Source organism: Chlorocebus sabaeus, chromosome 1 (genome assembly GCF_047675955.1).
Source record: "Chlorocebus sabaeus isolate Y175 chromosome 1, mChlSab1.0.hap1, whole genome shotgun sequence".
In the NCBI taxonomy this organism is placed as follows: domain Eukaryota; kingdom Metazoa; phylum Chordata; class Mammalia; order Primates; family Cercopithecidae; genus Chlorocebus; species Chlorocebus sabaeus.
The window spans coordinates 32,000,853-32,072,941 of record NC_132904.1 but is presented as its reverse complement, the minus strand read 5'-3'; the positions used below and the strand labels follow the sequence as shown (position 1 = coordinate 32,072,941).

Sequence of the window (72,089 nt, the reverse complement as noted above, 5' to 3'; positions counted from 1 at the left end):
GTAAGTGTTACCTGTGGAGAGCAACGGGAAGCCTGTGCATGAGAACAGGAGAGAGAGGGAGACTTCACTGAATAGCTTTTTATACTTTCTGATGTTTGCTTCATGTGAATGTGTTATTAATTCAAAAAGTAAATGTTGGCCGGGTGTGAGGGTTCACTGGCTCATGCCTGTAACCCCAACAATTTGGGAGGCTGAGGCAAGAGGATTACTTGAGGTCAGGAGTTCGATACCAGCCTGGGCAACATGGTAAGACCCCCCCCCCCCCCCACATCTCTACCCAACAAAAATTAGCTGGGCATGGTGGTGTGCTGCTGTAATCCCAGTTACTTGGGAGGCTGAGGCAAGAGAATGGATTGAGCCTGGGAGGTCAAGGCTGCAGTGACCCGAGATGGCACCACTGCACTCCAGCCTGGGTAATGGAGCAAAACTCTGTCACAAAAAAAAAAAAAAAAAAAAAATGCTTAATTTTTAAAGTGAAATATTAGAAAAAAAAGCTGTTGTTCTAGTTATACTGATAATCACACCTATTTTAAGCACCTAACTAATGATATGTTTCAGTATGTTGTGTTGAATAGTTATTCAATACAAATGTTGTATGTTTCAGGCCCACATTGTTTTTGCATGCTGCCAAAATGTGAAAGAACTGTTCCCTACCCTCAATTTTTTTTTTTTTTTTTTTTTTTTTTGAGACAAAATCTCTTTCTTGTCCCCCAGGCTGGAGTGCAATGGCACAATCTCGACTCACTGCAACCTCCACCTCCCAGGTTCAAGCGATTCTCCTGCCTCAACCTCCCGAGTAACTGGGATTACAGGCGCCTGCCTCCACGCCTGGCTAATTTTTGTATTTTTAGTAGACAGGGTTTCACCATGTTGGCCAGCCTGGTCTCGAACTCTTGACCTCAGGTGATCTGCTTGCCTCAGCCTCCCAAAGTGCTGGGATTACAGGCATGAACCACCGCATCCAGCCCCCCGCCCTCAAATTTTTAACCATGTTTTCCAGTAAAAATCTGTCTGAAATTCTTTTTACTCCTTCCCTTTCTCCAGGGCTTTGCCCAGATGTCACCTTTCTGGGAGAACATTCCTGACTACTCCATAGTAACACCTATGCACATCTCGTACTTTAACCCCACCTTGTTTTATTCTCCGTAGCACAATCACCATCTCATCTGGTATATTTATTAACTGTATCCTAGGACACAAGCTTCGTGAAAACAGAGACAAATTTTGTTCACTTGCTTACCAGATTCTAGCACAATGCCTGGCATGCAAATGCCAAATAAATTCAAATGACTGAGTGAACAGACTATGACCTTTCAATCTGGTATTTACTAACCATAACAGCTATACTCTAATAATAACTAATATTTATGATAATTTACTATGTGCCAGACAATGAGCTAAGTGTTTTTACATACATCATCTCCTCTTAGTCTCCACAACAATCCTATTACTATGTACTTTTTGCATATTAGAAAACTAAGGCGTAGAGAGGCTAATGAGTTGAATGTAATCACCTCTGAATGACCTTCTAACTCTATGCAATTTCCCTAATGATCAGTGCTATGGTTTGAATGTTTTTGTCCTGTCCACAATTCATGTCGAAACTTAATCTCCAAAGCAACTGTGTTATGAGGTGTGGCCTTTAGGAGATGATTGAGTCATGAGGGGAGAATAGGATTTGATGCCCTTATAAAAGGGTTTTCAGCCAGCTGTGGTGGCTCACGCCTGTAATCCCAATACTTTGGGAGGCCAAGGTGAGTGGATCACTTGAGGTCGGGAATTCATGACCAGCCTGGCCAACATAGAGAAACCTTGTCTATACTAAAAATGCAAAAATGAGCCAGGCATGGTGGCAGGTGGCTGTGTAATCCCAGCTGCTCAGGAGGCTGAGGCATAAGAATCACTTGAACCCAGGAGGCAGAGGTTGCAGTGAGCCAAGATCGCACCACTGCACTCCAGCCTGGGTGACAGACTGAGACAGCCTCAAAAAAAAAAAAAAAAAAAAAAAGTAACAACTTAAAAACTTAAAAAGTTAAAGGCCGGGCGCGGTGGCTCAAGCCTGTAATCCCAGCGCTTTGGGAGGCCGAGACGGGCGGATCACGAGGTCAGGAGATCAAGACCATCCTGGCTAACCCGGTGAAACCCCGTCTCTAGTAAAAAATACAAAAAAATAGCCGGGCGAGGTGGTGAGCGTCTGTAGTCCCAGCTACTCGGGAGGCTGAGGCAGGAGAATGGCGTAAACCCGGGAGGCGGAGCTTGCAGTGAGCCGAGATCTGGCCACTGCACTCCAGCCTGGGTGACAGAGCGAGACTCCGTCTCAAAAAAAAAAGAGTTAAAGGACTTAACTATTATTTTCACTTTGGGGATATCACTTTCAAGTCATGGTACATGTGAACATTTAAAGAAACCTAACTGTTTCTATCAGTAGTTAGAAACTGCATATATGAGCCAGGAATGGTGGTACACATCTATAGTCCCAGTTGCTTTGGAGGCTGAGGCAGAAGGATCACTTGAGCCCAGGAATTTGAGACTGCAGTGAGCTATGATTGTGCGACTGCACTCCAGCCTGGGTGATAGAGAGAGACCTTGTCTCAAAAAACAAAAAACAAGTTTAGAACTCTGTACATCTTCCTCCACTTGCCTGGCATATCCTGACTCTGCCACAACCAGCAGTTCCCTTCACGATTCTTTGTACATGCTGCTTCCTCTACCTGGATGCTCTTTACTGTCACTAGGCCTATCTAAAAACACTTTCTCATCCTTTAAATTCCAGTTCACAGGTCCTCTGTTTGAAGTTTCATCAACTCTCCACTCCTATCTAAGTAGAACTAATCATTCTCTGCTTGGTACAATCACTCGACTCTACATATCTTTATTGTAGTATTTATCATAGGCCCTTGCAATTGTCTGTATACACTTCCTGTCTCCTAATAGACTGTGAACTTTTTGAGGACAGGGACTTTGTCATATTTACTTTTAAATCCCCAATGGCTAGCACAGTAAATGGCACATAGCATAGAGATTAAGAGCAAATGGCTTGGTGCAAATCCTAACTCTGCCATGTACTAGCTCAGGACATTGGGCAAGGCATTTGACCTCTCCGTGCCTCAAAATCCACATTGGTAAAATGGGAATAATGATACAGTATGATCATCCCTAATCCAAAAATCTGCAATCCTAAATATTCTAAAATCTGAAACTTTTTGAGCACCAACGTGATGCTACAAGTGGAAAATTCCACACTGGACTTGCTATGACAGACTGCTGTCAAAACTTTGTTTCATGCACAAAGTTATTAAAAATATTGCATAAAATCACCATCAGGCTATGTGCATAAGGTGCATAGGAAACATAAATGAATTTTGTGTTTAGATTTGGGTCTCTAACCCAACATATCCCATTGTGTATGTTCAAATATTGCAAAATCTAAAAACCCTGAAATCTGAAACACCAAAGCATTTTGGAGAGAGGACACCCAACCTGTAGTACCTACCTCTAAGATATAAATATGACAGATAAGGTGCACAAAGTGCATAGCACTGTGCTTGGCCGATAGTAAGCATTCAAAAAGTATGAGCTGTTGTATTAATATTAGTATTTTAGAAAGGTCTTGCTCGCCACCCAGGCTGGAGTGCAGTGGCACAATCACCACTAACTGCAACCTCACCCTCCTGGGCCCCAGGGGTTCTGGGCCCCAGTGATCCCCACCTCAGTCTTCTGAGTAGCTGGGACCACAGGCGCACGCCACCATGACCAGCTATTTTGTTTGTTTGTAGAGACAGGGGTTTCCCTGTGTTGCTCAGGCTAGTCTCAAACTCCTGGGCTCAAGCGATCCTCCTGCCTTGACCTTCCAAAGTGCTGGGATTACAGGTGTGAACCACTGTGCCCGACATTATTATTATTATTCATTATTATTGTCATTACAACTTTTAGGAACTCAGTATGTATAAATTGGTTAAATGAATTCATGAATGAGTAAGCAAAGATATTTTCAGTGGCTAATCAGGCATCCAGTTCCAAGCACAGGTAATGGGAATTTCTTCCTCTTTCTACCACGTGTCTCTTGTTTCCCTTTTTTCTGTCCCCATTTTCCCCTCTTAGTTAATATACTGTAACTTTACATATATGCAAATTAAATGCTTTTTTTTTTTTTTTTTTTGAGGCGGAGTTTCGCTCTGTCGCCCAGGCTGGAGTGCAGTGGCCGGATCTCAGCTCACTGCAAGCTCCGCCTCCCGGGTTCACGCCATTCTCCTGCCTCAGCCTCCCGAGTAGCTGGGACTACAGGCGCCTGCCACCTCGCCCGGCTAGATTTTTGTATTTTTTAGTAGAGACGGGGTTTCACCGGGTTAGCCAGGATGGTCTTGATCTCCTGACCTCGTGATCCGCCCGTCTCGGCCTCCCAAAGTTTCCACTACAAAGTCTGTGGGTTTTTGTTTTGTTTTTTGCTTTTTGGGTTTTTGTTTGTTTTGTGGGAGTTTGAGACAGAGTCTCATTTTGTCACTCAGGCTGGAGTGCAGTGGTGCAATCTCGGCTCACTGCAGACTTACCTCCTGGTCTCAAGCGATCCTCCCTCCTCAGCCCCACAAGTAGCTGGGACCACAGGAGTGCACCACTACACCTGACTAATTTTTTTTTTTTTTTTTTCCGAGACAGAGTTTCACTCTGTCACCCAGGCTGGAATACAGTGGCACAATCTCAGCTTACTGCAACCTCCGCCTCCCAGGTTCAAGTGATTCTCCTGCCTCAGCTTCCCGTGTAGCTGGGATTACAGGCCTGTGCCACCACGCTTGGTTAATTTTTGTATTTTTAGTAGAAATGGGGTTTCAATATGTTGGCCAGGCTAGTCTCGAACTCCTGACCTCAACTGATCTGCCCACCTTACCCTCCCAAAGTGCTGGGATTACAGGCATTAGCCACCATGCCTGGCCCCATTTTTTGTATTTTTTTGTATAGACAGGGTTTTGTCATATTTCCCAGCCTAGTCTTGAACTCCTGAGCATAAACCACCATGCCCGACCTGTGAGTTTTTTTAATGAATAGAATGTGAATCTGTATTACAATTTGGAATTATTTTTACACTTAACATAGATTAAAGCCTCAGACTGTCTTAATCCAGTCCTAACCATAATCGTCAGAGTGAAAGTATGTCATTTTTACTTGATGTAGTAAAGGGAGTAAGCACATTTACATGTCTCCCAAACTAGGTTCTCTATAATCACAGTTTTCATATCCTACACTATTAGATCTAGAGCTAGTTAGAATTAGTTGTGAATAAGCACAGTGACTCCCTAGGAGAATAACATGAGATAATATCTACATCAAAGAATAACTTATATACATGAAGTAAATGAATAGGTTTCTGCAGTCTACTTAAATGCTATAGTAAAAACAAGTGAGTGCTTATAACTTGTTATAGTTACAGCACTTATCACATTTCATTATAGTTATTTCTTTCCATACTTGTGGGCAGAGAATGTATCATATTCATCTTTGTATCTATAACCTCAGCACAGTGCTTGGCACATAACATACCTTTAATAAAGATTAATGCATAAATATTTATAGTCAGAGTAGCATATAACTTTAAATTTTTCAAGTAATAATCGGTAGCACCACAAATTGTAGTTGAAATCTTTCTAAAATTTGTTGTATGTACTGAATTTTCACTCTAGTTTTTACTTTGTATATAATATAGTAACATGTCAATTAGCTATTGAATTTTAAGTGTCAATATTAGTATGATGGATTAATCAACTACAAGTAATTATCTAGAAGATGTACTACATACACCATGGGAGAGGTTTTATGTGAACTTATGATTTATTTATTTTATTTAACCTTATTTTAGATATAATGTACATGGAAGAAAAAAAACGTTATTGTTGAATTCAAAGTTGCAGTGGGCTATGATCAAGTCACTGCACTTCAGCCTGGGCAACACAGTGAGACTTCATCTATATATTTTTTAAAGTTATTCTTATTATAAAATTGAGAGTAGGCATACTCTTAATAAGACTTTTGCTTTTTTCCTAATAGAATAGGTTTTCTTTTGGGCTGCTAATCCAAAATTTAATGAAAAGCAGTGAAACAAACTCAACACATTTATAAAATTTACCTTTTTTGGCCCCCTGAAATAACTCCTCTTCTGGATCCCTTTACTTATGTTAATGATGGCACCATCCTTTCAGTTAATTAAGATGGAAACTTCAGAGTAATAGTATACTTCTCTTTCCCTCTCTCTTATTCCTCTCCTCCAAGTTGTAGGCCTAGTCAAGGATTTTGGATGAAGTAGGAGAAGAACAGTGAAGTAATGAGTCCTGGGATTCCTACTTAAGCACTTGGGTAGATAGTATCATAATTTAATAAAATTGAGAAGGAAAGTCAACACTTTAGGGGCAAAAATTGTTATCAAGATGCCTTTGGCTGCAAGTAACAGAAATATTCAACTTAAATTGAGTTGTCAACAAAGTTATTATCTCAGATACTAGGAAGTCAAGAGATGGAGGATTCCTGATGTGGTTTGTGAAATCATTTGCTCTATTCCTTAGTCTCTTTGTTTTGCCCTCCTCCAGTGTTGGCTCCATCCTCACCTAGGCGGCGAGATTGCTTTTAGTTCTGAGCATCTCATTCATACACAACAACATAAAAAGGATGAAGAAGGCTGAGTAGTCTAGTGACTACTAAAAAGGGAGAAAAATCTTTCCAGAAACTTCCCAGCAGACATCTGCTCATATCTCATCGGCTCAAACTCATTCACATACCTATCTTAAACCAATCACTGTCAAAAGGAATGGGATATCCATGACTGGCTTATATAAATCAAGATTTACTCCTAGAGCTGGAGACAGAGCTGTCTTCCCCAATCCACATGGTGGGTAGTGGTATAGAAAACCTAACTGGCAGGGTGCAGTGGCTCATGCCTATAATCCCAGCACTTTGGGAGGCTGAGGTGGGCAGATCATAAGGTGAGGAGTTCGAGACCAGCCTGGCCAACAGAGTGAAACCCCATCTCTACTAAAAATACAGAAATTAGCCAGCTGTGGTGGCACGCACCTGTAGTCCCAGCTACTTGGGAGGCTGAGGCAGGAGAATCACTTGAACCTGGGAAGCAGAGGTTGTGGTGAGCAGAGATCACACCACTGCACTCCAGCCTGGGCAACAGAGCAAGACTCCATCTCAAAAACAAAAAGCAAAAAAACAAAAACAAAAAAATTATAACTCTGCCAATAACAAAGAAGGAGAAAATTGAGTTAAATAGACATCTGCTACAAAAATCAGTGGTTCTATTTTTGCAGATGTCAAGTTTAAGGTATCTATGAGACACCCACATGGAAATGTCAAAAAGGCAACTGGAAATGTTGAGTCTGAAGCTTAAAGAAGGGTCTCAGCTAGAAATACAAATTTGGAAGTGAATAACATAACATGTTTAATACATGGAACTAGGTTAGATCACCCAGGAAGAAAACATAGAGAAGCGGACCTTAAATTATTCATCTTTAAATCAGAGATAAAACATTATATGTTTTATTGGATTATTATGAGAGTCAGTTGAGACAATGAATATAAAGCACTAGATACACAGTGAAAATTCATTATCTGTTAATCATATGCAAATCAATATCTCTGATAGCCAAATTTCAGTCACAGTAACAGCCTATAAAAAAGATATTTTCTATCAGGTAGGTCCTTCCAAATGTCATACTTCATAGATGACTGCCTACAGCACTAACATTTGTTGTTCTCTCATTCTCTTTTTTTTCTGGTATTATTACGATATGAAATGTCTAATTAATTCAAAGTTTTATTTATAAAAAGTTACTCGTATCATGAAGGCATGACCAAAAAACACAGGAAAATGTTCTTAAAATATAAAAACACACCAACCATAATTTAATCTTAGTGAATCAAAAATTTTGTTATCATCTTCTCATCCCTCAGAGTCTTCATTAGTATCACCAATTGTGAGAATATTGGTTAATATGACATGACACCATTTTGCTAAGATTGTACACTTCTGTAAAGTGATAGATGATCAAGGAAAAAGCTGTATACCAAAATATAAAAGCAAGTTACAAGCATCAACAAGCAATTGATGGGCTTACATATACTGTATACAGAATTCTTCCTAACAAAAACTCATCCTACATCATAATTTAAAGATTGTTCTAACAAGCAATTCCTGGTGATTATTACACTAAAGTGTGTGAACCACTCACTAATAACTACTGCTATGGAGGAGAACCTCTTGTACCTGGCTATCACAGCTTCTAATCTGAAGCTGTTTTCTGAAACTATTTACCATAATTTTTTTTTTTTTTTTGAGACAGAGTCTTGCTCTGTTGCCCAGGCTGGAGTGCAGTGGCATGATCTCAGCCCAAGTGCAGTGGCATGATCTCAGGCTCACTGAAGCCTCTGCCTCCCAGGTTCAAGCAATTCTCGTGCTTCAGCTTCCCAAGTAGCTGAGACCACAGGTGTGCACCACCATGCCCAGCTAATTTTTCTTTTCTTTTTTGGATTTTTGGTAGAGACAGAGTTGCACCATAATAGCCAGCCTGGTCTCAAATTCCTGGCTTCAAGTGATCTGCCAGCCTGGATCTCCCAAAGTGCTGGGATTACAGGCCTGAGCCATGGTATTTACCATGAGGTTTTTCTGTTTGTTTTTTGTTTGTTTTGTTTTGTTTTGAGATGGAGTCTTGCTCTGTCACCCAGGTTGGAGTGCAGTAGCGTGATCTCGGCTCACTGCAAACTCCTCCTGCCAGGTTCAAGCGATTCTCTTGCCTCAGCCTCCTGTATAGCTGGGATTATAGATGCGTGCCACCACATCTGGCTAATTTTTGTATTTTTAGTAGACATGGGGCGTCACCATATTGGCCAAACTCCTGACCTCAGGTAATCCACTTGCCTTGGCCTCCCAAAGTGCTGGTATTACAGGCGTGAGCCACCGCACCTGGCCAGTATTTACCATAATTTTTGATACTAGTTTGTCTTCACTAATAGACTAATGTACTAAACAGCATTCACCTTTTATTAAGTATTAACAAATCACTTATCAGTTTAGTTCATAGGATTCAATTTTTTAGTCAATTCCATAAGGGAACACATAAAATTGAATTTTTATACCTTTAGCTTGACTAGATCTTGAACTTTGTATAGTGCCATGAAATCGCAGCTATCCTATATTGCCATGCCGGAAATAGTATGCGTTAATCAATTATCCTAGATAGTATAATGTGACATAATGCTATAGATTTTTCTTTATATTTGAATATTAGACTGCTAATCATGTCTGGATATCTTTAACTAAATTATGATCTAAAAGGGCAGTATGTAATTATTTTGTGGGTAATTTATTAAACCTGGTTTGTTTTGTTTTGTTTTGTTTTTGTTTTTTTGAGACAGAGTCTTGCTCTGTCACCCAGGCTAGAGTCCAGTGGCACAATCTCAGCTCACTGCTACCTCCCCATCCCAGGCTCAAGCGATTCTTCTGCCTTAGCCTCCTGAATAGCTGAGACTACAGGCGTATGCCACAGCACCCAGCTAATTGTTTTTTTTAGTAGAGACGGGGTTTCACCATGTTGACCAGGCTAGTCTCAAACTCCCGACCTCAAGTGATCCACCCACCTCGCCTCCCAAAGTGCTGGGATTACAGGCTTGAGCCACCACACCCAGCCTAAACCTGGTATTCTTGTCAATTGAAGACATCATTTCTTTTCCGTTTTTCTTTTTCTTTTTCTTTTCTTTTTTTTTTTTTTTTTTTTTTGAGACAATATCTCACTCTGTTGCCCAGGCTGGGGTGCAGTGACACAATCACAGCTCACTGCAACCTCTGCCTCCCAAGATCAAGTGATTCTCCTGCCTCAGCCTCCTGAGTAGCTGGGACTACAGGCGCACACCACCACGCTCCGCTAATTTTTGTATTTTTAGTAGATACGGGGTTTCACCCAAGCAGGTCTCGAACTCCTGGACTCAGGTGATCTGCCTGCCTCAGCCTCCAACAGTGCTGGGATTACAGGTGTGAGCCACTGGTGCCAGCCAAAGATATAATTTCTAGTAACTTTTCATAGTCAAGAGTTTTCTTTACAAACTAGAAGTGAGTGCTTAAAACACTAGGGGTGACCAGGAGATTTGAATTAGCTCAGTTTTCACATTAATAGCCAACTGACCCTACCTTTTGCCTATGGTTTCAACTACTGAACTATTCCTTTGTGCACTAAGACAAGTTTTTCCCAGAGATAGTGAATGGGTTGCCCTGAGCCTTCCATATTCTCTTCCTTCTTCTTATTTTCACACTGTGGTTAAAGCTGTAGTCCATTTGTTTTATGATAGTCTCTAATGTAAAAACAAACAAGATTTAGTCTATAACCTCAAAACAAAGGTTTACTTAAGCTCTGTTTGGATGCTTTTGATTCAAAGTAGGAATATTCCTCATTGAGTATTTACATTGCGATTAAAAAGAGACTCCACTAATGCCAAAGTATGTAGTGAATGTTCATCCTCTGCCCAACCTTCACTTGCTTCTTCCTCTAAAATTAGTTCAGAATATAGATTAAACACTTACCTGTTCTTTCCCTGACTCAAACTGCAGAATAAAGGAGTGGGTATAGAGACAACCTACCTTAAGAGAACAGAAAAAAAGTCATCAGAAAGTAGTTCCATCTCTGCAATCATTGATACACTAATTCGAACCTACAGAATCTTATATCTCAAAGAAGGCTCTTCCATTACTTAGCCTGAATAGAGTGAGTTACTAACAATAGTGTCCCAGCCTTGAGAGTGAAAAAATGAGGCAGTTTCCCAGATAATTAATTCAATTTCCCTTTCAGTTCTCTTCAATTAATGATATAGACATATCTTCCACATCTTATTTTCTGCTTTTCATGTTAATGCTATTTGAACTTTTATTTGATATTCATAAACAAGTAATACCATTTATATACCTAAAGACTGCTTACAAACTTTCCAAGGTCACAGACTCCCTTTATTTCAATCATAGTAAATCCCTGTGACATTAATAAGCATTCCACATAAGTAAGAAAAGGATGAAAGAGCTCTTAAAACTTATACTGCTATAAAATATACTAAAATGCTTGCTGGGCCCCTTTATTCAGAGAGTTCAGTGAGTCAAGTGTAAGAAACTGTATCCAAAATGTGGGTCTAAGTTAAACAAAAATATAAAACACAAAGTCAACTTGAGGTAATTTTCTGAAGAACATTCTTCAGATCAGATTTATCTACCATACAAATTGATATTTTGGCTAAATGCGGCTTGAAATACCCATATGAAGTCAGTTAAAAATTTCACAAGACATAGCAAGAGAGACCTAGACCAGTCTTGGGAAAGCTATGGTATTGTTTTTCAGTTAATTTCCACATCTTTATGCCTCTCCTCATTGCTCCCGATCAGCCCTCTGAGCCACCAAGTGCTTCTCTGTGGAGACTCAACTGGAGCTGACCAGTGACAGGCCTATACTCAAGTATAGCATTAAAGCATTTTAGAGCCAGAAGGAAATAAAATTCTCAATCCAAACTACAATGCCAATAATTAAAGCGCAAAGATTTCAAATACTTTTCCCAAAGTTAAACAAGCTATAACTAATTCCAAATCCGTGGTTCATTTTGTGGCCTTTGCAGGATCTAAGACCCATTTTTGGAAAGTCCTCTTTTCTTGTTATGAAGTAGTAAACTAATTTGACCCAAGATAATAATAGGTTTAACTCACATTGCCCTATGTGAACTTCCTGACTAATATGTGTATAATCTTTGCTGTAAGCAGAAAACTAGTTAAAGGAGGTTAAAAATCCAAGTTTATTTCCATTATTGGTTGTAGCTATTTTTGTGAAAGCCAAACCTCTTAAAATATCACTTAGATTCCTGTTGATTTGTGTTGACACAAAGGAGACACAGGAAAAATCATGGAGAAAAAAGCTAGTCACTGGCCAGGCACGGTGGCTCACCCCTATAATCCCAGCACTTTGGGAGGCTGAGGCAGGGGGGCATCCCTTGAGCCCAGGAGTTCAAGACCTGCCTGGGCAACATGGTGAAACCCTATCTCTACATAAAATATAAAAATTATCCAGGCGAGGTGGTGCACACTTGTAATCCCAGCTACTTGGGAGGCTGAGGAGGGAGGATTGCTTGATCCTGGGAGGCAGAGGTTGCAGTGAGCCGAGATCATGCCACTGCACTCTATCCTGGCAGCCTGGGTGACAGACAAGACCTGTCGCAAAAAAAAAAAAAAAAAAAAAAAAAAAAAAAAAGGAGAGAAAGAAAGAAACAAGAGAAAAGTCTTCTAAGCAGCCTTTTTTCATGTGGTTAGCCTCCCCAGGTCCAAATCACAGAGCTGGCCTTAAAGGCAAAATGGTTAGGAAATTCTTAGTCAGGATTATGTGAGGTAAAAGGCCGGCACAGTTAAGAATTCTGATCTGATAGGTCTAACATGGGCCCCAGGCAGACAGAATTTGAAAAAGCATCTGTTTGATTCTGGTACTAAGCTGCCACGGTTTGCCACAGTTACTACGGGACTGAGTGAAGGAGATGAACGCAGAAATGAAAACTTAAGACAAAATAATTTGTTTTAAAGAAGGGGTTCAGGGAAGAAAAGGACTCCCTACTTCTAGTGAGCAAGGGCAGCCACCCTGAGCTTCTACAGCCCTTTGTATTTATTGGGTAGAAAGAGCAGGGAGGAGGAGGTAACGATTGGTCAGCTGCTTGATTGATCACAAGTTCACATTATTGCTCACAGGCTTCAAATATACCTAATCACAAGAAACACTGCGCTTGGGCGTAACTGCCCTCAGCATTCCTTCTGGGCAGCGGACGCAGTTTGTCAGTTTGCCAACATCCTACATTTATGAAAACAGTTTGCTGTTTACTCATATAGCTTCCGGTGGTATACTGAGTTGATCACAACCCTCACTCTTTCTACTTGCAACACTAACCCCTGCTGATAATGAAAGGAAATAAAGGAAAATCTCTAGACCCATGGAAAACATTCTGAAATTCAAGAGTAAGAGCCACCTAGAAATTAGGCCAAAAAAGTTTTTCTGGAAAGGGCCAGATAGTAAATATTTAGGTTTTGCATGCCATATATAAAGCTTGTCCAATCCATGGCTTGCAGGCTGCATGCGGCCCAGGATAGTTTGAATGTGGCCCAACACAAATTCATAAACTTTTTTACAACATGATGGGAATTTTTTTTTTTTGCAACTTTTTTTTTTAGCTCAGAAGTTATTGTTAGTGTTAGTGTATTTTATGTATGGTCCAAAATAATTCTTCTTGTTCCAGTGTGACCCAGGGAAGCCAAAAGATTGGACACCCCTGCCATATATCCTGTGTCACAACTCTGTCCTGCTTTGTAGCAAGAAAGCAACTACTGTAGCCTGAATTGTGCAAAAGTAGCCACAGGCACTATGTAAATGAATGGATGTGGCTATATTACAATAAAACTTAGTGCAAAAACAGGCAACTTTAGTTTGTCTGCCCTGACCAAGAATAATCAGAAGAATGTTTCCCTCTAAAATAAATTCACTAGAAAAGCATGTTTAGAGAAAAGTTTAGAAAATTTTCTGATTCTTTTTCTCAATAAGATCCAATAATAAATTGCATTTATGAGAACAAAATAAACATTTATAAAAATGAAACAATTTGAGAACAGAAAAGATTGGATTTAAACCATGATTCCCAAAATTAAAACCATGTGTACAACAGTTGGAAGCAGAATTAGTAGATCAGAAGGCAACTCAGAAATTTAACCAAATTAAAGAAAGGATAAAGGAAAAAAACATATGAGAATAATTTTGGATGGAAGAAATTAAAATGGAAGAAAAAGTCGTTGAATAAGAATTCCTAAAAGAGAAAATAATATACAGAAAAGAAGGAATAACTAATTATAAGAAAAAAAAGTCTTTCTATGCTGATAATTTAGCATGAGTGGGGAGTAGGGAACACGTTGGATAAAACAAGATAGGCCATGTGGGCCGGGCGCAGTGGCTCAAGCCTGTAATCCCAACACTTTGGGAGGCCAAGGCGAGCAGATCACTTGAGGTCAGGAGTTCGAGACCAGCCTGGCCAACATGGTGAAACCCAGTCTCTACTAAAAATACAAAAATTAGCCAGGCGTTGTGGCATGTGCCTGTAGTCTCAGCTATTCAGGAGGCTAAGGCAGGAGAATTGCTTGAACCTGGGAGGCGGACGTTGCAGTGAGCCGAGCTTGTGCCATCATACTCCAGCCTAGGAGACAGAGTGAGACTCCGTCCAAAAAAAAAAAAAAAAGGCCATGAATTGATAATTGTTGAAGCCAAGCGATGAATACTATTCTTCCTGCTTTTATAAGATAAGAAATATTTTTCTACCTTTGTAAGTTTATCTAAGAAAAAAACTTCTAAAGTATTATGGTTTTTCATAATTATGAAATAATATATGTTAATTGTTTAATGCCAAATAAAGTACACAAAACTCTAATTTATAATCCTACTACTCAGACATTACTCCTATTAATATTTTCATTATCTATTCTGCCAGTACTTTTTTCTATTCACATATAGGTCTATAAAATTGAAATCATTCTATACATACTGCCTTGTATCTTGCTTTTTCTTGCATCATATAATAGATAGAATTCCATTTTAACCTTATTAATTAGGCCCAGTAAAAAATATGTTTGACATTCTCCTAAAGGCCATATTTACAGGCTCATTATGATTTTGCAGCTAAACTTCAACTAATATGGTAGAGAAACATTTAAATGTAATGCAAAACTTAAACATTATTAGCATCCAGGACAATTTAGGGATAAAATATGATGCCTTCAACAGAAGTAAGGTTAAGGGAACGTGCGTTCTTGTATGCAAGCAACTGAAATAAACTCTGGCTAACATAAGCAGAAGAGAATTTATTGGAAGGATATTGTGAGCTCACAAAATAAGAAGGCTGGAGGAATAGATCCAGAAAATGGCAGAAGCTAAATGAGCCTGAGCAGCAAGAGCCACAACCCAGACAATAATAGAGGAAGAGTCTGATTGGGACGCTAGGGGGCAGAGAGGGGTCACACACAGGACTGGACTGTAGACTTGCTGTCTTGAGCATTACAAGTAATTCCTGAATTCTTTCTGCATCTGTATGTCAATTCCTGGGTTGGAGTTTCCAGATCCTGGTGCCTAGATAAGGTGCCCTTACCCTTGCTGCCACAAACCAGGGAAAAGAAACATCACTACTCTTTGGTTTCAGTAGTGGAAGGCAGACCCTGCATCCCACTAGAGTTAAACACAACAGAGAATTGCCCCTAAATAGGAAGGAAGGTGGATGGGAGGAATATATACATTTCTTTGGTTCTCGTCTTAATATTCATGACAAAAAAATTACTGTGTGATCGTGACCTACTCCTTGACTTTTAATCTTCTCCTTTAAGTAATAAGAACAATACTTGCTCCTACTAGCTTCATTGAGATGTTGTAAAGATAAATGATTTAATATCTGCTTACCATCCTGAATACCTTAGGAAAAGCATGCATCGTAGGTACAAGTTATTTTAATTAGGGAAATTATAATTAGTAAAGATCACAACATCTGCTGTGCTTCAGACATAGGTAATAATAAATGTTACTTACTCAAAGATACTGGATACTGCAGATATTTTGCTCTAACTTCATTATATTATATGTAAGCTGCAGTCTTAAAACTGTATTAATTTTTAGTTAACTTTTAAACTTTTTAATGTAAAATACAGTTCCAAGGCTTGGAATTGGAGAGGGGAAGAAAGATGCATAGATTGTTCAGTTGGTTGGATCTGTTACATTAATTTCACAATCTGTGAAGGAGTGGATTGCCCCTTGAATGGTAATGGGAAATTAGTTTCTTTATTTCTTCATTAAGACTGTGGGAGGAAAATTAATACTGTCTTCAGCTTTTCCAAATTAATAGAATATATCTTTATTAAAATGATGAATGCACATGACTACTTGCTTTTTGGTTGAGAGACTCTCTAACTCATGGAATAACTGAACTTAAAGCTAAGCTTTAGAAATCATCTTTTTAGAAAACTGAGGTTCAATTAGGCTAAATTATTTACCCAAAGTCACACAATTCGTTAAAAACAGAGCAAAACTAGTAAATTGGATTCCTGACTCTTAACCCAGTGCTCTTTCTAATTCAGCATGCCCTTTAAAGAGGGAAAAAAGAAATTACTTTATTATCGTTTTCACCCTTTTAGTTTCTATGCCCTGAGGAGTAGAAACCCCTAATATAGAATAATAAGAGAAAATATGTAACGTTGCCTGATTTTCTTTTTGTGGGATTCAAGTGGAAAGAAATAGAGCCACTATCTTAGAAATGGCCAACTTTGGATACAACCCTTGTCAAGTCTTTCTTTAACTCCCCCCTTCTCAATTTTATACTCCTACACAACCCCAATTCCCTGTTAACTCATTCCTCTCCCAGCATCCTTCTTCATTAAAACTCTTCTGAGGCCGGGCGCAGTAGCTCACGCCTATAATCCCAGCACTTTGAGGCTGAGGCGGGTGGATCACTTGAAATCAGGAGTTTGAGACCAGCCTGGCCAACATGGTGAAACCCCATCTCTACTAAGAATGCAAAAATTAACTAGGCATGGTGGCACAGTGGCATGCCCCTGTAATCCCAGCTACATCGGACAGAGCGACAGAGCAAGACTGTCTCAAAACAAAACAAAACAAAACAAAAAAACCTCTTCTGAGATTTTATTTACTACTTTAAGTATATGTGATGCATACATACACACGTAGATGTACCCACAACCTATTTTTTTAGGAAATAAAGCATAACATTAGAGCCTCTTCTTTATCTTTCCCTGATTATGTCTTCTCTCCCTTGCTCAGAAGTTAACTAGTCACTCTCCTGTAATTTCTTTTCTATCATTTTTTTGCTTGTCCTTACAGTTTTATTACATGTGAATGTATTCCTAATCAATACATTGTTTAGTTTGTGCATGCTTTCAAACTTTACATAATACTGGCATAAACATACATGTTCTGAACTTCCATTTTCACTCAATACTTCATTTGTTAAGAATTGTTATATACATTGATGCATACTGCCTTAGCATATTTGTTTTCAGTACTGTATTGCATGCCATTAGATGTGTGTTAGTCTGTTTGCATTGCCGTAAAGGAATACCTTAGACTGGGTAATTTATAAAGAAAAGAGGTTTATTTGGCTCATGGTTAGGCAGGCTATCCAAACAGCATGGCACCAGCATCTGCTTCAGGTGAGGCCTCAGGAAACCCACAATTATGTCAGAAGGCAAAGGGGCAGCCATCATATCATGAGGCAAGAGCAAGCAGGAAGAGACAGGGAGGAGGTGCTAGACTCTTTTAAACAACCAGATCTCACATGAACACATAGAATGAGAACTTATTACTATGAGGACAGCACCAAGCCATTCATGAGGGATCCACCCTCATAACCCAAACATCTCCCACTACGCCTACCTCCAGCATTGCAGATCACATATTAACAAGAGATTTGTAGGGGACAAAACATGTAAACCATATCAGATGAATCTACCAAAATATATTCTATTCTATTTCCATTCTTCTGTTGATGGTAATGGTTGACTTTTTTTTTTTTTTTTTTTTTTTGGTATTACAAACAATGCTGCCAGCATATTTTTGTACCTGTCTCCTACTGAATGGAGGTGTGAGTGCTCCAGTTGCTGAGTGGTAAGTTATGGGCATCTTCAACTTTGAAATAATGACAAATAGTTTTCTGGATATATTTTTAACAATTTTGCTCCACTTAGCAGTGATTTTTAGTTCCCATTGGCCTATGTCCTTGTTAATACTTGGAAGTGTCAGATTTTTTCATTTCTTCTAATTAACAGTAGTTTTGTTTTATTAATACATTGATCTAATGAATGCCAGAGTGCGGTGGCTCATGCCTAGCACTTTGCAAGGCCAAGGTGGGAGGATCGCTTGAGGCCAAGAGTTTGAGACCAGCTTGAGCAACATGGTGAAACTCCATCTCTACCAAAAATACAAAAATTAATCAGGCATGGTGGTGCATGCCTGTAGTCCCAGCTACTCAGGAGGCTGAGGTGGGAGGATTGCCTGAGCCTGCAAGTGGAGTTTGCAGTGAGCCAACATTGTTCCACTGCACTCCAGCCTGGGCAACAGAGAGAGAGCCTGTCTCAAAAAAAGAAAAAGAAAAAAAAACCAAACTGTAACTGAAATTTAACAAATCTTTCACTTATGAATGTAGGCAACAAATCACAGTCGAATACCTATGGCTTTGTCACCAAAGAAAATCCCATTTAGAAAAAAGGAATAATAAGGAATAATAACATTTAGCATGTCTTTATATATTTATTGGCCATTCTGAATTTTCCTCTGAATATTTTAATTAGGTAGTTTGTCTTTTTATTAATTTGTAGTTCTTTATATATTTTGAACATCATTGTTTGCCAATTTTCTGTTTTGAAACTATTTCTTTCTTTTTGTGAATTGTCTTTTCAATTTTTTCAGTTTGTCCTTTGCTGAAAAAATATCATTTATCAATATTTTTCATTGAGAACATGTTTTTAGTGTCTTAAAAATTCCTTCTTCCCTTGATGTCATATATGAATTTATAAATATTCTTGTATATTTGTTTCTAAATGTTTTAAAGTTTTGCTTTTCACATGAAGTCTCTTTTTTTTTCCTGCAGCCTCAATCTCCTGAGCTCAAGCAATCCTCCCACCTCAGCCTTCTGAGTAGCTGGGACAACAGGGGTGCACCACTATATGCAATGAATTTTTTAATTTTTTACAGAGATGGAGTCCCACTATATTGCCTAGGCTGGTCTTGAACTCCTGGCCTCAAGGAGTCCTCCCACCTTGGCCTCCCAAAATGCTGGAATTACAGGTATGAGTCACTGTGCTTTGGCCTACATGAGGTCTTTAAGCAGCCTAAAATTTATTTTTTTATATCATATGAGGACTGAATTTTTTCCCATATGGATAACAAATTGTCCCAGGATGATTTCTTGAACAATTCTTTAATCCTTATAATTTGCAATGCCAAATCTATTCATATGTAAATTATAAATTGTCCATGTTTCTGTTACCAGCTTCTGTATTCTGTTCCACTGATTATTAGTCTAATATCACACCATCTTAATCACTATAGCTTTGCAAATCATGTGATTATCTGGTAGAGCAACTCTCCCTCAACCATATTCTTCTTCAGGAGTGTCTTAAGTTATTCTTAGCCTTTTACTTTTCCAATCAATTTTAGAATTATTTTGTCAAATTTCCATGAGTAGTTCTGTTGAAATTTTCATTGTATTATACTGATTTAGATTATGTTAAGGAGAATTGAATCTTCCTATCCTTGAACAGGTTATTTCCATTCATTTATTTAGGTCTTCTTTGATCTCTTCCAGTAAAGTTTTAATAATTTTCCTCATACAGTTTCTATGCCTGCCTCCTTAGTTAGATATTTTTAGAGTACTTTATTTATTGCCCTGAGATTCAACATTGACAATTAAGTTATGTCAGATGGCTTTAACCAGGAGCCTCAAATTCAGTTATCTATGGAGCCAAGTAAAAAAGATAAACATAAAAAGCAGCTCAGGTGTAAGACAGTGGAAGATGGTGAACATTGAAGGGCCCTACTAATTTCCAACCAATTGTTGCCCAATGTTATCAGAACTTCCAAATATTCCAGGTGAGCTAGATATTTCCAGATTCTTAAAACACTGTGCAGCCTGCCAGTTTCAATCACCCTCAGATTATTTAAAATAGAGAATGAAAAGTGAAATACTAGGTTTCAACCAGCAAGTGAGGTAGGACTTCAGAGAGCAGAAAAGAAAGCAAGTCCCTGAGATGGCCACAACAACAACGCAAAACAGACAATAATAAATGTTGACAAGGATGTGGAGAAAGTAGAATCCATGGCTAATGGGAATGTAAAATCGTGCAGCCACTTTGGAAAAATAGCTTGGCAGTTCCATAAAAAGTTAAACACAGAGTTATCATATGACCTAGCAAGTCCCCTTGTAGGTATATATCCAAGAGAAATGAAAGTATATGTCCACATAAAAACTTGTAAACAAATGTCCATAATGACATTATTCATAACAGTCAAAAAATGAAAACAGCCCAAATGTCCATCAGTGATTAATGGATAGATAAGAGGTAGTATATCCACAAAATAAAATGTTATTTAGCCATATAAAGGAATGAAGTACCGATGCATGCTACAGCGTGGATGAACCTTGAAAACACCATGCTAAGTTAAAGAAGCCAATCACAAAAGACCACATACTCTATGATTTCATTTACATGAAATGTTCAGAATAGCCAAATCCCCAGAGACAGAAAGGTGATTAAAGTAGTTAATAGGGACTTCTGGAGAGAGAGAGAGAATGGTGAATGACTGCTAATGAGTGGGGGTTATATTTTGAAGGTGACAAAAATGTTCTGGAATTACATAGTTGTGATAGTTTTACAACCTTATGAAAATACTAAATCACTGAATTGTATGTGTAAAAAGATGAATTTTATGGCATATGATTTATATCTTAAATTTTTAACATAGAAAAGGAGAAGAAAAAAGAAAGCAAGTATGCGTTGGGTGTTCCTCTAACGTTAAAATCTGCCAACATAAAGCCTTTGATATTAAAAAAATTCACTCATAACTAAGAGTGAACATGTGTGGTTATACTATTTTTGCTTTTTTTTTTTTTTTTTTTTTTTTTGAGACACAGTCTCACTTTGTTGCCCAGGCTGGAGTGCAGAGGCACAATCATAACTCATTGTAACCCCAAACTCCTAGCCTCAAGTGATCCTCCTGCCTCAGCCTCCCAAAGTGCTGGGATTTATAGGCATGAGCCACTGTGCCCAGCCTATTTTGCTTTTCTAATAGGCGCCTATTCACAACTGTAATACTTTTGGTAATGTACACTTAGCAAGACCTATTCTTCTGGGTGAGAAAGAAAAAGGTTTGTTACCTCTTTTTGCTTATTAAAACTATGTGTTATGTTTCCTTTGGTTGGTATCATCTTTCCTTTGCTAGAATTTTGGAAAAGAGATGGTAAGTGTTTGTGCCAGATCTCTACATAGGTTCTCACCCAAACCTGCCACCTTAGCTCTTGAATCCCATCCTCTCCCATTTTCTAAGGAACATTTTTTCCAGCCTCATCTCCCTGAAACCACGTAGACTTACCAACCTTACACACCTGCAGTTTCCCCAGACAATCCATCTCTTTCAGATCTCTATGCTTTTATACATGCTATCCTTTCTGCATGGAAACTTCTTCTGGAGTGGAGTAAGGAATGGGTATGAAAAGAGGTGGATGACTGTATTTTGGAGGCAGTGCTAACAGACTTGTTAATCAGTTGGATATGGAAAGAAGTGCAAAAGAAGGAAAGAACCAAGGATGCCTACTAAGCTTCTGACTTTAGTAACTTTTCAGATGGTACTGCCATTTTCTGAGTTTGGGAAGACTGCAGGGAAGAAGATGAGGGCTAGGTTTAATGAGGTAAGTTCCAGGTATCTATGAGACATCAAGTATAGATATATTAACCTAAAGTGAGGTAATATGTCTGGAACACAGAGGAAAGATTTGTGCTAGAAATGTAAATTCGAAAGTTGTCAACACATTAGTCATATCTGAAACCATGGAAATGATCAGAATTACTTAGGGATTCTCATGTTGCCCATGAGAGCCAAACAAGTTTTAGGTAGTAACAAGTTGTACCAAAATGTATTTAACAAATCTCTCCTCTTCTTCTAACATATAACTGTTCCCAGTGTTTTGTGAAACTCATGAGTAAGTTTTATATTTTCCACACATATTTATAATAATTTTCTCTAAAGAGAAACCAGCTTTTTCTAAAAAGAGAACTGTTCAGAATAGACTCTGATGCCCGAAGTCAAGTGGAAAAAAGTAACTGTACAGTGAGAGAGAGAAGAAAAGAAGGATAAGGACTAAGTACTGTGGGGAGAAGGGTCACAGCAATGAGGATTCCAGCTCAGTGCTATGGAGAGGGAAGACATGTCTAAGGAACTTCTTCAAGTTGTGTACTGAGCACTTTTCAATGTTATTAAAGCCTCTTTTACATCTCCCCTATGTAATCTTTAGTACATTCTACATTGCTGACTAAATGGTTTTCTTTCTTTTTTATTTTATTTGAGATCGAGTTTCACTCTTGTTGCCGAGGCTGGAATGCAATGGGACGATCCCGGCTCACTGCAACCTCTGCCTCCCAGGTTCAAGTGATTCTCCTACCTCAGCCTCCAGAGTAACTGGAACTACAGGCACCTGCCACCAAGCCCGGCTAATTTTTCGTATTTTTAGTAGACATGGGATTTCACCACGTTGGCCAGGTTGGTCTCGAACTCCTGACCTCAAGTGATCCGCCTGCCTCTGCCTCCCAAAGTGCTGGGATTACAGGCGTGACCCACCACGTTCAGCCCTAAATGGTTTTCATATAGTGAGTTCTCTATGGTGAATATAAGTAATTGCCAAGTCTTGATTCAGGTCAGCTGGTGACGAGAAGGGAAACTGCATAGTCAGTATCTGAGCTACATTTGTTTTTTTTAAAATGGCAATGCAATGAACATCTTCAGAGCTACATCTTTGCATACATCCAGGCTTACTTCGGTAGCATAAGTTGCTAAATACTGGGTTAAAAGGACTGAATCATTTTTAAGGCTTTTTACATGTGTTGCCAAATGGCCCTCCAGAAAAGTTGAACCAATGTATCACCAGTAGACTATTTAAGTATTCATTTCCAGGCCGGGCGTGGTGGCTCACGCTTGTAATCCCAGCACTTTGGGAGGCCGAGGCAGGCGGATCACAAGGTCAGGGGATCGAGACCATCCTGGCTAACACGGTGAAACCCCGTCTCTACTAAAAATACAAAAAAATTAGCCGGGCGCGGTGGCGGGCGCCTGTAGTCCCAGCTACTCGGGAGGCTGAGGCAGGAGAATGGCATGATCCCGGGAAGCAGAGCTTGCAGTGAGCCGAGATAGTACCACTGCACTCCAGCCAGGGGGACAGAGCAAGACTCCATCTCAAAAAAAAAAAAAAAAAAAAAAAAAAAAAAAAAAAAAGTATTCATTTCCTCATACCTACATCTTAATCTTTATCAAATTAATGAGAAAAAGTGGTTGTCCCCTGTTTCGACCAGGTATCATCCACTAAATTTTTTAACATTGCCTTGAACAGTCTCTTTGTCTCCACTCATTTACTACATCAATTCATTCTGCATGCCCCTGCCAGATTAATCTTCTTAGAGTAGGGCTCCTATGACACTACTCTCCTGTTTAAAAATTTTCCATGACTCCTCACTACCTACTGACTCATGTACAAATTCTTCAGCCTGTCATTTAAAACACTCTGCCATACAGCCTCACCGCATATTGCTAATCTTATTTAAGCCTCCACTTTCCCCACACATGCCCTATGATCCAGTCAAAATCATACAGTCATTGCTTTCCAAAATATGACCCACAATTTCTCATCTCCATGTCATAATAGTCCAGTGATGAAAATTCATATCATGAGTGCTACAAATCTCCCCTCCCCTGCCCATGGCAGATATTGTTAATTAATCATCACAGACTTTCCCACTGAGCTGGGATACAGTATCTCTACATAGTGCTACTCACTGCCACTACCAATAAACTGGAACTGGCACTTACGGTGAAACCAACTTGCCAATCCTGTAATAGTCCTTTCACCTAGTTGGCCTTTACTCCAGGTCCTGTCTTCTTGAATTTGTTCCCACCAATTGAGGTTCACTTCAAATGCTCCCTCCTCTGTTGCACTTTCCACATGGAATTTTCTAAGTACATTACATGGCTCTTACAATTCTACTTCATTTGGCCTTGTTTGCTTACTTGCCCTTTTGGGTTTGGTCACTTGCCCTTTTGGGTCATAAGTGTATTAAGGCAGTAAAAGTAGTAAAGAGTTCAGATTCTAGAGCCAGACTACATTAGCTCAAATCCTGGCTCTGTCCTAACTAGCTGTCAGCCCTTGAGCAAGTTGTTTAACATCTTTGACCTATAGTGCCCTCATCTGTAAAATGGGCATAATAATTGGATCTACTGCAGAAAGTTGTGAGAATTCTATAAGAAAATGCGAGTCGAGTGCTTAGCCAAGTGCCACACACATATTAAGTCTTAAAAATGTTACATATTTCTCAAAACATAAACATAGAGTTACCATATGGCCCAGCAGTTCCACTCCTAGGTGTATATGCTCAAGAAAATGGAAAATATAGGTTCACACAAAAACTTGTACATGAATGTTCATAGCAGCATTATTCATAATAGCCAAAAATTGGAAACAGCCCAAATGTCTATCAGCTAATGAAGGTTGAACAAAATGCCGTATATCCACACAATGGATTATTATTTAACCATAAAAAGGAGTGTGTACTGATACATGCTACAATAAAGATGAACTTTGAAAATATTATATTAAGAGAAACAAGCCAGTCACAAAAGACTACATATTGTATGATTCCATTTATATGAAATGTCCAGAATAGGCAAATCCATAGAGACAGAAAGTAGGTTAGTGGTTGACAGGGGCTGGGGGAATGGGAAATGGGGAGTGACTACTTAGTGAGTACAGGGCTTCTTTTGGGGGCCATGAAAATGTTCTATAATTAGACAGTGGTGTTGGTTGCACAACATTGTAAATATACTGTAAGTTCCTGTGTTGTACCCTTTAAAATGGTTAATATGGTGAATTTTGTTATATAAATTTTATCTCAGTTAAAAAATGTTTTTTATATTACCATTCATTCTTATGTCCCCCAGAGCACTTAAGGAGATATGATTAGGACAGTGATTTTTTTTTTTTTCAGGAAAAGATATATAATATGGTCTTAAATGCAAAGAGGAAACATTTGAGTAACCTCTGTTATTCAAATGATCATGATTACGATTTCCATACAGGACAAACCATAGATAAAATGATTATTTTTCTGTAGAAATTCCAAGAATAGACTAGGCCCAAATAAAAACAAGAGTTTCCACAATCTTGGGATTACACTTGGCTGAAATGCAACTCAGCAAAAAACAGAAATGGGGAACTTAAAAAAAGAACTACAAATAGCCAATGAGTGTGTAAAAATATGCTAATTAAAACAATAAGGGGTTCCTTTTTTTTTTTTTTTTTGACATAGGGTCTCACTCTGTCACCGAGGCTGGAGTGCAGTGGCTGGAACACAGTTCACTGCATCCTTGACCTCTTGGACTCAAACAATCCTCCCATCTCAGCCTCCCAAGTAGCTGAGACAACAGGTGTGTGCCACCACATCTGACTAATTTTTGTATTTTGTAGAGACAGAGTTTCGTCATGTTGCCCAGGCTGGTCTTGAATATCTGGGCTCAAGTGATCCCCTTGCCTCAGCCTCCCAAAGTGCTGGGATTACAGGCATGAACCACTACACATAACCAAGAGGCTATTTTTAAACCATTTTCTTAAAATGTTTATGTCCACTATTTGAAAAGGGACAATGCTTGTCATTTATCATTATATGGAGGTGGACATATACATTTATAATCCTTTCTGGAAGTTCATTTGATAACCTGTATAATACATACATATGTGTATGGATGGGAGAAGGCCTGGAATGATGTATCGCAAGTGGTGAACTAGGAAGTGGAATTAGGCATTTTTCTTCTCTTTCCTTATCTCCTAATTTTTCTATAATAAATATAAATATTGCTTTTGTAATGGAAAATAATAGAAGTATTTCTTAACTTTTCAAAAAGTCATTTGAAAGTACAGGGGAGTCAGTTCACTTTGTTGAAGTCAACTTGTTATTTTTTAAAAACCAAAGAATAAACTGGAACTTTTTTTGAGACAGAGTCTCACTCTGTCACTCAGGCTGGAGTGCAGTGGCGTGCGCAATCACTCACTGCAGCCTCGATCTCCCAGGCTCAAGCAATCCTCCCACCTCAGTCTCCCAAGTAGCTGGAACTATAGGCATGTGACACCATGTCCCACTAATTTTTCTGTTTTTTTGTAGAGATGAGAGTCTCACTATGTTGCCTAGGTTGGTCTCGAACTCCTGGTATCAAGCAATCCTCATGCCTCAGCCTCCCAAAGTGGTGGGATTACAGGTGTGAGCCACCACACTCATCCTTAACTTTTTTGATATATGTAGAAAATGATAAGTAAAATACAGAAATAACCGAAGAGGCATTAAATATGTAATTAGAGAATGATCATGAAATATCTTTATAAATCAGCAACACAAAAGTGCAATAGTTAAGTTCCTGAAAATGGATGAGGCAATAATCTCTTAAGTTTAAGAACAGAGTCTCCACACTTATTGAAGTGAACTACTAAATTGCCTTCTAAAATGGTTATTCCGGTAGTGAGCAGAAAGTGCCCTTTTAACCATACCCTTCCCAGCACTGAATGTGTCATTATTTTTTTTCTCTTTGTCAATCTAACTGACAAAACAAAACAAAACAAAACAAAAAAGCTTATTTAAATTTTTATCATTTTGATTGCTAGTGAAGCTGAACATTTTCTGAGGTTTACTAATTGGCTATTTTTATTTCTTCTTTTGTGAATCATCTATGTCTTATATCTGTTTTTTAACTGATCTTTTTTCTTGTTGATTTGTTTTAGTACTTTAGAGAGTAAAGATCTCTATCCTTTATCTGTCATATATGTTGCAAATATTTTCCCAATTTGTCATTTGCTTTAATAGTGTCTTACCATGTCTGAAAATGTTTAATTTTGATAAGGTCAAATTTATCCATCTCTACATTTATAATTTTTCTTTTGCTTTTGTTATTAGAGAGTTCTTCTTCACTCCAGGAGAAGATATTATCCACACATATTTTCTTTCTTTTTTTTTTTTTTTTCTGAGACGGAGTCTCGCTCTGTCACCCAGGCTGGAGTGCAGTGGCGCAATCTCGGCTCACTGCAAGCTCCGCCTCCCGGGTTCACGCCATTCTCCTGCCTCAGCCTCCCGGGTAGCTGGGACTACAGGCGCCGGCCACCGCGCCCGGCTAATTTTTTGTATTTTTAGTAGAGACGGGGTTTCACCGTGTTGACCAGGATGGTCTCGATCTCCTGACCTCGTGATCCTCCCACGTCGGCCTCCCAAAGTGCTGGGATTACAGGCGTGAGCCACAGCGCCCGGCCTCCACACATATTTTCTTCTCGTTCTTTTATAGGGTCATTTTTTCACTTAATTCTTAAAGTCATCTGGAATTTATTTTGAAGTAAGATGTGAGAGTGGCAACAAACTTTTTAAAATGTCATTTTACAACATTACACATTATAACAGACTCTATACAAAGAAAATATTCACAATATTAAATGTGTCCAAAAAAATCATTACCTTAATACAACAGAATTTCCTGACATAAGTATTTAAACGATTCTACAGAGTTCATTTTTAAAAGTCTTGGGCTTTGTGCAAACTTACATTAACAGTTTTAAAAAGTCCTTTTACTTATTTTACTAATAAACTTCTATATTATTTGGATGTCTTACAAGGGTACAAATTGCACTGCTATTTAAAAATTGCAATTTTCTTTTTTAAAAAGAAAGAAAAAAGTATACCTTTTATTTCCTGAAAAGGTGATACTATATGTCAGAGTCAGATCTTGAATTTCACCTTTTCATGACTGAAAGAGAACAAAAGAATCTCTTCATAAGTCATAGGGTATGAATCATAAGTGCAGTTACTGAATGATTAAGTAAATTCAAATGCTAAGGGGGTAAAGTGGAAATCCTATTGGATAGAAACCAGAAACCCCAGTTGCAATGCTCCTCCTGATTCACTTACTAAATTTCCTTGTAACTCAGGAAACCTGAAATGTTTCCTTAATTAATATATCTCTTCTTCAGATCTCAGCTGTTATTTCAGTGTGCATAAATTCTCAAAGGCCCATTGAAGGGAGGGGAATACCAGGGGTAAATGGTTTGGGAATAACACATATGTCAATTTACTACTAATGAGATTGAAATAGAAATGTATTTTAAGAAACTTAACCTTCCTTTCAATTTCCACAATGTCTGAACAAACTTTCTTTTCTCTTTTTCCATAGTTCAGCTTCTTGAGATGTTAACTGTATACAGAAATGCTCACAAAAAGATGCATACTCCGTAAATTGATGTTACTAACATTCATGCAAATACATACAGAATAACATTGATGTAGGTAACCACATGCTTGCTCACAAGAGTATGTATCGTCAGGTTTATCTGTAGCATATTGATGAAATGGACTAACAGAATCAGGTAATCAGCACATTTGGGAAGATCATTTACGACTAAAGACTTCTGAGTCCACAGTTGGTAAGGAGCCTTTTGCCTAATGCTATCTAGGCCCTTGGGCTCTGCAATATAAATGTCCTGGAATAGTTTGACCAAAAATGATGAATAGGAGGATTTATTTATTAATTCATTCAGTAAGTATTAATTTAGCATCTGCCAGGTCCTGAGGAAAGCAATTATGTTGAACTGTATGAAATTGCTGATATTTGGCTGTTTTTTTATTTATATAAGTGACAATTTCATATGATTAAACCTAAGAAAATTATAGAAAGTTCTTACGGAAAGAAAACAAGAAAACGTTGAGAATCATAAGAAAAAAAAAATTTTAAGTAATGACTTAGAAGAAATAAGAGGGAAGGAAAAGAGACAGAAACATAAAATTGTGAAATAGGAAAAAGGGAACATACAAACAAAAATAGAAGAAAATAAGAAAAGCATATAACGATAAAAACTGGTACCATCTTAAGAATTAATTTAATTTATTCAGTATTTATTGTGTCTATCTAAACAATCTCATAGTAGATTCAATACATCCCTCAAAATAAAGAAAAGACATTGTTCTCTTTAAAGATGAAAAACAGGGCTAGGCATGGTGGCTCATGTCTGTAATTCTAGCACTTTGGGAGGCCAAGTTGGGAGGATCACTTGAAGCCAGGTGTTTGACGCCAGCCTGTCCAACATGGTGAAACCTTGTCTCTAAAAAAGAAAAAAAGAAAAAGAAAAAAGGATGAAAGACAGATCAATATTCCCAATATTTTAAGATTCTAAATCTTAAAATATTGAAGATAGGGTGGGCATAGTGGCTCATGCCTGTAATCCCAGCACTTTGGGAGGCCAAGGCGGGTGGATCACCTGAGATCAGGAATTCGAGACCAGCCTGACCAACATGGCAAAAACCCATCTCTACTGAAAATACAAAAATTAGCCAGGCATGGTGGTGGGCATCTGTAATCCCAGCTACCTGGGGGGCTAAGGCAGGAGAATCGCTTGAACCCAGGAGGTGGAGGTAGCAGTGAGCCAAGATCATGCCATTACATTCCAGCCTTGACAACAGAGCGAGACTCTGTCTCAAAAATAAATAAATAAATAAATTCTGAAGATAAAGAGAAAATTTTTAAAAATTTGAGGCAGTGGCAGAGCTAAAACAGGGAAATAATAGTAGATATACTACAAGAAAGATGTATAAATTCAATACAAACCCAAGAAAAACATAGCAAAATTGGAAAGAAAGTAGAAGTTCTAATAACAGAAAAATTCTGCAATAATGTCACCTGATAACACAGAAATCAAATCAAATTATCAGAGTACAGAGGCCAATTACGGTAAATCTAAAAAAAAAAAAAAAAAAAACCAAAACCTTTTTCAAACAGAATCTTGCTCTATCGCCCAAGCTGGAGTGCAGTGGTGCAATCATAACTCAGTGCAACCCTGATCTCCTGGGCCCAAGTGATCCTCCCACCTCAGCCTCCCTGAAAATGTTTTTTCCTTTTTTTTTTTAGAGTAGCAGTGCATTTATTTTATAATTATTTTACAAGTGTTAGTAATTACAATAATAAACAGAAGGTATTGTAAACCATTTTATAACATTTTATGTGTATATTTATTTAAATCTCAAGCAAAGGTTCATCACACAATTTAACAAAATTCTTCTAAATTACACCCACCCCAAATTACAGCAACTTAGAAACTCAAAGGAAAAAGTAAACAAATGAGTAAACAAAATTTGAATATAAATCATACCATGCCCAGGAATATATAGAAGTTTTCAACTTACAAACATTTTAGTCCAAATTGTTGCCTTTGCAATGAGGCAATCCCATTGGAAAACAGTTTACTTTTTTATTCTAACATTTAAATTTATAAACTAATGCCTGAATATTTATTATCTGCCCAGGACAATTATAATTATGGATGTTGCAAACCATTTAACATATTTTCTTTATTATTATTATTATTATTATTATTATTATTATTATTATACTTTAAGTTCTAGGGTACATGTGCACAACATGCAGGTTTTTTACATATGTATACATCTGCCATGTTGGTGTGCTGCACCCATTAATTCGTCATTTACATTAGGTATATCTCCTAATGCTATCCCTCCCCCCTCTCCCCACCCCACGTCAGGCCCCAGTGTGTGATGAATGTCTTCTTTTGAGAAGTGTCTGTTCATATCCTTTGCCCACTTTTTGATGGGGTTGTTTGACTTTTTCTTGTAAATTTGTTTAAGTTCTTTGTAGATTCTGGATATTAGCCCTTTGTCAGATGGGTAGATTGTAAAACTTTTCTCCCATTCTGTAGGTTGCCTGTTCACTCTGATGGTAGTTTATTTTACTGTGCAGAAGCTCTTCAGTTTAATTAGATCCCATTTGTCAGTTTTGGCTTTTGTTGCCATTGTTTTGGTGATTTAGACATGAAGTCCTTGCCCATGCCTATGTCCTGAATGGTATTGCCTAGGTTTTCTTCTAGGGTTTTTGTGGTTTTAGGTCTAACATTTAGGTCTTTAATCCATCTTGAATTAATTTTTGTATAAGGTGTAAGGAAGGGATCCAGTTTCAGCTTTCTACATATGGCTAGCCAGTTTTCCCAGCACCATTTATTAAATAGGAATCCTTTCCCCATTTCTTGTTTTTGTCAGGTTTGTCAAAGATCAGATGGTTGTAGATGTGTGGTATTATTTCTGAGGGCTCTGTTCTGTTGCATTGGTCTTTATCTCTGTTTTGGTACCAGTACCATGCTGTAGCCTTGTAGTATAGTTTGAAGTCAGGTAGCGTGATGCCTCCAGCTTTGTTCTTTTTGCTTAGGATTGTTTTGCCAATGAGGGCTCTTTTTTGGTTCCACATGAACTTTAAAGTAGTTTTTCCAGTTCTGTGAAGAAAGTCATTAGTAGCTTGATGGGGATGGCACTGAATCTATAAATTACCTTGGGCAGTAAGACCATTTTCATGAGATTGATTCTTTCTATCCATGAGCATGGAATGTTCTTCCATTTGTTTGTGTCCTCTTTTATTTTGTTGAGCAGTGGTTTGTAGTTCTCCTTGAAGAGGTCCTTCACATCCCTTGTAAGTTAGATTCCTAGGTATTTTATTCTCTTTGAAGCAATTGTGAATGGGAGTTCACTCATGATTTGGCTCTCTGTTTGTCTGGTATTGGTGTATAGGAATACCTGTGATTTTTGCACATTGATTTTGTATCCTGAAACTCTGCTGAAGTTGCTTATCAGCTTAAGGAGATTTTGGGCTGAGATGATGGGTTTTTCTAAATATGCAATCATGTCATCTGCAAACAGGGACAATTTGACTTCCTCTTTTCCTAATTGAATACCCTATATTTCTTTCTCCTGCCTGATTGCCCTGGCCAGAACTTCCAACACTATGTTGAATAGGAGTGGTGAGAGAGGGCATCCCTGTCTTGTGCCAGTTTTCAAAGGGAATGCTTCCAGTTTTTGCCCATTCAGTATGATATTGGCTGTGGGTTTGTCATAAATAGCTCTTATTATTTTGAGATACGTCCCATTAATACCTAATTTATTGAGTTTTTAGCATGAAGGGCTGTTGAATTTTGTCGAAGGCATTTTCTGCATCTATTGAGATAATCATGTGGTTTTTGTCTTTGGTTCTGTTTATATGATGGCTTACGTTTATTGATTTGCATATGTTGAACCAGCCTTGCATCCCAGGGATGAAGCCCACTTGATCATGGTGGATAAGTTTTTTGATGTGCTGCTGGATTCAGTTTGCCAGTATTTTATTGAGGATTTTTGCATCGATGTTTATCAGGGATATTGGTCTAAAATTCTCTTTTTTTGTTGTGTCTCTGCCAGGCTTTGGTATCAGAATGATGTTGGCCTCATAACATGAGTTAGGGAGGATTCCCTCTTTTTCTATTGATTGGAATAGTTTCAGAAGGAATGGTACCAGCTCCTCTTTGTACCTCTGGTAGAATTCGGCTGTGAATCCGTCTGGTCCTGGACTTTTTTTGGTTGGTAGGCCATAAATTATTGCCTCAATTTCAGAACCTGTAATTGGTCTATTCAGGGATTCAGCTTCTTCCTGGTTTAGTCTTGGGAGGGTGTACGTGTCCAATAATTTATCCATTTCTTCTAGATTTTCTAGTTTATTTGCATAGAGGTGTTTATAGTATTCTCTGATGGTAGTTTGTATTTCTGTGGGATCAGTGGTGATATCCCCTTTATCGTTTTTTATTGTGTCTATTTGGTTCTTCTCTCTTTTCTTCTTTATTAGTCTTGCTAGTGGTCTATCAACTTTGTTGATCTTTTTTAAAAAAAAAAAAAACCAGCTCCTGGATTTGTTGATTTTTTGAAAGATGTTTTATATCTCTATCTCCTTCAGTTCTGCTGTGATCTTAGTTATTTCTTGTCTTCTGCTAGCTTTTGAATGTGTTTGCTCTTGCTTCTCTAGTTCTTTTAATTGTGATGTTAGGGTGTCAATTTTAGATCTTTCCTGCTTTCTCTTGTGGGCATTTAGTGCTATAAATTTCCATCTATACACTACTTTAAATGTGTCCCAGAGATTCCGGTACGTTGTATCTTTGTTCTTATTGGTTTTAAAGAACATCTTTATTTCTGCCTTCATTTCGTTATGTACCCAGTAGTCATTCAGGAGCAGGTTGTTCAGTTTCCATGTAGTTGAGCAGTTTTGAGTGAGTTTCTTAATCCTGAGTTCTAGTTTGATTGCACTGTGGTCTGAGAGACAGTTTGTTATAATTTCTGTTCTTTTACATTTGCTGAGGAGTGCTTTACTTCCAACTATGTGGTCAATTTTGAAATAAGTGTGATGCAATGCTGAGAAAAATGTATATTCTGTTGATTTGGGGTGGAGAATTCTGTAGACGTCTATTAGGTCCACCTGGTGCAGAGTTGAGTTCAATTCCTTGTTAACTTTCTGACTCGTTGATCTGTCTAATGTTGACAGTGGGGTGTTAAAGTCTCCCAGTATTATTGTGTGGGAGTCTAAGTCTCTTTGTAGGTCTCTAAGGACCTGCTTTATGAATCTGGGTGCTCCTGTATTGGGTGCATATATATTTAGGATAGTTAGCTCTTCTTGTTGAATATGAAAATTTTGTTTGTTTGTTTTTGTTTTGCTTTGTTTTGTTTTGAGACAGTCCCGCTCTGTTGCCCAGACTAGAGTGCAGTGGCGCAATCTCGGCTCACTGCAACCTCCACCTCCCAGGTTCACGTGATTCTCCTGCCTCAGCCTCCAGAGTAGCTGGGATTACAGGCATGCATTACCATGCCCAGCTAATTTTTGTATTTTTAGTGGAGATGGGGTTTCACCATTTTGACCAGTCTGGTCTTGAACTCCTGACCTCAAGTGATCCGCCTGCTTCAGATTCCTAAAGTGTTAGGATTACAGGCGTGAACCACCGCACCTGGCCCCTAAAAATGTTTTCATATCTCTTTTGCCACATAGAGATTTCCCATCAACTTCCCATTTTATATAATTGTGAGTGAGCAATTTATGAAATATATAATTTGTGTTTAAGATAAATTCTAAAATTTTTATTTTTATGTGACTGATTTCCTTTTATATAATATACAAATTATATAAAAAGCAAGTAATTCAAGACTATCTAGAGTGAGAAAGAATAATTAGAACATTACGTAAATAGAATTTTAGAACAGGAAGGAATCTTAGAGTTCATGCAGACCAAACTCACAATGTCTCAGAAGAGGCAGAGAGAATTCAGAGAAGTGACTTGTTCAAAGTCATCTAGCTAGAGAGAAGCAGACTTAGGATTAGAACTTATTTATTGTTTCATTCACTTAACAATCAGGAAGTCCTGCTACATGCCAGCCAAGTGAGGTACTAAGCAGCAAAAATACAAACATGGGTAAATTTTGCTCCTTGGCTCTCAAGGGACTGTCAGGATTGAAATGTCGACAGTGGGTAAGGAACATCCATAAACTTTACTAAAGCCATCAGTAAGCATCAGTAAAAGAAACCATGCTTTAAAATCCACATTTTATACTTCAAAAGTCAGTTAAGCCTGGTGCCGTGGCTCATGCCTGTAATCCCAGCACTTTGGGAGGTCAAGGCAGGAAGATCACTTGAACCCAGGAATTCCAGACCAGCCTGAGCAACATGGCAAAACCCCTGTCTCTACAAACAATACAAAAATTAGCCAGGTATGATGGCATATGCCTGAGGTCCCAGCTACTCTGAAGGCTGAGGCAGGAGGATCATTTGAGCCCAGGAGGTTAAGGCTGCAGTGAGCCATGAAACTGCCACTGCACTCCAGCCTCGGCGATAGAGTGAGACCCTGTCTCCAAAAAAGCAAAACAAAACAAAACTCTCAGTTCACACTTCATTTGAGAGTGTTAAGCCAGGGCAGTACATAAAATAATAAAGGAGAATCCTTCACCAAAGGAGGATACACAGATCCTGGTTGGTATATTTCCTAATAGAACTTCCATGTAATGTGTGTCTTTCAGTCAGTACCAACAACATTAACACTTCATTATTGTCTTTCTCTGATGCAGATTTTTTTTTTTTTTCTGAGATGGAGTTTCGTTCTTGTTGCACAGGCTGGAGTGCAATGGTGCCACCTCAACTCACCACAACCTCCACCTTCCAGGTTCAAGCAATTCTCCTGCCTCAGTCTCCCAAGTAGCTGGGATTATAGGCATGCGCCACCACGCCCAGCTAATTTTGTATTTTTAGTAGAGATAGGGTTCTCCATGTTGGCCAGGTTGGTCTCGAACTCCCGACCTCAGGTGATCCACCTTCCTCGGCCTCCAAAAGTGCTGGGATTACAGGCGTGAGCTACCACGCTCGGCCTCTAATGCAGAATTAATCAATGATTCTTAAACACTGTCAATTGCATGGCTAGAAATGCATAATTTGTTTAAACTCCTTTTTCACATGTTGTGTTTGGAAAGTACGGTTTTGCAATTGATGCCAAATAATCTTTGCTTAGAATATCATGATTACCTGAATATGAGTTTACAAAAAAATAGGCCAAAAATTGTGTGGCACTCAGAAAGCAAGACTATGATGAGAAAATAAGGCTGATAAGTGTATAATAGGTGTAAAAATGCCAACATCAGTACAGAGTGACAGTTCTGTGGCCAGCCATGACACAAGTCCCTGTCATAGGTTCCTGGGGGCAGCTCCAGTGCACTCAAAGAGCTATGAAGATTACTATATTTTCAGCATGACACATAGGCCTTATTACTACTCACAGTGTGACATGAAATCAGATGATCCCTCACAGTGTTCTTTTATTTAATTTTTTCATTATTAACAATCGTTGTTCTTAAATGATAGAATTAAATAAAAGTTCTGTTCAAAAGTGTCCTTAAAGGGCTTTAAGCAAATGTTTAAAATAAAATTCTTAACCCCTTTACTGATTTGTTGAATCTGAAAATACCTGCATATAGATATATAATCAACCTGGAACAGTAGGAGTCTTTCATTTCTCACTTGCTGAGTATACTGAGATAAACTAAAACAGCAAACAATTGATGTTGAAATGTCAAGGCTAAAATGTCACGGAAACAGCAAGTTCAATAAAGTTGCATCTCCTGAAGAGGCTAATGATAGTCATCGATGTGTCTTTAAGGATGTGGATGTGACTTTACTTACAGAGCTTCATGGCTGCAACCTTAACATCTCCTGTCACAGTCCTTGAGTCCACCCTCATGCCCACACAGTGAAGTGAGTTTTCATTTCATTCTTGAATTCACACAGGTAAGTGGGTGGGTATGTCCTCAAATTCAGAGATGCATTATCACATTAATCCAAGTCCATTAATCTCATTGCTCTGATTTTTTTCTTATTTCCTCTGAAACTAAGTAAGTCTTTACCTGCTGCCCTTTATCGCTTGATAACAACTCAAAAAAAAAAGAAAACAAAAGGCACTGGAGTCAAGAACTAGGCTACTACTTGGCCGATGACTATTCATTTACTTCATGCTTCAGTATCCCTCTTTGTAAAATGAGAATTATAATATCTAGCCCAACTCCACAGGTAACCAGAATAAGAAAAACACTATCTGTGAGAACACTAAAAATGCTTTGGAAGAAAGGCATAAGAATATTATAACATTATTATTGTTGTTATTATTATTATTATTATTATTATTATTATTATTATTGAGATGGAGTTTCATTCTTGTTGCCCAGGCTGGAGTGCAATGGCGCGATCTTGGCTCACTGCAACCTCTGCCTCCCAGGTTCAAGCGATTCTCCTGCCTCAGCCTCCCGAGTAGCTGGAATTACAGGTGCCCACCACCATGCCCGGCTAATTTTTTTGTATTTTTAGTAGAGACGGGGTTTCACAATGTTGGCCAGGCTGGTCTCGAACTCCTGACCTCATGATCTGCCCTCCTAGGCCTCCCAAAGTTCTGGGGTTACAGTGTGAGCCACCATGCCCGACCAAGAATATTATAACTTTAAATAGCAGATGGCACAAAATAAAATGGATACAGCAAGGAAATAATAGAAGAAATCAGCTATCTTGGGCACTGTTGTTACTGGTTTTTCTCATTTCTCTCTTTGCCATCTAACCTCAAAATATCTTGCAGCTCCATAGTGACTGAAGTTTGTGTGCATGCTGCCAAATGCTGTAACATTCTCTAGGACTCAATGTTACAGGGAAACACACAGGGATGTAATTTACTACTGAGAAACAGACTTTCATTTCTCTGTCTGCCTCCCTCTCTGTCTATAAACTCTGATGTTTGATGTAAGCACAAGGCCTCATTTGTTTTGGTCCAAATATCCAGATATGTGGGTGGACTCATTCTACCAAGGAATGTCATCAAAGTTCACAACTGCTGATTCCATAGCATGAGGCATTTGACCATTGGCCTCTCCCCAAAGTAGTGGGAAATGAAGCAGTTTTCTTACCTGAAAATAAATTGCTTTCGCTCCATTAAAATGTATTCAGCATGAACGATGTAGAAAGCACTCCCCTGGGTACTATGGAGGATGCAAAAATGAGTAAGTCAGTTCTTGCACTTGATGAGAATTTTACAGGCCCACATTCTCAGACACAGGTCTCAGCCAGATTAAGTTCTCCTCCATAACAGACGCTGTGGTGTCCATCTCCCCACCAGGAGGGCTCAGTGCTCTAGCTTGACTCAGTGAATAAACAGGAAAATGGGTGTTCTAGTGAAAATGTTTCCTATTCTTGTGTTCAACCACAATAAACCATGTCTGGCCTCTTCATAGTCTGATCTCAATTGCTTGAATAAGAGGGAGGGAAGAATCCATCATAGAAACAGTTTAGACCACGAGGCAGACAAATGGAAAGTGAAGAGGGAGGGATTGGAAGAAGGAAAAGGAAACACACTGCCTAGAAGGAATCAGTGAAAACAAAATTTCTGCAGAAAACTTAAGAAGAATTCAGTTGAATATCAATAATCATAATAAAATAGGCAATATCCTTTGGGAGGAGAAAAACAGAATTTGGTAAAAATTGAATTAGTCAAAAATTTGAGGCCAGGAATGGTGGTTCATGCCTGTAAACCCAGCACTTTGGGAGGCCGAGGTGGGCGGATCACCTGAGGTCAGGAGTTTGAGAATAGCCTGGCTAACATGGTGAAACCCCCTCTCTCCTAAATGTACAAAAACTTAGCCAGGCATGGTGGTGGACACCTGTAATCCCAGCTACTCAGGAGGCTGAGGCAAGAGAATCGCTTGAACCCAGGAGGTGGAGGTTACAGTGAGCTGAGATTGTGCCATTGTACTCCAGCCTGGGTGACAGAGCAAGACTCTGTCTCAAGAAAAAAAAAAAAAAATGAAGGAGGAAAAATGTTTCCCTTGGCCCCCATCAAGTGCCAGGTCACTTTGACCAAAGCGTAAATAGTGTTTCAAAGAATTGTTAAGCATGTTCTTTGGATAAAGAAGGTTGTGACCATCACCTGGCATAGGTCCTCTGTCCACCCGCTGCATTCATTACCTGATGCAGCAGTTCTTGAAGTCTTTAATCAAGACCTTTTTACACTCTTTTACATTATCAAGGACCCCAAAGAGCTTTCACTTATGTGAATTGCATTTAATGATATTTATTATCTAACATTAAAACTGAGAAATTTTCAAAGTATTATTTGAAATCAAGACAACATAGCATACTTTTTGTTATGTTTATGCAGAGACTCAAGGAAAAGATCAAGATTTCAAGATAATTATTTGAGAAAAATGAGGTTATAGCTATCCTAGTAGATATGAACCAAGAGAACTAATCAAAGTGCAAAAGCAGTAGCCAAGAGAGTTGGTGGACACCTGTAGTTCCAGCTACTCTGGAGGATGAGACAGGAGGATCTCTTGAGCCCAGGAGTTTAAGGAGCCAGCCGGGGCAACAAAGTGAGACTCCCTACTCTGAAAAAGAAAAAAAGAAAAGAAAAAAATTAAGTTCAGAAGTACTGAGAATGAATTTTATTAATCTCTATACATCTACATAAATCTCTGTAAAATGTACATACTGATACTTTAAACATACTGCTATGGAAAATACTAGAAAATACAAGCACGCGCACTCAGGCATTCTATTAGGAGACAGAGTGATGACGTTATTACACGTCAAATAGTCCCTGGAAATTTCCACTGTACACTCTTGAGAGAATGAAAGTGAAAATGGCAAATTATGTATTGTTACTATAATGGAAATAGTTTTGCCCTTAGAGACCCCTGGAAAAGATTTTGGAGACATCCCAGACCTGGCAGACCACCATTGGAGAACCAATGTAATCAATTACTTGTAAGTCCATTCCCATTTCTTATCACGCATAAAGGGTATTTTGTCTGATGAATATCTTGTCCTCGTCCCCGGACCACCCTTTTGAGAACAGTTGACCTAAGGTAACCACAGGACTCCTGGCCCAGTGGGACCCAAAGCGAAAAGCCCTGGACTTGCCGAGGGCGCTCTGCTTAGGACTGAGAACCGAAATGCTCCCTGAATTAGGAGCATTGAGAACGCCGAGTGCAGACACAAATCGAAAAGCAGCCACCCGCGCCGCCAAGGCGGGGCCGGAACTGGCAGCAGGAGGCTGGCCCGGCTGGGGCTGGGGCAGAAGTTGGGGCGGCTGAGAGCGCAGCGTGGGCTCCGGGGAGACGCCGGCCCACTGCCCGCCCGCTCGCCGCAGGTAGGCCCGGCCCTCGGGAGGTGGGGCGCGGCCAGGTGTCCCCAGGTAGCCGCCTCCTCCCTTCCTCCGTCGGCCGCCTCCCCGCACCAAGGCAGGACCTCGCGCCGCGCTTGTTCCCCGGGCGCCCCTCTGCGGACCCCAGGCGCTTCCCGGGTTTGAGCGCTGAGGCCACCCAGACCCTGCAGAGAGCAAGGCCCGGAGCGTCGCCGAGATTTGAGGGCGCTGGAGACCGAGGGCCTGGCGGCCGAAGGAACCGCCCCAAGACGAGCCTCTGGCCCGGGGGCTGCTGGAACATGTGCAGGGGGACACAGGTGCGAGGCTTGGCGGCGGGACCTTGGCGGAGTGGGGGTTACCGGGAGGGGGCTACCTTGGCGGACTGGGTTGGATTCCAACACATAGCCGAGGGTTGCCTGCGGCGACAGGTGCCCCATGAGCCCTCGGCAGGGTCCCGGGGCGCGGCGTTTGTCCCAGGCGCTCTCGGGGGCTGCTTTCTGGGCGTGCGTTGGGTCCCGGCGACCGAAACCGCGCGCCGGCGCTCTTGTGCCTAGGTTTTGAGTACAACAGGTTGGTGATTCAGTTCGACAGAAACTCAAAGTGCTGAGCTAGGGGCCTTTTTAAAATGTGTTTTTTGTTTGTTTTAGTTTGTTTGACAGTTGCCAGACTATGTTTACATTTCTGGTTCTACTCAGCCAACTGCCCACAGCTACCCTGGGATTTCCTCATTGCACAAGAGGTCCAAAGGCTTCTAAGCATGCGGGAGAAGAAGGTAAGCACGAAAACGTCCCTGGAATCTGGAGCCGCGTAGCACAGATCTCAGTGAGAAAGTGCAGTATTTGAAATTACATACCCCCATCAATCATAGAAATACTAAAATATCCTTTAGTTTAATTTGTGGTATATTTGGCAAAGTTGTGGTTTTTTATGTTCTTTAACTGCAATTTGTAGAACTTGATTTCTGTGAGTTTCCTTTAATAAGTATACATGTAAGACCTCGTTTGTGGTTAATTGAATGGAAAACCTATTTCAGCTACTGAAAATCAGTGAGTGACGTTTCTCTAGATGAAGCTGTGTGGCGATTATAATGAGCGTAATTACTTGTTCTTCCTGGAAAGGCGAACGGGGTAGTCCAGGATCTAGTCTGGACTTGTTCTGAGACCCTGGGCGAGATAACTTAATCCCGTTTGGCTTGAATGTCTTCATCTGTAAAAGTGATGGGGGTGGGGCGTTAAATGATCTCTGAGGTCCTTTTTGACTTCAGATGGTCTAGTTGTCTAGATAAAAGCAGCTAGTTGAGAAAAGATTAGGTTTGGGGCTTGCTAACTTAGAAGTCCACAGTTTTTAGGTTTCAGATCATTAACAGTTTGTTTCCTGCCTATATTTTAAAAGCCTAACCTAGTAAAACCAGAAAGGAAAAAAAAAAAGAGCCTCTAGCTCTCAGCATCCTTCTCCCTGACTATTCATGGTGCTTCCCCACCCAGTGCCAGGACTCTGGATTCACATCCCCACAGGTTCCTGTCTCTTATCCCTTCTCATCAGATCCGATTCTCAGCTCTTTTTCATTTGGGAAGGATCTGTTACACTAATACTCCTAACTGACTTTATTAATGATTAATACAGCCATGTGTGTGTGTGTGTGTGTGTGTGTGTGTGTGTTGAGATAGAACAATCCATTAGCCCAAAAGTATGAAACTCTGATGACAGAATTCTAAGCAACTGGATAGGCTAGCTAGAGGGATAGGGAAAGATTTTAGAAGAAGATCCTTTTTAGTCCCTCTCGAGCTGCACCATATATGTAAGTCCATTTAGAATATTGCACTTTTGGCCGGGCGCGGTGGCTCACGCCTGTAATCCCAGCACTTTGGGAGGCCGAGACGGGTGGATCACGAGGTCAGGAGATCGAGACCATCCTGGCTAACACAGTGAAACCCCGTCTCTACTAAAAATACAAAAAATTAGCCAGGCGTGGTGGCTGGCACCCGTAGTCCCAGCTACTCGGGAGGCTGAGGCAGGAGAATGGCGTGAACCCAGGAGGCAGAGCTTGCAATGAGCCCAGATCGCACCACTGCACTCCAGCCTGGGTGACAGATTGCACTTTTAAGATTCCATACTCAGATGCTCTTCCGTAAAATGATTGTGAGTGCAATCATTCATTCACATGACACAGGTATAAGAGACACTGTCGCTGGCATGGTGGCTCATGCCTGTAATCCTGGCACTTTGGGAGGCCGAGGTGGGTGGATCACCTGCGATCAGGAGTTCGAGATCAGCCTGGCCAACATAGTGAAACCCCGTACAAAAATTAGCCTTGCGTGGTGGCACGTACCTATAATCCCAGCTACCTGGGAGGCAGAGGCTGCAGTGAGCTGAGATCGTGCCACTGCACTCCAGCCTGGGCAACAGAGTGAGACTCCATCTAAAAAAATAAAAATAAATAAATAAATAAATAAATAAATAAATAAATAACTGACAGTCTCAAGGACACCACAAGCTATGGAAGGAATTTAGAGATCATACTTGAGTGTGGAGGGCTGGAGATGTCTATGGAAATGTGAATGAGGGATCTGACACGTTTGAAAAGACAGATTGTTCAGTCAGTCACCACTTTATGAACACATGCTAAGTGCCAGGCCCCATGCTGTTGGTGGAAACATAGAAATGAAAGACTGCAATCTCTGCCCTGGAGGACATCTTCATCTGGTTGCAGGAGGCAGGGTGTTTGTTAAACAGATGATCTCCATCGACTGTATGACAGAAGCCAGAACACAGAACTGAGAGCAGAGGAAAGAGTGAGTAGCAGTAACTCGACCTCAAGAGAGTTGCATGGCAGAGAAGTCAATGCCTTCCATCTGCAAATGGGCTATAATAAATGGAGATACGAAGAGTAACTGGAAATAAAGGACCTTTGGCGAAAATCTTTTTTTTTTTTTTCTGGAAACGGAGTCTCACTTTGTCTCCCAGGCTGGAGTGCAGTGGCACAATCACAGCTCACTGCAACCTCCGCCTCCTGGATTCAATCAATTCTCCTGCCTCAGCCTCCCGAGTATCTGGGATTTACAAGTGCGTGCCACTGTGCCCAGTTAATTATTTTGTATTTTTAGTAGAGACGGAGTTTCACCATGTTAGCCAGGCTGGTCTTGAACTCCTGACCTCGGGTGATCCGCCCACCTTGGCCTCCCAAAGGGCTGGGATTACAGGCGTGAGCTACCATGCCCGGCCCTAAATTTTGATAAAGCATGAGGGTGGAGTTAAAATGACTAAAAAGGAGCTTATTTAGAAAACACGAGGAGATAAAGGAGAGGAAGAGAATGGAATATCTGGGTTGGTGAATTTATAGCAGTGAAATGCACAGACAGCCTCTTAGGATAGTCTAAGATGGGAAAGATAAAGAAGGGTAGAGAATCTAAGGAAGCAGAGCCAAGGCCATTGCATCCTCCAGCCATGGTCAAGGGGAAAATAGGAGCTCTTGCTGAAAGCCAAGGCTGTTTCAAGGGCAAGGAAGTTTGCTTCCTTTCAATGAAAAGCAAGTTCAGGCTTACTTAGAATCCAGTAGCAAAAGACAGTATTTCTCCTGAGATCATAAGGGATGCAGGGAAAAATCTGATCTGGCACTAAAGGTCAGCCACTGACAGAATCAGAACTTGCACACTCAGGGAAGTGGCAAACAGCAGCCCCTGGAAGGCACATTTAATACAGTATTAGTCATAATATGATTAATCATAAATATCATATTTATGATATTGGCATAAATATTATTTCAGGAAAAATAAAAATATTTGTGGCTCTCCTTTTTTTTGTTTCCCCTATCAAAGTAGCTTTTGAGTTCCAAGGGGGTGTATTTTTAATAACTCAGCCTACTGGAACAGAAGACTATCATAAGAAATTTGGCACTGCTCTTTTTAGCCAATAAAATGTAAGGATCTGGACATATTTGAGAAGTATGCAGAGGCAGATATCTAATTCTCCATTCTGAACTTAGATTTCATGAAGTAAGTATAGCTAAGTGAGGCAGGCCATGGGTTGTTTCATCAATAGTGTGATACTTTAAACCTATGCCGAGCTGAGAAACACCAGACTATACCTATGAATTGCTTCAACTGGTAGACTTTAGGTCCAAGAGTTTCCTCCCACTATAGCAAAGTTGAGTTTGTTCATTCACTAAGTAATTTTTTGAGCACCTCTTATAGGCCAAGAACCAACATCCCTGCTTTAATGGAGCTTTCCTTCTAGTGAGGAGAACAGAGTGGTAACAAATATGTAAAGCATATAGAAAACCAGATGGTGATGAATACTATGGAGAAAGGCAGAGTGTGGACAGGGAGTGCCAGGGGTGGGTGGGTAGGGATGGGGGTTCAAGGTAGCATTGAACAAAATCCTGAAGGATGTGAGAGAGCAAACTGAAAGAATTAAGTTCTGTGCAGAAGAAACAGTAAGTACAAAGGCCAGAGAGAACCAGGTGTGTTGGAAGCCAGCATAGCTACAACAGAATATGTGAGGGATAGTGGCAGGAGATGAGGTTAGAGGGGTAAGGGCTTGGGGACCAGGCCAAGAAGGGCCTTGTAAGCCATTGTAATGACTTTGGCTTTTACTCTGCAGGAGGTGGAATTGCTGTTAGAAGGTTTTTAAAAAGCAAAGTAGGAACAAAGTGTATCTTATCTTTTAAAGGGCCCTCTTTGACTGTTATGTTAAAAACAGACGGTAGAGCAGCAAGGAGACCCTTGGAAGACCATTGTAGGAATCCCAATGAAGGGTGACAGAGGCTTGGAAAATTTTTCATTCTATTTCCATTTAGTGGTAATATAAAATCTATAAAAAGACAAAGGAGGAAACAGAATAGAAATATTTCATCACACTAGCCCCTCTATCTACCTTTTAGAATACTTTTTAAAACAATGATCACCAAATATCCCATTTTAGCTTCCCACTTGGTTCGAATAGCCCATATCTGTTATTTATAACATAAAAATGGACACTGTAGAATAGTGCTGCTCCCCCAAAATATAATGTGAACTACCTACCTAATTTAAATTTTTCTAATTGCCACATTTTAAAACTAAAAAGTAATAGGTGAAATTAATTTTAAGAATGTATTTAATTTAATCTAGTATCTGAACTATCACCATTTTAAAATATAAGCAATATAAAACATTATGGAGACATTTCACATTCTTTTTTTTTTACACTAAGTCTTTGAAATCCTTACGTGTATTTTACACTTACAGCACATTTCAATTCAGACAAGCCACGTTTCTTATTTATTTATTTATTTATTTAGAGATAGGATCTTGCTCTGTCACCCAAGCTGGAGGGCAGTGGTGTGATCTCAGTTCACTGCAACTTCTGCCTCCTGGCCTCAAGTGATCCTCCCACCTCAGCCTCCCAAGTAGTGGAACTACAGGCATGCACCACCACACTGGGCTAAGTTTTGTATTTTTTGTAGAGACGGGTTTTCACTTTGTTGCCCAGGCTGGTCTCCAACTCCTGGGCTCAAGTGATCTAATCCACCTGCCTCAGCGTGCTGGGATCACAGGCGTGAGGCACCACTCCCAGCCACAACCTACATTTCAAGTGCTCAATAGCCATCTGTGGCTAATAGCTATCGTATTAGACAAAATAGTTCTAGAACATTCGGACCTGTTTGGAAAGACAGTTCATTTGTGGAAAAAATATCTTGGACAAAATGTGACTGTCCTCAAAGGGCCAAACAACTTGAGGTCCCTCACAAATCAGTATGAGTTTTCCAGACCATGATCTCTCATGAACAGTCTTTCAATTGCCTACGTTAATACATTCTTTCTTTAGAAATGGTGAGCAGTGAGAAGTATCTGCACTTTTAAATTCTTTTAAGCGTTGTGATGTAGTTCTCAGTTTCTGAATTCCAGTCTCAGTAATATGATCTGTAAGCTTTGTTTGTGTGACACCAGAACAAGTTTAAAGTTTGTGGGTTTTGAAAATACTGCCATGGTTGGATGCTTTGGTTTTGTGTCAACCTATTCTTTTTTTTTTTTTTTTTTTTTTTTTTTTTGAGACGGAGTCTCGCTCTGACGCCCAGGCTGGAGTGCAGTGGCCAGATCTCAGCTCACTGCAAGCTCCGCCTCCCGGGTTTACACCATTCTCCTGCCTCAGCCTCCCGAGTAGCTGGGACTACAGGCACCTGCCACCTCGCCTGGCTAGTTTTTTGTATTTTTTAGTAGAGACGGGGTTTCACCATGTTCACCAGGATGGTCTCGATCTCATGACCTCGTGATCCGCCCGTCTCGGCCTCCCAAAGTGCTGGGATTACAGGCTTGAGCCACCGCGCCCGGCCGTGTCAACCTATTCTTAACCTGTAGTGTTTACTGTTTATCTTCCCCCGTCAAATGTAAAAGGAACCTTATAAAACATTATAGACACATATTTGGGGTGTACAGTAGAGGGAGCTACTACTTTGGAAAGGACTAAATGTCTTTAGTTGAATCTTATAATTAGCTTATAGTTTCATTGATTTAGAAGTTTAGAATTGTATGTTTTAGCATAAACTTGAATACAGTAATTTTAATATAAAAGTATTAATTTGTAATTTAAGAACTTGGCAGGGTGCGGTGGCTCACACCTGTAATCCCAGCACTTTGGGAGGCTGAGGCGGGTGGAACATGAGGTCAGGAGTTCAAGACCAGCCTGGCCAAAATAGTGAAACCTCATATCTACTAAAAATTCAAAAATTAACTGGGCATGGTGGCACGTGCCTGCAGTCCCAGCTACTTGGGAGGCTGAGGCAGGAGAATCGCTTGAACCTGGGAGGCGGAGGCTGCAGTGAGCTGAGATCATGTCATTGCACTCCAGCCTGGGCAACAGAGTGAGACCCTGTCTCAATAATAATAATAATAATAATTAATAACAAAGAGATATTAGTGATTATTTAATTCCCAATGTTATAAATGAGGAAATGGTAGCCCAAAGAATATAAGTGACTTATCTCAGAATACACAGCTGAGAGCTTAAGCTAAATCAGAACCAAAAATCTGTCTTCTAACTCTCAATTCAATATGTTGTCCATGATGCCCCACTAATTTTCCTCAGTCAAGATAATAGGGAACCAATTCTTTAGAAATAGACCTGTCAGTGATTGGAAAAATAATTATCTGGAGGGAAAAAGAGATATTTAAATAATTTTTATTTATACTACTAATTTTGGACATAACCAACTCCAGTGAAATTATGCTAATTTTGTATTTCATATTTATCAGAAATGATCTTCACTGATGCTTTTTCTTTTCTTTTTTTTTGGGGGGGGTTAGATAATAAAGCTTTACAAAAAAGTTTGGTATAATTTAGCCATATCAAGAGAACTCTTCACTTTTTTCCACAATTAAAACAGGAATTTTTTGACTATTTTCCATCAATGTTTAAGTCTTTTTTATTACTTTATTAGTGTTTACATCAAAAGAAGAAGCAAACTTTTTCATACGTAGACGCCTCCTGTATAATAGATTTGATCTGGAGCTCTTCACTCCCGGCGACGTAGAACGAGAGTGCAATGAAGAACTTTGCAATTATGAGGAAGCCAGAGAGATTTTTGTGGATGAAGATAAAACGGTAATGTGGTTGATTATGTTAATTGGCTGCAAATGTTAAATTGTACTAAGAAAGTGGCACTTTGAGTTATTAGCGATGCTGTGCCTTAAACAAAATCAGGATTATGTACCTGTTATCTCTTTCTACTTCCTTAAAATGATAATTAACCTATTTAGACTTGACTTTACACCTAATTCATAGTAGTTACTAAATTATTGACTGTTGTGATTTTGTGTGTTTAATGTTTGTTATATTTAAAATTAATTATGGGGGGCCGGGCGCGGTGGCTCAAGCCTGCAATCCCAGCACTTTGGGAGGCCGAGACGGGCGGATCACGAGGTCAGGAGATCGAGACCATCCTGGCTAACACGGTGAAACCCCGTCTCTACTTAAAAAAAATACAAAAAACTAGCTGGGCAAGGTGGCGGGCGCCTGTAGTCCCAGCTACTCGGGAGGCTGAGGCAGGAGAATGGCATAAACCCGGGAGGCGGAGCTTGCAGTGAGCTGAGATCCGGCCACTGCCCTCCAGCCTGGGCGACAGAACGAGATTCCATCTTAAAAAAAAAAAAAAAAAAAAAAATTAATCATGGGGCAAAGTGAATTTAACTCCAAGATTTTGTGGTTAGTGCTCTAACTCAAGCTTCAATCATTTATGACTGAGTAATTTGTCCTATCGGTGACCTTACTTTTTTGATGACCCATATTTGTATTTGAGGTATTTACTGGAAGTCTGCTATGTGCCAGGTATTCTCCTTGGCACTGAGGATACAAAATATATAGCCCTGGTATTATTTCATCTACCATTGTAATTTAAGGGAAATATTTTTTAAAGTTCTTTCTTAGAATATAACTAAATTCTGTTCATCTTGATAAGGTACAAAACAGATAGCATTGTTCCTGTGATAATCTGGCATAGTCTTGAAAAATGTTAAGTAACTGAGATGATGATGATGATGATTATTATTATTATTTGAAGATGGAGTCTCGCTCTGTCACCAGGCTGGAGTGCAGTGGAGCAATCTCGGCTCACTGCAACCTCCACCTCCCAGGTTCAAGCCATTCTCCTGCCTCAGCCTCCCAAACAGCTGGGACTACAGGCACATGCCACCACGCCTGGCTAATTTTTTGTATTTTAGTAGAGACAGGGTTTCACCATGTTGCCCAGGCTGGTCTCAAACACCTGAGCTCAGGCAATCCGTCCCCATCGGCCTAACAAAGTGCTAGGATTACAGGCATGAGCCACCATGCCTGGCCCTAAATTCTTTACTTTTGTAGATTTCATAACCCTAGCTCCTTTTTCCCTTTCTTAAGAGTCCTATTTTACTTTTTGGTTAATAAGAACCTCCCTAGGTATCCTTCAGATGCAGGTGGTAATGGAACCTAGTTGTTGACTTTTCCGTAATTGTGCCCACCCTCCCATTCCCTACAAGTATTTGCTGTTTCTATTAAGGAGGAAAACGAAGCACATACTGTGTAGTTGTGCCTGTTGGAATTTTATTCTGTTTTCCACAAACCTTTTATAATTTTATCATAGTTCCTTAAAATTCATTTGTATTCTCTCAAGTAGCACTAAACTTAAAATTGTCTCAACAATGTCTTCGCAAATCAATAAATACCTTTCAATAAGATCTCCCAGAAGGGCACAGTGGCTCATGCTTGTTCGACACCAGCCTGGGCTTCATAATGAAACCCCATCTCCACAAAAAAGAAAAAATTACCTGGGCGTGGTGGCATGCGCCTGTAGTTCCAGCTACTCAGGAGGCTGAGGTGGGAGGATTGCTTGAGCCTGGAAGGTCAAGGCTGCAGTGAGCCATGATCACACCACTGCACTCCAGCTTGGGCAACAGAGCAATCTGTATGAAAAGAAAAAAAAAAAAAAAATCTCCAGAGACAAACTGAGGGCTTACCTCCCATAGAAAACTTCAGTCTCCTTTTCAAACCTGATAGTGGGTCCATGGCGTCAACTTCTACCTTTGGTACTTTCACCTACTCTCTAATGCAATAATTTCCCCCAGTGCCTTAGTGGGGGCTTCAGTCAGGTGAAGGGAAAATAGCAGGCAAAGTAGTAAAGAGCTGGGACTGGCAGTAATCCCTTGACAATTAGATGGCAGAGGCAGTTGTGGGTGGTAATGCTTTAATTAGAGTGAGTCACACCCTCCAGCTTGAATGAACTGGTCTCCTACCTATGGTACATGCCAAGCGCTTACTACCCCTAGTCTAGGTCATTAGGACCAAATGAAATATGATAATAAAGATATTGAATAAACTTGGGAATTTTACCTTTTTTTTAGATCGCATTTTGGCAGAAATATTCAGCTAAAGGACCAACCACAAAATCAGGTAAAACAAGAACTGATCAAATTTAATGCTTTTCTCACCCTCTCTCTATTGTAATACATTTTAGTTTTATTGTTTGAGTTTGGTTGTTGCTCAACATACATACCTTATAAACCCAAGGAGATTTCTCAACTATACACTGGGCTATCTCAGACAGAAAAGGACAGATTCATCTATTTACACACTGAAAATCAAGTTTGGTGAGATACTAGGGAAATGAGATAATGGGCTTAAAGCTGTTTTAAACAGCTCAGCTAAGTCAAGACTTGCAGAGAATAAAAATAGATTCTATTCGTTTCAAGATGTAAGCTATTTTAACTTTTTTTCTTTTTTACCATTAAAGGCAGATGGAACATTTATGCTAGATAAATTAAGATTGTTGGATGGAATTAAGTAACTTGTAGAGGGGGGAGATCCTTTATCTCATCTGTATTGATCATCTTTAGCTGCATTTTAGTCAGGTGTTTTTTTTTTCAGCTATTCTTTCATTCCTCTTAGGTAGGGCCTCCTCCATGGCAGGTTATACTGCATAGCTACCCTGAGTTGCTTAATAAATATTATCTCAGTGGTTAATACCAAAGTATGTCTAGTTGATCAGCGAATATGTTTATCCCACTTAATGCTGAATATTATTCATTTAATAAATGGATATTTTAAATATTTTAAATAAATAATTTTAAATAAATAAACTTAAATACATTTTGAATATTATTAAAATAAAATAGTACTTTTAAATATTATTAAAATATAAATAGTACCTTTTAAATATTATTAAAATATAAATAGTACCTTTTAAATATTATTAAAATATAAATAGTACCTTTTAAATATTATTAAAATATAAATAGTACCTTTTAAATATTATTAAAATATAAATAGTAACTTTTAAATATTATTAAAACATAAATAGTACATTTTAAATATTATTAAAACAAATAGTATATTTTAAATATTTAAATAAATATATTTAAAATAAAAAAATATATTTATATTTTAATAAATAAATGAATAACCATAACTAGGACTTTTAGAAGTGACATTTAAATTTTTTTCAGGTAGATTCTCTAGCACAAAGAGTTGAAGGAAGTCAACATCAATGATTAGATGCTGTATAATATATTTAGACCCAGGATTAAATTTGTTGAAATCACAGGTGATGCTATGTAGTGGTTATATTTATGTTATCTTAATTATTTATTTTAAGATGGCAACAGAGAGAAAATTGATGTTATGGGCCTTCTGACTGGATTGATTGCTGCTGGAGTATTTTTGGTTATTTTTGGATTACTTGGCTACTATCTTTGTATCACTAAGTGTAATAGGCTACAACATCCACAGTAAGTACTAAGTAAAATTATTTAATTCATTACTAGACATTCTATATTATTATTTTAACAATGGGTCAAGCAAATGGCTGCCTATTTTCTTAAATAAGCCTTTTATTTTGGAAGAATTTTAGATGTATAAGGAAGTTGCAAAGATTAGTACAGAGAATTCCCATATATCCATCACCCAATATCCCACATTGTTAATATCTTATATTACCATAGTAGATTTATCAAAACTAAGAAAATGACATTGGTTCATGACTATATAACTAAACTCCAGACTTTGATTTCAGCAGTTTTCCCACTGGTGTTTTCCTTCTGTTGCAGGATCCAGTCAAGGTACCACATTGCATTGAGCTGTCATGTCGTCCCAGCCTCTCTAGTCTGTGACAATTGTTTGGTCTCCTATTTAACATTTACATAAAGTACCTAATGATGCTATTTCTAAGGTCCTTTGAAAGAATACAAGAAGTTTCACATATGTCAGCTTCATTTTTCAGTATTTCCTTCTTAAGCAAGAGGCAGATACCAGGGTCCTCACATTATTTCCAGAGGCAAGAAGTCCTGTAGTTTACTCTGAGCCACAGAGTTAACAGATCCACATGGCTACCCAAACAGAAACAGTGTAACTGGCTTTTAAATTCAACTATTTTTATTAACACTTTAAATTGAAGTTAATAAAATAAAATGATTACCAATTGAGGATCACAGCACATTGATAAAGCTTCAAAAAGATTCATAAAGGCCATAATTGGTTGCATAATAGAAGCTCACCATCCTTATTGAAATAAAAAGTACTGATTATCTTCCCAGTAAGTATGGCTGAGTAGGTGTAGAAACAATCTTATTAAAAAAAAAAAAAGAAAGAAAGAAAGAAAAAAAGCAGCAGATGCTAAACAGGCTATTAGAAATTGATACTTATTTATCCCTATTCACACTTTCAAATTCTATGAACAAGCTCAAGGTGGCGATCATGTGTACTTTTTTTTATGGTAACCATCATTTTACTTATCTTTTCAGCAAAATGGGCAGTGTTTTTATATCCCTCCAAAAGAATGGAAAGTATTGTTTATCATATATATTAGAAGACTCTTTGTCTTCTAAATTAATAATAGTTTTCAATTCATATCAACTAAAATTTAAATTTTACATAACAATTGACCTGTATTGTTCAGAAAAATGTCAGTGTCATGAAAGACAAAGACAGGCTAAAGAACTAACTGTTCCAAATTAAAGTAAATGACATGACAATTAATGCAATGTGTGATCCTGGTCTGAATCCTAGACCAAAAAAATAAATTGCTAAAAAGGAAAATTTGCCCAGCATGGTGGCTCACACCTATAATCCCAGCACTTTGGGAAGCCAAAGTGAGAGGATCGCTTGAGGCCAGGAGTTCAAGACTCAAAACCAGCCTGGGCCACATAGTGAGACTCCTATCTCTATAAAAAAAAAAATTTAAAAATTAGCTGGGCACGGTGGCCTGAGCCTGTAGTCCCATCTGTTTGCGGGGCTGAGGTGGGAGGAGCATTTGAACCTGGGAAGTCAAGGCTGGAGTGAGCCATAATTGCACCACTGCACTCCAGCCTGGGCAACAAAAAACAAAAAACAAAAAAAAGGAAAATTTAGGAGAAAATTTGGATATAGCTACATATTAGATAATAGTAATGAACCAATATTAAATATTCTGAATTTATGTGAAGATCTTTTCAAAATACTTAATTCTGTAGTGGTTCTAAAATTCTATTGGCAGTCACAGTAAAAAACAGAAGCTAATTACAACATGGCATCAAAAATTATGTTTAATTGGTTAAATATATAGACTTTTTGTCCATTTTGAAAGAGGATTGTACAACTATTCAAGTCTAAATACAATATAAAAATGGCCTATAAGAAACTAGAAGACTTTAATCATAACTGTTTAATTGGTTTAAGGTTTTTCTTCATTGTTTCGTATCAGATATAAATTGAAAATAAAATGACATGTATAGGAAGGGCACCAAATTCAGAATTTGGAGGCAAAAACTCTCATATTAATTTTGCCACTACTTATGGAGCTTGAAGCAAATTCATTGATTTTTTTAAGATCTTTCCTCATCTAAAAGGGGAATGAAGGGAATAGACTGTGATTCCTCTTAAAGTTCCTTAATATTTTTTTATTTTGCCAAAGATGAGAATAAATTTTTTGCCCTTGATTATATTCTCAGAACTAGAGTTTTTAAAGTTATTTATTAAAAAGAAGCTTGGCCGGATGCAGTGGCTCACACCTGTAATCCCAGCACTTTGGGAGGTCAAGCTGGGTGGATCACCTGAGGTCGGGAGTTCAAGACCATGCTGACCAACATGGAGAAACCCCGTCTCTACTAAAAATACAAAATTAGCTGGGCATGGTGGCCCATGCCTGTAATCCCAGCTACCCGGGAGGTTGAGGCAGGAGAATCACTTAAACCCGGGAAGTGGAGGTTCTGGTGAGCCAAGATCAAGCCATTGCACTCTAGCCTAGGCAGCAAGAGTGAAACTCTGTCTCAAAAAATTAATTAATTAATTAAAAACTAAAAAGAAACTTTTACATATATACACATGTAAATGAAATTAGTAAATATAAAAGATACATTTTCCTCTAAAATTTAATAAAAATGTTTTCTCTTGAAGAAAGTTTAGTATCATTATCATTATCATTATTATTATTATTATTTTGAGACAGAGTCTTGCTCTGCTGCCCAGGCTGGAGTGCAATGGCGTGATCTTGACTCACTGCAACCTCTGCCTCCCAGGTTCAAGCAATTCCCCTGCTTCAACCTCCTGAGTAGCTGGGATTACAGACGTGTGGCACCACACCCAGCTAATTTGTGTATTTTTAGTAGGACGGGGTTTCACCATGTTGACTAGGTTAGTCTCCAACTCCTGGCTTCAAGTAATCCATCTGCTTCAGCCTCCCAAAGTTTTGGGATTACAGGCATGAGCCACCACGCCTAGCCAGAAGAAAGTTTAAAGTAGGTTGTTTCATTTCATCTAGTATTAATTGCTTAAAAAATCATTTCCATTGTGATAAGAGCATCTGAAAATGTGCTGATTATGGAGGCTAAGGTCTTTAAAAAGATTTTATCCTGTTTTTTGCCTACAAAAGTAATACATGCATTATTTTAAAATTCAAATGTTATAGAAAAATATAATATAAAAAATGAAAGTCCTCATAATCCTACTTTTCAAAAATTACCACCATTATGAATTTGGTATGTAAAACTCCAGATTTTTTCCTATGCATTTACTATTCAGTTGGTGCAAAAGCAATTGCGGTTTTTGCCATTTAAAGTAATGTCAATTGCTTTTGCACCAACCTAATAACATATTTTATGTTTTAAAAAGAAATGTTTGTTACATGTCCTCCTTTGCAACTTGCCTTTGGCACCGAACAATATATTTTATATATTGTTATTAAATAAGAACATTATTAAATAAATTATTAAATAAATAAATATATTTCCAGTGCAGTACATTTTTTAAAAATAGTAAAATATATGTAACATAAAATTTACCATCTTAACCATTTTTAAGTATACAGTTCAGTAGTGTTAAGTAGATTCACTGTTGTGTAACCAATCTCCTGTTTTTCTTTTTTTTTTTTTTAAATTTTGCAACAGTGAAGTTCTGTGCCCAGTGAACAAACTGTTTCCCATTCTCCCCTCTCCCTAGGCTCTAGCAACCACTATTTTACTTTTTGTCTCTGAATTTTACTACAATAACACCTCATATAAGTGGAATCATACAGTATTAGTCTATTTTTGACTGGTTTATCTAGCACAGTAATTCTAAACCATTAATAAAGTCTCTTCAAAATGTTTTATTGCAGCATTTCATTTATGTTTGATGAAGATTTTTTAAATTCTAAAATATAGTAAGATGTGATTCCTTTCTAAAATACGTTAGTCCTAGCCTAGCTCCTGTTTCTGGGAGACACCACCAAGGTGTATTCTCCCTATCCTAGAAATAGATATGGTATAGTGGTTCACTGTGTGAGCTCTGGAGCCAGACTGCCTGGATTCAAAACCCTGATACGCCACTAACTAGCCATTTGACTTTGGATATGTTACTTAAACTTATACTCTGCCTCAGTTTCTCTGTGAGTAAATTGAAGGTAATAATCTGAGCCACTACGTTACATAGTTCCAGAGAGTTGTCATTCGCATGGGCTATAGTATGAACGGTACCTTCTGGTTTTGTGCAATATGGTAGCTCAGATAATAACAGTATGTATCTCATAAGGGACTTATGGGATTTAAATGATGTGATACACAAAAAGTACTTAAGAGAGTGCTTGGTAGCAAGAGTAGCAAGTACTCAATAAATGTTAGCTATTATTATTATTATTATTATTATTATGAGACAGAGTCTAGCTCTGTCACCCAGGCTGGAGTACAGTGGTGTGATCTTGGCTCACTGCAACCTCTGCCTCCTGGGTTCAAGCTATTCTTCTGTCTCAGCCTCCCAAGTAGCTGGGATTACAGGCACCTGCCACCACACCCAGCTAATTTTTAGAGATGAGGTTTCACCATGTTGGCCAGACTGGACTTGAACCCCTGACCTCAAATAATCCTCCTGCCTCGGCCTCCCAAAGTGCTGGGATTGCAGACATGAGTCACCACGTCAGGCCCAGCTATTATTATTATGAATTTGCAAACTAAGATTTTTCTAAAAGCTTTCACTGGAATGTTTATGTATTCCCATCCAATGTTTGTATTTCTTTAAAAATATGTCTGGACTGGGAATGAACTGCAGATTCTCCAGTGTTCATATAAAATTAAAACATATTATCAGAAGGTAATATAGGTAATCAGAAAGTATTATATTGCAAATAAGTTTTCTTCAAATTTGGTAGATCTACAAAAATTTTATTTGGCATATGAAATCTCCCTAGCTTACCTGACCTTTATGATCTTGTTAAAAAAAAAAGAAAGAAAGAAAGAAAAAAATCTCCCTAAGCTGTATTTATAACCGTCTTCCACATCACCTGCTGTTGCTAACCATATACTGTACACCACTTTCACACTACCTTCTCTTTAATACTCTCACTATTTGTATAGTGTATTATGGCACATAAAGGAGATTACATGGAGAGATTACCATTTGAGTGACGCAACTACATAACAAAAAAGCGACTTGGATATAAACTTGTAAGATAGAGAACTCTCTTCTTATAAATGGCTAGGAATGTCAAGCAGGCATACCACAAGTGTGGGATATAACTAGTCACTTTGGCAGACATGGGTTTTAGAGGAATTAACTAGGAAGGGGTGTTTCAAGAAAGTGGACCCACAGGAATGGGTACTACCAAGGCTCATATAGGAGATGATAAGCAAAATAGTCTTGACTAAAGATTTTTCTAAAAAATAATTGTAGGCCAAGGCCAGGCACAGTGGCTCGTGCCTGTAGTCCCAGCTTTGGGAGACCAAGGCAGGAAAATCGCTTGAGCCCATGAGTTTGAGATCAGCCTGGGCAACATGGCAAAACGCCGTCTCTACTAAAAATACAAAACAAAAATTAGCCAGGTGTGGTAGTGCGTGCCTTTATACCCAACTACTAGGCGGTCTTAGGTGGGAGGAGCACCTGAGCCCAGGAAGTGAAGTGAAAGCTACTGTGAGTCGTGATCATGCCATTACACTCCAGTCTGGACACTGGGAGAGAGACCCTGTCTTCATAATAAAAATAATAATGATAATAATAATAATTATAGAGACAGGATCTCACTATGTTGCCCAGGCTGATCTGGAACTCCTGGCCTCAGGCAGTGTTCCTGCCTCTGCCTCTCAAAGTGCTAGGATTACAGGCATGAGCCATGGGGCCAAGCCCTTGACCAGAGATTTAAGAGCTGTGATAAAGAGTAGTGAGTGACTGGGGAAATTGTTGGATCATTGGAATGGCAGCCATGAATTTACATTTGAGTTGCCAGATATGAGGTGGACCACTTAAGCAGAGGATTAAAAGGAAAAATAGCCTTTGGGGAAGGTTTTTGAAAATGTGGTAATATGCTAGGTTCTAGGAACACAGTGGTGAGTAAAACAAGCATAGTGCCTGCCCCTATGGGTCTTATACTCTGGTTTTCTTAAGTAATGTGTACTAGAGCTGGGAGAAACTGGAAGACAGAGGAAATCCAACAAGGATGTTGGTGTGATAATTCAGATGTGAGGTCATGAGTTTGGACCTGTCTTCAAGGAAAAAGAAGCTGAAGAACTTGATGCCTGATTAGAAAGAACTTGGGGCTGCACACAGTGGCTCACGCCTGTAATCCCAGCACTTTGGGAGGCCGAGGTGGGCGGATCACAAGGTCAAGAGATTGAGACCATCCTGGCCAACATAGTGAAACCCCATCTCTACTAAAAATATAAAAATTAGCTGGGCATGGTGGCACACGCCTATAGTCCCAGCTACTCGGAAGGCTGAGGCAGGAGAATCGCTTGAACTCGGGAGGCAGAGGTTACAGTGAGCCAAGATCGCGCCACTGCACTCCAGCCTGGTGACAGAGTGAGACTCTGTCTCAAAAAAAATAAATTAAAAAAAAAAAGAACTTGGGAGTGTTGGAAGAATATGACTTGAACCTAAGCTTCTGTGCTGAAGAAATATATATGGAAGCTGGGAGAAAGAAAACAAAATTTGGATTTGACAGGACAAAATGGTTCATATTTTATTTATTTTTTTGAGACAGAGTTTCACTCTTGTTGCTCATGCTGGAGTGCAATGGCGCGATCTCCGCTCACTGCAACCTCCGCCTCCTGGGTTCAAGCAATTCTGCCTCAGCCTCCCAAGTAGCTGGGATTACAGGCATGCACCACTATGCCTGGCTGATTTTATATTTTTAGTAGAGACGGGGTTTTACCATGTTGGTTCAGGCCACTCTCAAACTCCTAACCTCAGGTTATCCACCTGCCTTGGCTTCCCAAAGTGCTGGGATTACAGGTGTAAGCCACTGCATCTGGCCAGAATAGCTTATATTTTAAAGATAGCTCAAGAAAGGATAAAACAACAAAGAGACTAATAACCCACATTTTTTTAATGAAGGACTTGAATGGACATTTCTCTAAAAATATATGAATAGCCAACAAGCACTTGAAAGGTGTTCAACACTGTTAGACATTAAGGAAAGGAAAATTAAATCAAAACCACAGTAAGAGTCAGCTGCAGTGGCATGCACCTGTAATTCCAGCTATTCTGGAATAGTTGGCATAACAATTTTTAAAATAACAAGTATTGGCGAGGATATGGAGAAATTGAAACCTCATATGCACATTGCCAGTAGGAATGTAAAACGGTATAGCCACTGTGGAAATCAGTTTGACAGTTCCTCAGAAAGTTAAATGTAGAATTACTATATGACCCAGCAATTTCACTTCTAGATTTGTATTCAAAAGCATTGAAAACAGGAACTCAAACAGATACTTGTACACCAATGTCCATAGTAGTATTATTCAAATATACAAAAGGGTTGATGGCAATAGCCCAAGTGTCCATCAAAATGTGGTGTATCCATGCAATGGAATATTCAGCCATAAAAAAGAATGAAGTTCTGATGTGTGCTACAATATGGATGAACCTTGAAAACATGATACCAAGTGAAAGAAGCCAGACACAAAAGAACAACTATTGTATGATTCCACTTATATGTAATACCTAGGATAGGCAATATCTAGGATAGGCAAATTCATAGAGACAAAAAGTAGATTAGAGATTACCTTGGGCTGGGAGGATAGGGATATCTTAGTCTATTTGTGCTGCTATAGCAGAATACTTGAGGCTGGGTAATTTATAAGGAACAGAAATTTATCTCTCATAGTTCTGGAGGCTGGGAAGTCTAAGATCAATGAACCAGTAGGTTGTATGTCTTATAAGGACCCAGTCTCTGCTTCCAAGATGGTGCCTTGAACACCGTATCCTCTAGAGGGGAGGAACATTGTTCCTCACATGGCAGAAGAGCAGAAGAAAGAGAGGGCACTACTCCTGCAACCCTTTCTTACAGCAACATTAATCCATTTATGAGGGCAGGACCCTCGTGACCTAAAAGCCTCCCCAAAGGCCCCACCTCCTAATACTGTTGCATAGAGGATTAAGTTTCAACACGAGTTTTGAGCGAGGCCGAAACGGGTGGATCACCTGAGGTCAGGAGTTCAAAACTAGCCTGGCCAACATGGTGAAAACCCGTCTCTACTAAAAAAAAAAAACCAAAAAACAAAAATTAGCCAGGTGTGGTGGCGAGCACCTGTAATCCCATCTATTCAGGAGGCTGAGGCAGGAGAATCACTTGAACCCGAGAGGTGGAGGTTGCAGTGAGCTGAGATCATGCCATTACACTCCAGCCTGGGCAACAGGAGTGAAATTCAGTCGCAAAAAAAATAATAATAATAAGCCAAGAAATTAAAAACAAGACCTTTTCATTTCTTAGTTCCTATATTTTGTGGAGGGAAACAGGCATCATAGGATGTTGCCAGTTGGAGATGATATTAGTGCATACTTTCTGATTTCAGTCATGTGAGATTGTGACGTGTAAGAAAACACTGTGTAGATATTTAATGACTGATGTAATTATCACATTGTTTCCATACATTAAATTTTGAAAGTCAACATGGAAACATTTATTCATTCAGATGAAATATCTGTCTCCTCCTTTATCCTGTAAGCCAACAAATAGAACTTTTCGTCATGAGGTAATGAATGTGGCAAGTGACTGCCTACCATGAATACATTCCAGACTTCTGACAGAGGAGGAATTGTGTTGAGCCCTCTAAGTACACTTGTGATCCTCTCAGTCACCTCTCAACTATTGAAGGGCCGATTATCCAGTTCCTGGATTTACACAGACCTTTTGCTTTTCTTCTTTCTCTGCAATTTTTCTCTCTCTTTCCCTCCAAATCAGATCTCATTATTACCTCAAAAGGAAAAATGGTGCTCTAAGAGACATATTGACTGATTTAATTTGGAAAAGTTGGCAGTATTTTGGGCCTACTAAACTGTTTCTTGATGGGAAGAATATTATAAATATTGACTAGAAGTTAGGGGTTATCTATGCATTTTTTTCCCTTCTTCCTTTTTTTTGGAGTACATAGTAGGTGTACGTATTTATGGGGTACATGAGATGTTTTAATACAGGCCTGCAATGTGAAATAAGAACATCATGGAGAATGGCTTATCCATCCCCTATGCATCTTAATTATTTCATTAGCCATAACTATAGGAGGTTAATGTATATATAGATACTTTATAAACAGCCTAAATAGATCGATTTATTAATGTCTAAATCATAATTTGTACTTCACAAGTGAGAAAGGAAAACCATAGGTTTAAGACCTCAGACCCATGTTGCATTTCATTGGCTGACAAGGTTTAGTGAAAATGGTGAGACTTGAACGAAGCCATATATATATTTTTAAGTGTTAGGCTTAGATTAGAGTAGAGAAAGGAAAAAGATAATATTTCGAGAAAGGGAATGATACCAGTGAAAGCACAGAGAAGGGCTGAGAACTTACCGCCCATACAGGGGAGTGTAAAGAAGCTGCCTTGGTAGGGCAGAGAGCTGTAAAAAATAAGGTGCGGCTGCAATAAAAGAGGCTTTGAAGAGAAGGCACGGGACTTAGAACTTGACTCAGCCGGAAGTACGCTGCGGGTTTGGCTTCTGAGAAGAATGACATGAAGAAAGTACTGCTTAGGAAGGATTGGCCAGGCAGCAGGACTGCAGGAGGGAACGGAGGAGAGGGACAGGCATCAACCTGTTGTGATTACCTCTGTGACATCTATTTCCTTGGTCTGGAACTGTGCCACCTTTCAACAAAGCCTGAATTTGGTTTTGGTTTCACATCCTACTTTCAAAAAGTTTTAATCCAGGAGTAAGAGAAAAGGAAATTCACTTGTTTTGAGTCCTTATTCTGTGCACCAGACACTGCTAGAAGCTTTCCATGCATCTTGCTCAATCCACACAAACTAACTCTGTGGAGACAGCTGTTATTAGCCCCATTTTAGAGCGGAGAAAACTGAAGTTGGTAACTTGCCTTTGGTCACATAGCTAGGAAATGACAGGATCAGATTTCAAACCCATGTCTGACTTCAAAGCTCTTGGTCTTTCCACTGTACCAAGACTTTCAGAGTCTGGGGGTAAAATAAAACAGCCGTGTTAATACATTGTGTTTAATGTTTATTAAGATAGTCAGTTGGATTTTTAAATATCATCATCTCAACCTAAAAATGCTGCCTTTCCTAGACCTAAATGTTGTCTCTCTGCTTAGCTCTTCAGCCGTCTATGAAAGGGGGAGGCACACTCCCTCCATCATTTTCAGAAGACATGAGGAGGCTGCCTTGTCTCCATTGCCGCCTTCTGTGGAGGACGCAGGATTACCTTCTTATGAACAGGCAGTGGCACTGACCCGAAAACACAGTGTTTCACCACCACCTCCATATCCTGGGTACACAAAAGGATTTAGGGTATTTAAAAAATCAATGTCTCTCCCATCTCACTGACTACCTTGCCATCTTGGTATAAGAAATTTGTGTTATTTGATAGGCTGGGCACAGTAGCTCATGCCTGTAATCCCAGTACTTTGGGAGGCCAGGAGTTCAAGACCAGCCTGGTCAACATGGTGAAAACCGTTCTCTACTAACAATTCAAAAATTAGCTAAGCATGGTGGGGCATGCCTGTAGTCCCAGCTACTTGGGAAGCTGAGGCAGGAGAATTGCTCGAACCTGGGAGGCGGAGGTTGCAGTGAGCTGAGATCACGCCACTGCACTCCAACCTGGGAGACAGAGCAAGACTCCATCTCAAAAATTAAAAAAAAAAATAAAAAAAAGAAGAAGGAGAAGGAGAAATTCATGTTATTTGAATGGTTTGTTCTCCCTAAACCAAAAAAGACATGACTATCCAACTTTTTATGACAAACTGCAAGGAATAAAGGAAGAATAAGTCCATGTACTATACCACAGAAGTTCTGTCTGCATCTTGGACCTGAATTTGACCATTATCAGCTTGACAAGAGATTTTTTGACTCTATATCCTTGCAGTTAAGAAGAAAGCACTTTTTTTGTAATTTTTTTTAATAGTTCAAAAAAATCTTTGTTATAAAGAGCATAGGTAGAATTAGTGAACTCTGTGGATCCTTTGTACAGATAAAGGTTGTAGATTTCTTGTGTTGCATATTAAAAAAGCAAGAATGTCCAACCATTAAGATTATCCAAAGTCAGGCTGGGTGCAGTGGCTCACGCCTGTAATCCCAGAAATTTGGGAGGCAGAGGTGGGTGGATCACCTGAGACCAGCCTGGCCAACATGGTGAAACCCCATCTCTACAAAAATACAAAAAAAATTAGCCGAACATGATGGTAGGTGCCTGTAATCCCAGCTACTGGGGAGGCTGAGGCGGGAGAATCGCTTGAACTTGGGAGGTGGAGGTTGCAGTGAGGCGAGATTGCACCATTGCACTCCAGCCTGGGTGACAGAGCGAGACTCCGTCTCAAAAAAAAAAAAAAAAAAATATATCCAAAAATATATTGGACTCTTTCTTAGGATTTTTTTTGGCGGGGGGTTAGAAATACTTCACAGAATTTGACATTTCAGTATAAATCTGTGACCTTAATATAATCACTTGGTTTTATATGTTAAATTACTGCATAGCAGTCATCATATTTTGCAGGGTTTAATTCTTAACTCTTGCTGTCAGACATGTTTTATTATAGATAGTGAGGTCAGTAGTTTTCTTGTTCTAAAAAATACTATTTGCTGTGAAGTTAGTTCTTCAGAGGATACAGGGTTGCAATGAAAAGGATTTGCAAGGGTTGTTATGCTATCAAATAAACAAACAGACCTCAAATCTAGGAGACACTAGAACTTAATGAAGTTGCCCCTGTTACTGATTAGTAAATACTCCCATCTTTGTTGTAAAATTATCTCCCTATATAACTACATATGATTATTTTGAGATTTGTTAAACTTCATAAATAATAGTTTGAGAATCTGGAAAAAGTAATTTGCTTTTCTCCTCTTAAAATAATATTGATTAACGTTACCAGAAACCTTTTGCATCTCTTAATATGTCGGAACACAAAAGGAAAACACCGTAATCATTTAAACCCATTCTTTGTCTCTTCTTCTAAATCATATGTATAACCAGTTTTTCCTTAAGAATGTAGCAGCATATAAGCTATGAATTTCTGGAGTATGTGCACACAAATTTATCTGGGTGGGTACGTAGGTATATGTGAGTTTGTTTCCTCTTCCAGGAGCTCAAGAAATAACATACTCCTGGAAAATGGAATAGAAATTTCTGTGCTTTATGTTTTTTCCAGGCATTACATTTTCTTATCATTTAGGATCATTTATAAATGGTCATTATTTATTTTGTTTTATAATTTTTACAAGAGTGAGACTGCAAACCCACATGTTTGATAACGCCTACCAAATTAAAAGTTTAGAAAGTATAAATCAGATTACAGTGCATGTGTCAGTGTATGTCTCTCTTTTAAGATGCATCATTTTAAGGCAGATAAAAGTAAGTCCTTAATCATTACAGACTGCCAAAGACTTTATCCTTTTAGATCCTCAGTCTCTTTGTTGTGTGTTGCAAGTAAATCATCTAGCAACATTTACATTTAATTAGGAAATCTAACTTGCTTTTAAAAGTTATCCAGGTTGTGTATAAAAATCTTGCTGTTTGTTGTGTCTTGGCTTTACATAAGCACTTTTGCTCATGTGACTGCACACTTTGCACTTATTTTAATCCGCTTTAAAGGGCTACAGGCAAATTCTACTTTGCTATAATCACACTAAGGCATGGAAGAATAGCTTGCCCAAAATCTAGCAGGTTGGTGACAACTGGGTTTAGAATGAGTGAGCACACTTTTCTAGTCCCATGTCATGCGTATAAAATTACACTGCCTCAAATTATGAAATTCAGGGATCTTGTACGTAATTCTAAGTTTGGGACAGAAATGTACAAGCATTTCTCATATATACGTACATTTATATATGTACATGTTACATATATTTAGATGTATTCTCATATACATATGAAACACATTTATGATGAATAGAATTATGAGATATGTATGTATCTTTTACTGAATCATAATTTGAAATATTCCATGAATTCATTTACTTCTATTGACTCCCAAAATTCTAACTGCAAGCTAGCTTCAGAACCTGTGACAATGCCACCCACCCAAGCAGCTGCCTAGATTTGTCTACTGCTATCATTTTGTGTAAAGCAGTTGCTCTAACTTGAATGAGTCTAGAATTCACCATTAAGATTGTGATATTTATAAAGCATCCAATGTGGAGATCATGATACTTTAAATATAAAATGTAAAATATGATAGAATTGTTATTGACAAATGCTTGTAATGATTGAAGGAAAGTATCTCAACATTGTATCAGTCACATATATTTCTGTTGCTTTCACCATTTGCTATTTCTGTTGTAAGTTTGGTGGTAGATTTGTTGTTTTGTTTGGTTTATCTGTTTTGTTTGTGTTTTGTCTTCTGGCAATTGATTGGTGTTAATCATTAAATCTATTTTGACACAAGGTTTTATATATAATTAGATCAGTTTTCCACTTTATTACAATTAAGAAATGAGTAAAATGTGGATATAAAAGGAGAACTGGGTTAAAAAAGACAAATACACATTTACAAGGTTATACCTTCTGTAGGACAGACAATTCTATATAGAATATTCTCTTTTGATAATGAAAAAAAGTTAAAGAGAGCGCAAACTTTGGCTATGTCAAAATATTTATATTTTTAAGTTTTTGCGACAAGGTCTTGCCGTGCCGCCCAGGCTGGAGTGCAGTGGTACAATCACAACTCACTGCAACCTGAACCTCGGGGCTCCCGCGATCCTCCCACCTCAGCCCCCTGAGTAGCTGGGACTACCGGTGCGCCTCAATACACCTGGCTAATTTTTGTGTTTTTTGTAGAGACAGGATTTCACCATGTTGCCCATGGTGGTCTCCAACTCCTGAGCTCAAGCAATCCGCCCACCTCGGCCTCTCAAAGTGCTGGAATTACAGACATGAGCCACCACACCGGCCTGCTGTGTCAAAGTTTTGCATCTTTTTTTTTTTTTTTTCCCAGAAGTCTCGCTCTGTCCCCCAGGCTGGAGTGCAGTGCAGTGATCATGGCTCACTGCAACCTCCGCCTCCCAGGTTCAAGCGATTCTCCTGCCTCAGGCTCCTGAGTAGGTGGGATTACAGGCACCTGCCACCACACCTTGCAAATTTTTGTATTTTCAGTGGAGACAGGGTTTTGCCATGTTGGCCAGGCTGGTCTCAAACTCCTGACCTCAGTTGATCCACCCGCCTCGGCCTCCCTACGGGCTGGGATTACAGGCGTGAGCCACCGTGCCCGGCCCCAAGTTTTGCATCTTTTAATGCCCTCTGAGCGAATACATAGAGAAAACTCTCAGAACAATTAAAAACTGCAGAGCAACAGTTCTTCCATGTCTTAGGTTTCAAGTCCGCCTCTAAAATTCTAATCCATAGTTTTCTACTTCTCAGATAATTCATGTGTGTATACTCTTCCTAGATGTACAGGAGACTTTTTAATGCTAAAAGGTTTGTCAGTGCTTAACAAAAACTCAGTTTCACATGACTCATATTGTTTTTGTTTTAACTGAATGTGAATTAAATTTTTGTTAGTTATTTGATTTGGAATGTTATGTATGCCATTAACACTATTAGGGGAATCTCTAGCATTTCTGTATTTTTAAAGAATTTAATTCTTGTGTAGGTTCTGCCTGTGTGGTCATTTTAAAACAAGTGTGACATATATCAGTACCTTCATTCTTTTATATTGTGTGTCTCCTCCAACTTTTTTTGTTTTTTGAAAAATGTTTTTCTAACACTTCAACAGTTTAAGGTATTTCAATACACGTGTATCAGTATTTTCGTGATCTGAAAAAGCAACCAATTTTTTAAATTCATATTTTTCCTAAAACTTTATTATGTTTTTATTTTAAATAAACTTTATACCAAGTGAATCTTTATTGCTTGTTTCATTTAAGCATTCTTCCTCATATAATGGCATACAATGAAATATATTATATTAATTAAATCTGAACAACACATTGTGTGTTTTCCAGACAATATTTATGGCATGATGTCGATGTATATCTTTCACCCAATGGGGCTAGCATTCTATTTAGACAATTTAGTTGCAGTTGTGAACGTGGTATTTTCTTTAACAAAATTTTAATATTTAATATATTGTTTGAGGCAAATATATTACTCCTTAATACTAAAGTTATTTTTGAGCTATATCTATACATAATTGAAAAAAATCAGTAGTAATGTTATACTAAATTATAAGAGTAATACAGCAAGACTTCCAGCTTAAAAGAAGTAATACAAAGTATCATACACGTAAGTGAACATTGATTATTATTCAGTATTACTTAATGTTAAACATTTAGACCACCTTAAATTTTTTTGGATCTAAATGAGTTAGACATAAATGTTAATATTCATACTCCTTAAAATTACTTTTATCAAGAGAATGAGAAGACTTCTCCCAGTCTTCTCATTTGTGATAAGATATTTGCAAAAGACATGTATGATAAAATGTGTCCAAAAGTAAACAAAGACCTCTTACAACTCAACAACAAGAAAACAAATGAGCCAATTTAAAAATGGGCAAAAGACTAAGACACTTCACCGAAGAAGAGATGCAGCTGGCAAGAAAGCATATGAAATGATGTTTGACATCATAGGGGATTACAAATGAAAGCAACAGTGAGATGTCACTACACACCTATTAGTATGCCCCAAATCTAAAACACGAACACCACAAAACATCCTGTTGGGGAGGATGTGGAACAACAGGAACTCTTGTTCATTGCTGGTGGGAATGCAAAATGGTATAGCCACTTTGGAAGACAGTGGTAGTTTCTTACAAAATTAAACATATTCTCACCATATCATCCAGCAATCATGCTCCTTACTATTTACCCAATAGAGTTGGAAACTCATGCCCACACAAAAACCTGCACACAGGTATTTGTAAGCAGTTTTGTTCGTAATTGCCAAAACTTGGAAGCAACCAAGATGTTCTTAAGTAGGTGAATGGATAAATAAACTGTGGCACATCCAGACAATGGAACGAAAAAGACTTTTGAATTCTTTTTTAGAGACAGGGTCTCACTCTGTTGCCCAGGCTGGAGTGCAGTGCCACAGTCATCGCTCACTGAAGCTCACTGCAGCCTCAAACTCCTGGGCTCACGTGATCCGCCCAGCTCAGCCTCTGGAGTCTCTGGGTTTACAGGCTCTAGGAGTATGACTCTTTTAGATTCCACATATAAGTAAGATCATACGGTATTTGTCTTTCTAGGCAATGCGAGTTAGCATGTATTGAACACTATACTAGTTTTCTATTGCTTCATAACAAAATACCACACATTAGCAGCTTCAAACAACACACATCCCACAGTTTCTATCAGTCAGAGTCCAGGCACAGCTTAGCAGAGTCCTCTACTTAAGCTTTGACAAGGTCGGAATCAAGGTGTCAGCCAGGGTTGGAGTTCAAGGTGTTTTCATCCGGAGGCTTTGCTATAGAAACCTCCACTGTGAAAGCTCTCTTGAGTTATTAGCAGAATTCATGCTGATGCATCTGTAAGACTGAAACCCTTTATGGGCAGGAGACAATAAGGCAACCATAGCTCCAAAAGCCACCTGCAGTTCCTAGAAGCTACCTGTAGTTCCTTGCCACATCAGCTTCCTCCGCATGGCCCTCACTCTGTCAAGCCGGCAAAGAGACCTCTAGAATGTGCCTGCTGCAAAAATGAAGCCTTATATAATATGACGTCTTCAAGATGACATCTCATCACCTTCTATTAGTTAGAAACAAGCCATGGGTTTTATTAACTCATCGGGAGAAGATTCGACAAAGGAGTAAATACCAGAAGTGAGCAAGCCCTGAGAATCACTTTAGGTTCTGTCCACCAAAGGCCCTATCATGTGCCTGTTTCTAGGCCTTCATGTGCCTTCCATATGGTCTTTTCTTTCATATAAGCATATTTAAAAAGTCTTTCAGGCCAGGCGTGGTGGCTCATGCCTGTAATCCCAGCACTTTGGGAGGCTGAAGTGGTTGAATGACCTGAGGTCAGGAGTTGGAGACCAACCTGGCCAACATGGTGAAATTCCATCTCTACTAAAAATACAAAAATTAGCCGGGCATGGTGGCTTAAGCCTGTGATCCCAGCTACTTGGGAGGCTGAGGTAGGAGAATCACTTGAACCTGAGAGGCAGAGGTTGCAGTGAGCCGAGATTGGACCACCGCACTCCAGCCTGGGTGACAAAGCAAGATCTTGTCTCAAAAAATAAATAAATAAAAAGTCTTTCAACTGTAAAGTGATATAAATATCATATAACACCTAATGCTAATATCTTAATGTTTCTTGAAAACTTTGTGACATCTCACTATTTACTAATTTTACCTGTTCATTTTTCTACAATTCCTAGCATTAAATAGCCATAAACTGATTAAAGTGCTTATATCAGAGACAATAAATTGAGAGCAGCTTGGGAAACTGGTCCTACTCCTTAGCTGACCAAGGCAGATTCACCCAGATGGAAAGGAGCCGAAGAAGATCTGATCAAACCCACAGTCCTAGCATATCCCTGAATGTCTTCTTTACCCCACATTTGATTTATAATATGGCTGTGTATCATGTTCTAGGTTAATAATCATTTCCTTTGGCATTTTGTAGATATTCTTCTAATGTCTTCTAGCATTTGATTGCAAAAGAATTCTAACAATATTCTGATTTCATGACTTTGCACTTGGCCCTTTATCCTACTGGAACTTTTCAAATATTTTCATCCCTGGTGATCTCAAATTCATGATTCTGTCCAGGCATGGTGCCTCATGCTTCTAATTCCAACACTTTAGGTAGGCTTGAGCCCATGAGTTTGAGACCAGCCTAGGCAACATAGTGAGACCCTGTCTCCACAAAAAAAATTTTTTTAAATTAGCTCAGTGGTACAAACTCCATACTACTCTGGAGGCTGAGGTGGGAGGATCACTTGAGCCTGGGAGGTTGAGGCTGCAGTGAATCGTGATTGGGTCGCTACACTCCAGAATGAGCAAGAGAGCAAGACAGTGTCTCAAAAAAAAAAAGAAGGAAAGAAAAGAAAAAGAAAGCTGGGTGTGATGGCTCATGCCTGTAATCCCAGCACTTTGGGAGGCCAAGGCAGGCGGATCTCTTGAGCTCGAAGTTCAAAATCAGCCTGGGCAACACAGTGAAACAACATCTCTACCAAAAATACAAGAAAATTAGCCAGGCGTGATGGTGCCTGCCTGTGGTCCCAGCTACGCAGGAGGCTGAGGCAGAAGGGTCAACTGAGCCTGGGAGGCAGAGGTTGCAGTGAGCCAAGATTGCACCATTACATTCAAGCCTGGATGACGGAGTGAGACCCTGACTCAAAAAAAAAAAAAATTATGATTCTGAGGCTTGGGATAAGTTTTCATTTATTGTTCATGGCACCCAATGCCTCCCTTTACTCTAGAGATCCGTGCCTTCCAATTCCAGGAAATATTCTTGTGTAGTTTTTTGCTAGTTTCCTTATCTTTGTTTTCTCTGCTTTTTCTGTGATTCATATTGGCTGAATATTGTACTTCCTGGACTGATCCACTGTTTTCCATTTCCTTCTCTATTCTACTTTCGGCATAACTGTAACTGAACCCAGGTTCAACTGCTTGCTGCTGAAAAGCCAGAGACAAGAGACAAGGGTTGATGGGAGGAAACCACGTTCATTCAGAAAACCAGCAAAACTGACAAGATGGTGAACTAGTGTGCTAAAGCACCATCTTAAATTTTTAGGTTGGCTGGAAAGTTTTTATGGGAGGGGAATAAAGCGAAGAGGAGGAGGTTGGGATCAAAAGGTGACCGAGGACTGCAGATATCTGGGCACCAGCAAGGATCAGAGGAGGTTGGAAACGTCTTTGTCCTTGGTCAGTTCACAAGGCGCTCCTGTAAATCTTTAACAAAATATAGTTAGTTGTTTTGATAGTTACCCTTTAATCCCAGACTTAGTTGTAAAAATTACATGATTACTGTTTTTGCATATTATTTCAGTGCTCTAAAATTAGCTGGAATGGGGAAAGGCCACTTAAACAAAAATTGAGTTAGTTATGTTAGTTCTTTGCTATTTCACTGTTAAAATTCCCCACTGTCAAAGGTTCATTCCACAATCTTGTGGAATTAGGGACAATGGGATGTTGTCTCTCATCTGGTTACTCCCTGTTGAACAGGGTTGATGTGGGGCAACTGTGAAACGAAACCATTTAACCTGGTAGCAAGCTGACGTTCAGGTCCTTGTTCCTTTCAGGTTTTTAGGAGGACCTGATCTCCCAGCTGAGAAGGATGTAGGGCCATGTTTGTGGGGTAAGTGATCCTGCTTGAAGAAAACTCATGAATAGAATTCAGTATAGTGCCTAGAGTCTTAACATATTTGGCAATTGCTAAATTATTTATTTCGAGTTTGGTTCATTTTTTTTCAGTTTTTCCCATTGATCATGGTCTCCAAGATGACAATCTAAAGGTTAAAGGAAGGAGCAAGTCAAAGTTTTCCCTGACATTTTCATAACCATCAGAGTCTTCTGTGAATCAGGGCATAGATAGGTATTAGCTATAGAATATGTGGCCCCCATATCCATAAGTTAATACACCTATTCCTCACTGTCAATTGTAGCCAGGGCTGCTGTGGGGATATGATGACAGGTTGGCAAAATATACATATTTAGCAGGTTACAGAAGGAACTATAAATATTTATGAAGGTGGTCCTGACACATACATATTGAACAAACATATATGTAACATATGACCCATGTTTTCCTTGGAGTGGAGACTTAACTCTTGCCTGGCATGGCCTTAGGTCTTATTTATACTTTAGTATCTCATTGCCAAAAAGAGTTTGTTATGTTTTAATGTTAACTCTGGTCAGTTGCTGTGTCTAAACCACAAAAGGAAAGGGGTATAATGAGGTGTCTGACTTCCTGTCCTCTCATGGCTGGGAACTATGTTTTTTTTTAAGTTTTTTTCTTGGGGGTTCACTTGGTCAAGGGGGATCCATTTGATTGGTGGGGTGCTTAGGACTTTATTTTTTAGTTTAAATTTCTGTTTTTTGACCAAGATATGCCAGAGGTAGCATCAATGGCTAAACTTTTATTTTGTCCCATATTGTTGCCAGGATGGTGTGGCTACCTGTCCCAGGTCCATCATGTCCTTTGGTGGGATCCTATGGCCAAGGGACTTACAGTAAAAAACTTACAGCCAATTAATCATTCTAAACCAGGTGGGAATGGAGGTGAGTAGACACTTAACCCTTAACACCCTTTTAAGTAACATAAGAGCCAAAAACCAAAAACCAAAAGGCAAGGTCACAAAATTGACTTATCTAAAAGCTTTACATGCTGAAAGAATGAGCACTGTTCATTTGACTTTGAGGACATTTGTCAAAGAGGTAAAAATCCTCAAAATAGTTGATAAAAACAGAATAGTTATTCATTTAACCAAGAATGACAGTCAAAATACTTTAAGAGCAATACAGAAAGCGACATGAAGGTACAAATTTTAACCCTTTTATTTATTTTTATTGTTTTGAGATAGGGTCTCACTCTTGCCCAGGCTGGTATGCAGTGGCACAATCTCGGCTCACTGCAAATTCTGCGCCCAGTCTCAAGCAATCCTCCCACCTCAGCCTCCCCTGAGTAGCTGGGACCACAGGCGTACACCACCACACTCAGCTATTTTTTAATTTTTTTTGTAGAGACAGGGTTTCACCATGTTGCCCAGGCTAGTCTCAAACTCCTGAGCTCAAGCGATCTGCCTGCCTTGGCCTCCCAAAATGTTGGAATTACAGGCATGAACCACTGTGATTGGCCTTATCTCTTTTAAAGCTCAAGTTTCCTAAGGAAGCAAAAAATTAATACAGACAATATAGGAATTATCTTTTTAATTTTATTTTTATTTTTTTTGAGGTAGAGTGTTGCTCTGTTGCTCAGACTGGAGTGCAGTGGCACTATCCCGGCTCACTGCAACCTCCACCTCCCAGGTTCAAAGAATTTTCCTGCCTCAGCCTCCCGAGTAGCTGAGACTATAGGTACACGCTACCACACCTGGCTAATTTTTATATTATTAGTAGAGACGGGATTTTGCCATGTTGTCCAGGCTGGTCTCGAACTCCTGACCCCAAGTGATCTGCCCACACTGACCTCCCAAAGTGCTGGGATTACAGGCATAAGCCACTGTGCCAGGCCAGGAATTATCGTAATAAAATGCAAAATCTTGTTTCTTAAGCCATTTGCCAGAAAGGCAAAGAAAAACCATCTGCAGTGTGATTGCTTCTCCTTATGAGAAGCTCATTTAGATAACCTAGAAATCAAACCTGAAGAATAAAGTACCTGAACTTAATCAGACACAGGAAGAGTGTTTTCAAAGTTATGAGTATAGCATAGCAAGGGAACAC

General features: G+C 39.1%; 1 protein-coding gene and 1 long non-coding RNA gene across 5 annotated transcripts; one reads left to right on the top strand and one right to left on the bottom strand.

Annotated features, from left to right (window-relative positions):
* Window positions 1–28,515: 28,515 nt before the first annotated feature.
* Window positions 28,516–40,002, bottom strand: LOC140712005 (uncharacterized). Its single transcript, XR_012093386.1, has 3 exons — window positions 39,755–40,002; window positions 37,151–37,222; window positions 28,516–28,971 (listed from the first exon to the last, which is right to left on the bottom strand). It is a non-coding gene; the product is annotated as an uncharacterized lncRNA (long non-coding RNA).
* Window positions 38,884–71,529, top strand: PRRG4 (proline rich and Gla domain 4). Of its 4 annotated transcripts, XM_073017484.1 has the most exons (7): window positions 38,884–39,002; window positions 40,029–40,153; window positions 46,796–46,959; window positions 49,230–49,278; window positions 50,480–50,612; window positions 69,950–70,005; window positions 70,812–71,529. In XM_073017484.1, the coding sequence occupies exons 1-7, from the start codon at window positions 38,905–38,907 to the stop codon at window positions 70,934–70,936; spliced, it is 750 nt and encodes a 249-aa protein (XP_072873585.1). In that variant the 5' UTR covers window positions 38,884–38,904; the 3' UTR covers window positions 70,937–71,529. The 4 variants fall into 4 exon arrangements, with proteins under 4 accessions (XP_072873585.1, XP_037855468.1, XP_037855465.1 ...); XM_037999540.2 differs by lacking the exons at window positions 69,950–70,005; window positions 70,812–71,529 and adding an exon at window positions 50,931–54,235 and having other exon boundaries at window positions 38,885–39,002; XM_037999537.2 differs by lacking the exons at window positions 69,950–70,005; window positions 70,812–71,529 and adding an exon at window positions 60,867–65,604 and having other exon boundaries at window positions 38,886–39,002.
* Window positions 71,530–72,089: the final 560 nt, after the last annotated feature.

Excerpts from the sequence above, each read along its gene's own strand:
- PRRG4 (XM_037999537.2), top strand. The coding sequence starts at position 38,905 with ATGGAAATAGTTTTGCCCTTAGAGACCCCTGGAAAAGATTTTGGAGAC. Across the intron at positions 49,279-50,479 it reads AGGACCAACCACAAAATCAG|ATGGCAACAGAGAGAAAATT; the intron begins GTAAAACAAGAA and ends ATTTATTTTAAG. Across the intron at positions 50,613-60,866 it reads AATAGGCTACAACATCCACA|CTCTTCAGCCGTCTATGAAA; the intron begins GTAAGTACTAAG and ends CTCTCTGCTTAG.